Source organism: Podarcis melisellensis, assembly GCF_964234715.1.
Source record: "Podarcis melisellensis genome assembly, chromosome: 11".
In the NCBI taxonomy this organism is placed as follows: Eukaryota; Metazoa; Chordata; class Lepidosauria; order Squamata; family Lacertidae; genus Podarcis; species Podarcis melisellensis.
Window position 1 is genome coordinate 45,173,332 of NC_138543.1, and position 60,948 is coordinate 45,234,279.

Genomic DNA, 60,948 nt, shown 5'->3' on the forward strand with positions numbered 1-60,948 from the left:
ACTTTGGCCACCTCGTGAGAAGAGAAGACTCCCTGGAAAAGACCCTGATGCTGGAAAAGATTGAGGGCACAAGGAGAAGGGGACGACAGAGGACGAGATGGTTGGACGTGTTTTCGAAGCTACTAACATGAGTTTGACCAAACTGCGGTAGGCAGTGGAAGACAGGAGTGCCTGGCATTCTCTGGTCCATGGGGTCACGAAGAGTCTAAATGACTAAACAACAACATCTGGCTTAAAGAAGCTGACAGAATCAGAGGGGTTGGTGGATGAGTCCCTCAGGGATGTGGCGGTGGTGGTGTTGGGTGTCAACTCCCACAAAGTCACGGAGAAGGAAGGTCTTGGAAAAGGAGTCACTCTAAGGAAAAGGCAAATGATCACCTAGAAGGGACCCTGGCAATGGCTCCTGGTAGCAGTTGATTCAATCATTAGGGACGTAGATAGCTGGATTTGTGGTGGACATTTATTTATTAATTAAATTTATATGCTTCCCATCGTCCAAGGATATTTCTACAATATAAAACTGCAAAGATACATGCAGACTGCATGGTAGCCTTCCTGCCTACTTCAAAGTTTGCAATTCTCATGTCACATTTAGATGGGTCTGGTAGATAAGGCTGGGGGTGAGTCAGTGGTCGTGATGCATATTGGTGAGAATTATGTGGGGTTATGTACTCCTGGGAGCAAAATATAGGTTACTAGGCAGGAGATTAAAAGTCAGGATATTAATATTTTAAATTCATGTCCAGAATGCTTGGATTTTATGTTCTTAAGTCTGGATCCAACCCAATACCCATAAAAGTAGGTATAACTTTTCATTCTCTTCTTTGCTTTAGGAATTTGGTCCCGTAATTTGCTAGGAGATTAAAAGAAAACATCGCCGAAGTCTTTGAGCGCTGGAAACTGAAAATATGGTGGACTGACATTATTACGGTGTCAAAGGTTGGTTCCTGCTGCTACGTGAATTCCAATCAGCCAGAGCTGAGGCATTTATAGAATATGAATCTTGAAGCAAAGCTGACAAGTTTATTTTTTCAAAGCAGGAGGCAGCTGTCCCAAAGCAACATTCTGCATTAATGACTTCATCATCTCCACTACAGCAAAGAAGCAACGCCAAGTTCATTTATCTTAGGCAGACAGCACTTAAGAATTCAAACCCAAGATTGCATTAAAACAAGTGGATTCAATTAGGGACAAACTGAATCCCCCTTACTGTCTTTCAAACCTCATTTTTTTTGTTTTCCCCATTATGTTGTCCCCCCTTGTGGGCCTTTGTTCTCTGTGACCATCTTTCACTTCCCATTCATTCTGCAGACAATTTGAATTGTGCAGTCCTTCACTTAAGCTTCTGATGTCATCATGCAATCCATCAAGACATAATGTAGTACATTCCCATTTTTAAAGTGGTTTCTGGTTGGAATCCCTGGCTCTGTTTAATGATGTTCATGGTGATAGCATGACATCATTATGTACCATGAGATATGGTTGTCCTGCAGTCTGACATCATCACACTGTCTCGTGACCAATTCATTTCATGTGATACCTGGGATCAAAATGCATTGATAGCGTAGAATGTCTTTGGGCTTGAGGCATAGGGGAATTGTGCCAAATGGTTTCAAACTAACACCAGTTGGGAGGAAGAATAACAGGGCTGCTTGTTCAACAACAAAAATCTGGATTTAACTGAGCTCTAATGGTCTCTGTGGGTTAAATCATAGAGCCTAGGACTTGCCGATCAGAAGGTCGGCGGTTCGAATCCCCGTGACGGGGTGAGCTCCCGTAGCTCGGTCCCTGCTCCTGCCAACCTAGCAGTTCGAAAGCACATCATGTGCAAGTAGATAAATAGGTACCGCTCCAGCGGGAAGGTAAACGGTGTTTCCGTGTGCTGCTCTGGTTCACCAGAAGCGGCTTAGTCATGCTGGCCACATGACCTGGAAGCTGTACGCCGGCTCCCTCGGCCTATAGAGCGAGATGAGCGTGCAACCCCAGAGTCGGTCACGACTGGACCTAATGGTCAAGGTTCCCTTTACCTTTACCTTTAATGGTCTCTGCAGTTCTGTCACCCCATTTACTAGCTGAAAAATTGGAGGGGGGACATTTTGGTGATTTTCAAGAGTGCCACACAATTTTCAGGGGATGGAAACTCACAGGAGGCCTCCAGTGGCTCTGATCAGTTGGTGACCACCATTTTTTACACCAGAATAGGAGCTCCCATGAGACCCCCCTACTACTAAATGCAGCCATAGAGAAATAGCATGTCAGAAAGGACTTGGCCAAATGCTTGTCCTAGGTAAGGAGAACATTCCCATTCACAATGCCTCAGCAGCAGCAGCCTACAATGCAAAGCCTTCCACCTGATTTTTGCTGACTGCGGCTCAAGGTGTGTGGCTGGATTCACTGCTAGATTTTGCAATTCACCCTCATGCATTTTGCAACCTTCTGCCTGCACCTTTCTGGTCTATCAACTCCGCACGTCACGACTTTATGCAGACGAGTCTCAGAAGTTATTGTTTTACTGCAGTGATGAATGAAAAGCAAATAGTTAACAAGTGACTGGAAGTCTCTATAACTTGCTGACCTTCAGAAGTCCATATAATGTGATTTCAGGCCACCAAGTAATAAATAGACTGGGGTAATATTTGCAGACATGTCTGGAATGCCATAACTTGCTCGCTCTCTTACGGGAAAGTCATTAATGATCATGCACGGAGGTTGACGATTACATGTTTCTCCAGGAAACATGTTTCTCTTGTCACTAGTTTAAATTAAGCTTTTCTATATCGCTGTGAATGGCTTTTCTCTTCTTTCTGTTTCCCAAGTGAGTTCTGTTCCTGATGGGTTCAGCAGTGCTTGCAAGCCCTCATTCCCAACAAATGAGTCCTCATCCAACAACCGGAAAAGGGTATAGAAACAGTCTCTCTTACGCCGCTTGGATCGAGAAAGAACAAGTTCTTCATCTGAATGGAATTTTTTCCCTTTGTCGAAAGTACAAACTGAACCATTTTCTTTGCTTCTGGCAAGCAGATCGTACCGCTTTGAAATACGAAGATGTTTGGGGGGAAAGGGGGAAATGCGGCGAATCTGTTCCATTAAGGAGTCAAAACACAGGCGAAGACTCCTTCCCTCCCTCCTCTCTCTCTCTCTCTCTTTCCAAATACCAAACCTGCTCCTGAAAACTTTATTGAGTGATTGGAAAGCTTCACCATTGGTCCCCAGTGACTTTGAATGCCGGGCTCTGCTGAGGATTTACTTGGTTAAGAAAAGATGAGATCCTGTTTCATGAGTCCCCTCCCCGCAATCCATTCTAGATCAAATACACAATATTTTTCAATTCCATGAAAATGCTTGGTAACTCTTTGCAGCTGCCCTGAGGCAGTTGTCTTTAAATTCCATAATATCACTGAAGGCAGAAAGGAGGAGGCAGTGTGCCAGTTTTCGCTGATCATGGCGTTGGCGGTAAACCGCTCCGCTGTGGTCTCCAAAGCCATTCTGATTATTACTGCCTTGTTTCTGCCTTGATGCCAACTCCAGGAAAACACATGAATCTGCTTCCTATTTAGAACTGGAATGCAATAACAAAACAATCCCATAAGATTATTTTAGAATATCTAGCTAAAAATATTTCCAAGGGAGAGAAAGCAGCCATTGTGGCATGGACCACTAACCCACTCTTTTCACTGGGGTTTTCAGCAATTCAGAGCCTCCAGAGCTCCAGGAATCAGCAGGAGGAAACCTCCCTTAAAGCAACAGAATTGGACAACATATAGATTAGGGGTAGTCAATCCTCTTACTGCGGAGGCTTGTTGTAAAGATGAGATGGGGGGAGAGAGATATGTAGCTTTTTGGGGAAAGGGTGAGATATCAATGCAGTAATAAATGAAGAAAATAAAGCAGCAAGTCATTTCAGTTATACTAAGCCAGCAGCAGTTAAAATTCATTACGAAATACAGCCTGAGTCATGAAAACACAATGGGAAGAATTCAACGTCACACACTTCTAATCACTCCATCAGCAAACTTGCCAGATGGAGCAATCCTGACTCTCTCCAGAGCCAATTTTGGGGGCACTTGGGGGAGGAAAAGGTGGAAAGCCCTGCTGTGCAAGCAGAAGTCCTTGAACAAGGCTTCTGCTGATGGAACTAGATTAGCTAGATTAATCCTAACCAATATCAATTGATAATATTTGTTTATCTGTATGCATATATACATATATGCAACCTGGCAACTTTATATGATCCATATTTGTTTTCTCATACTCCCTATAAAAGCATCCAGACAGTTCCCAGATGTTATCATTTGTTGACGTCAGGTGTTGACAATATGCTGATCTCCAGACGTTTTGAAGTACAAGTCCCACAATTCGTCAACGTTGGCTATGGTGGCTGGGACTGATGCGAGTTATAGTCTACAACATCTAGAGGGCTTCACGTTGGCTACCCTTGCCTTATAGGTGATAGGTGGACCAAATGGCTGCAAGCGTAAATACATCACTCCATTTCTCTGACCATTCCCGAAGTCCTACTCATTTACTTGTGGAATGCTGTGGCATAATAATAGAGGTGACTTGTGACTTGTCAGCTGTACTTTGTTCTTTTTACCAGTACTCTTAAGATCCACCAAACAGAGCCAGGTGCAAAGGAATATTTGTTAGAATTAAAGAGCTTTTAGCACATTCAGAGCCTATAATTTTATTTTAGTATGCAAACTGAAATGAGCTCACAGAACTTCTACACAAAAGCCTGCTCCTGATTAGCTTTCTTCATTTAGGTGATAATAAGTCAGTTTGTTGCTGCTGCTAAACAAGTGGGAATCCAAAATCCTCACCGATCTACAGAAAATTACCCAAGGATCTACTCTTACAAGGGCAGCAAATTTGGTGACCTGAGTCACTGTAGGATTCCAATCAGCCACAGCTACCATAAACAATGGTTAAGGATGATGGGGGTCATAGTCCAACAACAAATGGAAAGCATCCAATTGGCTATCCTTGTTCTAGTAGATCCTGATCTACCTTCTGCCTACCCCTGCATTAATCTAAAGGGAAATGGCTTAGCTATTGGCTTCACTACACAACAAGGTTCAGGCCATGCAAGTTCTTCTACTGTTATAAGCCATATGTTAAGTTGGCCTAACATCCTCAGCTTTATTTTACTGTATATGCAAGGCTCAGAACCTCGGGCATGAAATTATTTGCCCTTTATTAAATGCTCTTTTTCATTTTAAAGCTTATGGCAGAAACCTCAGCCCGTGCTTTCAAAAGGATGTGCTTGGCTTTCCTGCTTCAGGAAAGGAGCACTTTCAGATAAAGCAATAGCCTTGGGGTATTAGCGCAAAACACTGAGACATCTGATCCAAACAAACAACACATCTGTCTTCTAGTTAAACACTATGGAATGATGATCAGCTGGATACTTATCTTGTTCCCCCTGTTTGGAAGTGGTTTTGTTTTTGGGAGATACTAAAGTTGAGATAACATCATGTCCAGTTGCCTTTGAAGAAAGAGAAAATATGAAAAAGTTGGAAATATCTTCTGTATTAAAACCACAATAAATAAGACTGCGGTGCTCGGAATGACCATACTATCTGGGGAAGTGAAGAACTAGGTCAATAAGGCCAGGCAGCTATAGGTCCAGTCGAGAAGGTAACAGAATGCCATTTATCATTAAAGTTCTCAACCAAAGCATCTCCAGCACATCATCAAGGGTCCATAGCCCATCCGCAAAGACGATCCTTCTAGAGAAGGGAAGGGGAGCCTGTGGTCCTCAAAATGATGTTGGACTACAACTCCCATAATCCCTGGCCACTGGCTTTGTTGGCTGGAGCTGATGGGAGTTTGAGTCCAACAGCATCTAGAGGGCTGCAAGTTCCAGATCCTTGTTCTGGAGGAAGGTATATTTTACCACTAGCTTGGATTCCAGCTTGGTCCTCATATTTGCTTTGGCAATATTATCACAGAACCAAACAATATCCGGTCTTTTTCACCTGCACACACAGATGTAGGCTGAACAGAATATGCAACCAAATAAATAAACATGAATCAGGCATTTAAAATGCTGATACTTAGAAACCAGCATGGGATTATATTGATTGCCCAGATCCTTGAGTGGCAAGCCAACCATCGCCCAGCTGTGAGTCGTAAAGGCTGCTTCCTCCAAGGCCCTTTCCACCTGGCCTAGGGGGCGGGACCCAGACTAACCCAGACCTACTAAAGAGGCACCTGGTGAGACCAGAGGGACATCACTATGCCTGACAATAAATCCTAATTATTGGTTTCTTTTGCCCCATCTTCTCGTGCCTGCCAAACCGCTGTGTCATGCTTATGATAATATTTTATTCTCTTGTTAATTATGCTGTTTTAAATGTGCATTTTATATTTGACTTCACTTAGCATTTTTTTTGAAATATTTAAGATTTTTTTGTTTTAACTTGTTTGTGTTAAATATGTATTTGAAACCTTTAAGATAATATTTTAGTTTCTTGTTAATTATTTTGCTTTGACTGTATTTTATATTTGTCTTTCTTCAGAAATGTTTGATTCCGGATTGTTTTATTGATGTTTTAATATGCTGTAAACCACTTTGAGATTTTTCTTAAAAATATAAAGCGGTATAGAAAGGGGGGTGGGGGGAGAGACCAACCATTCTCTGCAACCTGTTCCACCGTGATAGATTGTAAGGTATGCTACCAGGTATTTGATCTTCTTACACCTATTCATTGCCATTGTCTGCTGGTTGGGGGCAAGTCCCCCTTCATTGTATGCATTTAATTGGATTCTGTATTCATTTGCAATTCACAATGTATAGCAACACATGATCATTCGATCTTCGCACCCCGGCGGTGCATATGCTAAAGATGGCCCTGTCTACATTGTAGGCTCACGTTTTATATATGCATAAATAAACCACAATCTCCGCTGCCCCTAATTCTGAAGGAAACAAGAACTCTGGAACTCTTGGAATCTCTCACTGCTCAGAGATTGGGGTGGCATGCAACAATATAATTACAGTCAGTCAGTTTGCTGTGTTTTAGCAAACAGCTTTTATACACATGAAAATAATAGTAGTAGTAATAGTGACTTACATTTGTACTCCTTAACCTTTAAATGATAAATCCTTTCCCATACCAGCTTTAAGTTTTATGTAGAGCTTTAGAAAGAAATTTAGATATTCTGAAGGATATGTACTTCTCTACATCAGACCGCAAAATACAAGTCTTTGCAAGAGATGACCTTCTTTTCTGCGATCTTAACAATGGTTGAATATCATTGTTTCTAAGATCATTGTAAATAAGTGGACACTTCCCTGATGAATGAAGGAGGGCAAGGCTGAGGTTAACCCAACACTTTGAAAGAAATCTGCCAAAATAATAACTTGCCAATAGGCATGTGTAGAACACAAACCAAAGACCCACTGCTGAACAACTTGGTGTGACAATCCTTAGAAAGCTAACTGTGGGGTTCACTCTCAACACCTCTGGAACTTGACCCAATTTTCAATAGTTACCCTAATATCAAAAACAAATTTGGGGGGGGGACACACACAAGGTGGGTGGTATAAGAAAAATAGTTCTCATTGATGCTATCTCTTTTTCTGTCTTAATTGTAACCCCATTAATATATAATTAGCCCATCATTTATGTTTTTATTAAGGCAGGATTGTACCTTGTTTGTTTCTAAATCCCCTTGGAGAATTTCAATTAACTCTTCCTTTGTGCAGCTAAGTGAGCTCTGATTAAACATGCATTAGCATACAAATGGAAAGTTCACCCCAGGAGAACAGCATCAAGCCCAGATCATGGCTTGTAGCTAACAGCTTAAGTCTGAAAGGCCAAATTAAAAACCCTAAATACAACAACTAATGCAATTTTGAGGGAAGCGAGGTTGGTTCTGACTTGTCCCGGTCTCTAATACGGGTGATTCATTCACTTCACCTCCCTAGAACTGGTTCCAATTCTGAAGCAGATTTTTGCCAGTATGTAAACAGAACTCCCCTATTTTCAGATCTGTGGTTCTTCTTTAACTCCTTCTGCTCCTAAACCAATTGTCCTCCCATTCCACCACCCCTCTGCTTTTCCCCCCCTCCCTCATTGAATTCATCCAGACTCTCATGTGAGCCTTTGCGTTGTTCTGCACCCGATGATGTAAGCTTCTCAATTTTTAATTCTCCGTTTAAGACGTCTCCTTGTCTGGGTGGCTTCCAATTGTAATGATTCAGCAGCGTTAATGGAAATTGTGTTGTGATGAAAATGGTTTTGGAAAAACAAAGATGCCAACACCAAAAAACCACCAGTCAATATTATCTGTGTCTACCCTTCTGGAAGTAATTCAAAGGCTCATTCATTCAAGAGAGCCACTTGGCACAAATCCCAGGATTATCAAGATACGGATGGCAAACCATTAACACACTATATACTGTTATGCACTTTGCTAAAGAGCATCTTGGTCTGCAGATCAATGCAGAACAAGGTGGAAGGATGTGGGTTGGAGGGTGGCTACTAAGATCTTTGAGCCTCCTAAGAGATTTTGGTACTATCCCCCAGCTTTAAGTAGAGGAGCAGGACTTAGGTGGATTCCTGCTTCTAGACCTGTGTGTCAGGGATAGGAAACCTCAGGCCCAGTGGGGAAGAATGGCAGATGAAGTTGATGGACTATATGGAACTGGCAGAAATGACTAGCAGAATCCGAGACCAGGGAGAAGAGTCGGTGGAAGAAGACTGGAAAAAATTTAAAGATTATCTACAGAAATACTGTAAAATAATGAATGTTAGAAAAATGTTGGAATGAAGTTATATGGCTTTAGCAGAAATGTTATAAGGAATTAAGCACAAATAGATTGTTAATGCATTAAAGGGAAAAATAAGGTTAGAATATGTTAAGATAAATTACAGGACAGAAAATAGAGGAAGATGGAAAGGAATTGCTGAAATAGTTAACTGAAGTGGAATACAAAAAGGGAGGTGTGAGGAGGTCGCTGAAACAAGTGAATGAAAGACAAGATTTTGAAATTATTGGATGTGTTTTTAAATGTTTTGTTTTGTTTTGTTAATTCCATGTTTTATGTAGTGTTTTTGTTTTGGTAATGTATTGTATTGTCTTGTTAAAAAAAATTCTTTCTTCTTTTTGTAATCTTTAAACTGTTAATAAATATTACTTTTTTAAAAAAAAGAAACCTCAGGCCCAGTGGCCAATGTGGCCCTCCAGTTCTCTCGGTCTGGCCCCTTGGGACTCTGCCCAGGCCTTCTTGGGACTCTGCCCTCCATCATCACTTTTGCCTGACTGGAACATGCTCTTGAACTCCGATAATGCCTCTTTCTTGCTTGAACGGAGGATTGAGAAGGGTATGTGTAGAAACCAGTTTACTGTACAGACAAAATGTACATTTGTTGCTGCATCCATTTTTGCTTCTGACTCCACACCCACTACCCTCATGTGGCCCCTGGAAGGTTATCCAGAAGGGAATTCGGCCCTCGGGCTGCAAACAGTCCCCAACCCTTTTCCTAAATGTTTCTCTCACAGGGGTGAAATGTCAACCAACCACCACAGAGTAAGCCTGGAAGGGAGATATGATAGCCATCTTCAAATATCTCAAGGTCTGTTCCATGAAAGATGTAGCAAGCTTGTTTTCTCCTGCTCCGAAAAGTAAGACCCAAACCAATGGCTTCAGTTTATGAGAAAGGAAATTCCAACTAAACGTCAGGGATAACTTTCTGACAGTAAGAGCTGTTCGACAGTGGGATGGACTTCCTCAGAAGGTCGTGGACTCTCCTTCACTGGAGGTTAAACTAGGTGGGATGGCCATCTGTCAAGGATGCTTTATTTGAGATTCCTGCATTGCAGAAGAAGAGTTGGACTAGATTGGACTTGGAGTAGTTTCCAACTCTATGATTCTAATAGCTAGCAATCTGCCCAACAAAGCCATAGCCAGCTGGCAGTTCTAGCAATGTTGAAGAGCAGTCTTGGGTCTTGCCGTAAATCTTCCTTTCCCACTACTACACCAGAATCTCTTTGTTTCTGCCCTCTCCAAAAACAATGAAACGACAGCTTCTGCCTGACATCCAGCCTATAAAGGATTCAGCTCCAGCCACGGGCTTAACTTGAGTCTTGACATTCAAGTTTTCAAAAGAGAAGGGAAAAGGAACAAGGGGGGGTGAGATTTGGAACTTGGCAGGCACATGGTGTGTGTGTGTTTTTTAAATGCAGCCTTGCAGACTCCCAAAATACATGCTGAATTCTCAAAATATGCTGAAGCAGGAACTTTGGTTTCTTATAAAATTAGAATGTATTATTTTCCCGTTGCTGGAATTGAACTATCTATCTAGGATGTCAAGGCATTAAGGCATTCCATTTTCTTTCGCTTTCTTTCTTTTTTTAAGAAAAGAAAACCTCTGAATCCTGGTGTTCACAGTAGGAGTTGCATATTATGGCAGTGTTGTTGCAAGTCTTGCTCCAAAGGAGAGAAATGTTTTTGCAGGGTCAGCTTCCAAGTCATCATTAATGTTTACAGTTTCAATAGCAGCCAGCATTGCTATAGTAACCCTTAAAGGCACATTCCTCCAAAAGACCAGTTTGGGAGAGAAACAAATCCTTGTAATCCCCCTCTGCCCCCCACCCTGCTGCCGCCGCAACTCAAAATTCCTAACATGGCAATTATCAAATGCACACTCTTCTTTTGTTTTCTTTTGTTTTTTACAGATAGGTCCAGAACAAAATGGGTGACTTGCTCCAAGAGTGCATCAGTTTTGTATGGAGCTTTGCAAAACGATGTGTTATGGAGCTAATGGAACTATGGAATGGGGGGAAAATTGAATTCCAATCACATTTAAAAGGTGAACCAACCCAATTTGCACTTTCTGAAATAATACACAAAGCAAAACACAGCCGTCCAATGAAAATTTGCACCATTTCCCTACCCCTAAATGGAACCCAGGGATGCAGATGGCACTGTGGTCTAAATCACTGAGCCTAGGTCTTGCCGATCAGAAGGTCGCGGTTTGAATCCCCGCAATGGGGTGAGCTCACGTTGCTGGGTCCCAGCTCCTGCCAACCTAGCAGTTCAAAAGCACGTCAAAGTGCAAGTAGATAAATAGGTACCACTCCGGCGGGAAGGTAAATGGCATTTCCGTGTGCTGCTCTGGTCTTGCCAGAAGTGGCTTAGTCATAGTGGCCTCATGACCCGGAAAAACTGTCTGCGGACAAACGCTGGCTCCCTTGGCCAGTAAAGCGAGATGAGCGCTGCAACCCCAGAGTCGTTTGTGACTGGACTTAACTGTCAGGGGTCCTTTACCTTTACCTTTACCTTTACCTTTAAATGGAACCCAATGGGATTTGGACAAAAACCTGTCTCTCTTTTTAGAAACATACCTTTATGCCAGGGGTGGGGAGTGAATTCAGTTAAAGGCTAAAACACATAAAAAGGCTGGGGAACCATTTTGAGGCAGAGGGCCACATTTTGTTCTGAGCAGCCTTCTAAGGGCCACATGGCCAGGGTCATATGCTGATGGGGCAGCGCATGTAAATCTTGCCTTTGTGCAGCAGGCAAGTTTCTAAACCCCCTTCTCTGTCCTCCATCCAGAAAAACAAGAAGCGTTATCAGCATTCGACACATTTCCACCAGGCATAGGCCACAAATCCCATCGCCTAATCTGAATTTTAACCATTATTTGAAGTGCTGTAACACCTTCTGTAAAATGGAAGCCAGGGTGGACCTTGGTGGAGAAGACCTATTTTGCAGACAGAAGCTCCCAGCTTCCATCTCCGGACAGAGCCGGAAATAGTCCTGCCTGGAACCCTGGAGAGTTGCTGCCAGTCAGTGTAGACAATACTGAGATGGGCAGACCAACAGTAGAAGTTCCTTCTATGTTGACCATAATTAAGAAGGTGGGGAAATGCAGACGTGTGTTGGGAAAAAATAACTTAGCTGATGTCACTTGACTCTAGGGGGAAAAAAAGATGAATGGACTAACAGTGAAATGATTCATCAGCGAAAGGCAAGAGTGTGGTTTACCAAAGAAGTCTCGAATTCTCTGCTGTACAGAAATGTCAAGGGACTTGTTTCTTCTCCCCATCAAAGGGCGTCTTTAAGATTTTCAGCAGGTACAGTGACCAGCAGGCGCAATGAAGGAGAGGGACTATCCTGTATGGCCTGGCATGTCCGACACAAGCCTTTGTGGTTCTCAACCTGTGGGTCCCCAGATGTTGTTGGACTACAACTCCCATCATCCCTGAGCTCTGGCCTTGCTAGCTAGGGGTGATGGGAGTTGTAGTTCAGCAACATCTGGGGAGCCACAGGTTGAGAAAGGCTGCTTTAGAGAATGCAGAGATGGGAAACCCCAGCCTCAGGTGTAAAATGTGGCCCTCCAAGCCTTTTTATCTGGCCCATAAAATTATCCATGGCCACGCCATATTCCCAGACTGCTTCCCTCACTGCCCTTCCTCTGTTCTCTCTTCCAGTGCCTTTGCCTGGCTGCACTGTGTCCTTGAAGTGTGATAACACCTCATGCTTACCTCGCTGGAGGTGTGTACAGGTGTAGAAATCTCTGGATTGTGTTTGACTGGAACCTAGACTAATGCACAAAGGTAAGAGCTCATTGCTCCATCCACTCTTTGCCTCTGGCCGTGCCCATCAATGGCATGAGGCCCTTGGAAGGCTGGCTGAAAGGAAATGTGGCCCTCAGACTGAAAGTGTTCCCTGCCCCTGCCTTAATGCAGAAGGGGGTTCATCTGAACCCCTCTTTTGTTACTTTTAAGCATAGCAATTGCAGGGGCGAGATGGTTGCCAAGGTTTGCTCCTGCAAATTTAACTTTTCCAGCCCGTCAATCTTACTTGCAGCTGACAAGTGGCTCCACTGGCAATTTTCTTTGTTGCTTTCTGAATGTTAATACTGTCTAAACCGGCGATTATTCTGCTCGTTGGGATTTCATTCTGAATGAAGATTAGACATGGGTGGGCAAGGCAGGAGAGGATTACGTTTAAGCACTTGTCGGCAACAAGAGTCCTCCGTGCGGGAAAGCTTCCAGCTCAAAAACATGACTATTTTGGAATAATAATAGCAGCAGAATGAAATGTAAAAAAAAAGACAAAACAAAACAGCAACTAGTCCCAGGTTAGTTCTCCTCACACCTCCAAGTTCCCTCCTCAAATTTTTATTTTTATTTATATGGGTTGTGGGTCTGAAAAGAGATATGATTGAGTGAAGAGACAGCATCATGACTCCTGGGATGCCACTACTAGCGAGGCCATTGACAGGAGGGTGTCTGCCACAAGGGATCAACCATGCCATCACTGGAGAGGAGGCAATAAGGGTCTGGAAGTTCTTGCCTTCTCTGGGCCATCCCTCAACCAATCAGGCTTGAGCTACCATGCTAACACACAATCCTATCTGGTCGTGCTGTTGGTCATTTCACAATAACAACCCTCATCCATGCTACGATTGTAGATAATGTAGATCATCTGGTGTGTACTACCAAGACTTGGGTAGATAAGATGAGGTGACCAGATTTGACCCAGCTTTGCTGCCTGGATACTCTGTACAGCAACAGCATTGCAGTTGTTCTAGGTCCTTCACCACCTGGGGATGAGGAGTGAAAAATTTTACCTGGCTAGAAAGACAAGAAGGGGATTTTGTTGGTGTATTACCTACCCAACTGCTCAGCAGCATCCCTGACTGAGATGACAGAGATGGTTCTCAGGTGTGGTGTTGGAGAACCCCAGGCCCACCTTGTCTGATTTAGATCATAGCAACCATGTGACTGTCTCGGTACATCAATGGTCCAATGCAAGTCATACTCTCAATTTTGCTACCAGTTGGGTTGGAGGTGGGGGCAATGTCATTCTGTTGTCACTGATATATCATGTCTTGGTGAAGTTTAGATTGATTGTGACTGATCTCCCTGTACAGCAAGAGGATGTATTAAGATGCCCCACTCCTAAAAAAATTATGGAATCTAAGGGATTCCTGAATACTCTGGGACATGTTCCTGTTGGCATGCAAGTTGCTCCCATTGAGGCCCTGGGGTGCATTCGGACATGCAGAATATTATGTTTGTTTTCCTAGTTACAATGCTAGCACTTCTGTTCCATTTTCTAATGTTCCTTTCACAATGAAGTACTTGTTACATTATGGAACTGTGGCTTTCTTTACCAATATACCAGCAGGCCACGCTAAGTTTTATCCACACCAGTAGATACGCCCGTGGGGCGAGGCAAGCTGGGGCATGACGCTCCGTGGGGCCTCCAAGGAGTCTGCCTGCTTCCTCCTACTCAGCCGCCCTACAGCTGAGGGGAGGTGGCAGGCAGACCATTTGGGGCAGCGCGGAGCCTGTAGGCGCTCAAGCCACCACATCACTCCCAGGAGAGATGCGTGGCTCGGGCGCACTTCAAGCCCTGCCGCAAGTGCCACCCGGCATTTTGACACCCCCCTCAGTGGTGACACCCGAGGCAGCCTGCCCCCCCCCCACCCCCTTCCTCTGCCCCTGAATACGGTGCGACACAAGACCAAGCCTCATTGGACAACTTGGCTACTCCCCCACCTTTTCTCCACATAGGCGCTTCTGGTCCCCCATGATTCCCTCATGAAAATGGCAGGAAAGAAGCATATACTGCCCCAAATGTTGTCCCTTCACTCCCATAATTTTCCTGGCCAAGGGGGTTGCATATGATTTGGGGGGGGGGTCAAATAACATGGATATGAGCACTAAATATGAAAGTTCCAATATAATGTAGAACATATTCCAAAATAATATAGAAATCAATTATTACGGAAACACTGGGAAAATTGAGTAAACTGCCAACATGGCTGACCTGCACTTTGTGTGTGTGTGTGTGTGTGTGTGTGTGTGTGAGAGAGAGAGAGAGAGAGAGAGAGAGAGAGAGAGAGAGATGAGGAATCTCAGGCCCCTCTGGCCTTGCTGTGTGGCCCTTGAAAGTTTCCCCAGGCCGCTCCTCTCGCTGACCCTGCGTTGCTCCTAAGTTTTTTTGACTTGCTGCAATGTATCCTTGAACTCTGATCAGTGGCGTAGCGTGGGTTGTCAGCACCCGGGGCAAGGCAAGTAATTTGCGCCCCCTAACCCGTGGATTTGAGCCCCCTAACCCGTGGATTTGTGCCCCCTAACCCTAACCCCCAGATGTTGCGCCCGGTGCGGCTGGCCCCCCCTGCACCCCCCACGCTACGCCACTGACTCTGATGATGTATTCTTGCATTCCCGGAAGGACGATAAAGAGGAGCATGTGTAGAAACTGGCCTACTATACAAAGGTAAAATTTGCAGTCATTGCTCCAGGCATCGTTGCTCCTGGCCCAGCCCACCATTGGCATATGGCTCCCAGAAGGATTTGCAGAAGCGAATGTGGCCCCAAGGCTGAAAAGGTTTCCCCAGACGTTCTATGCATTTTAGGCATTAACATAATTGATTTGTATTTGGTTACTTTATGCTGTACATCTGACCTCCTTTAGGGGAAAGGGTGACACTTAAATATAATTAATTGCATTATAGCATATAATGACTTAATTAAATGTAATTAAATAAATACATTAAGCAGCAAAGAACTTGCAGTCTGTTATAGACATCGGGGCGGCACCTTCCTATACTCTTTCCAACGCCTGAGAAAAACCTTTCAGTTTAGGCAAATGTGTCCCGACACATGCAGAATATTGACATGTGTTTTAATCAGGATTTCAGCTTATCATTTATTTTGATTACCGTATTTTTCGCTCTATAAGACGCACCAGACCACAAGACGCACCTAGTTTTTAGAGGAGGAAAACAAGAAAAAATATTCTGAATCTCAGAAGCCAGAACAGCAAGAGGGATCGCTGCACAGTGAAAGCAGCAATCCCTCTTGCTGTTCTGGCTTCTGGGATAGCTGCGCAGCCTGCATTCGCTCCATAAGACGTGCACACATTTCCCCTTACTTTTTAGGAGGGAAAAAGTGAGTCTTATAGAGCAAAAAATACGGTACTGTTTTAATGTTGCAAATAGCTATTTTTAACTGTTTGCCTTTCACTGTTTTATTTTTCCTGTAAACCACTTCGAGGTTTTTATTTTAACCATGCAGTATATGAACCTCGTGAAGTTGATAATGAAAACAAATAGTATCACTACAATGTTTTTAAGGTTTCATTGACATTCGCATTTGCAGCCACAATGCTGGTCCCTTTGCGGGGGGGGCTGCTAGGGTAATTCGGCCATCAGATTTCACAGGAAGGGGAACATACCACCCCAAATAATCTGGCGCAGCATACATTCACATCCTGGATTGCAGTGTCTGCCTGTTCTTCAAATTTACTTGCATCACTTCCTCTTTTTCCCCTCACTTGCTTTTTATAGCCTGATTTTTCTGGCTCTCTGGTGGGGCTTAATTTGAGCCAGGGAAATGGTTTGAAGCACCATAGCCCAGCCTTTAGCATTCTGTATGTACAGATTGGAGGGATATAGGGTGGCCGTTTCTGCACTGTTACCTTTTTACAGGGGAAAGAAAAGTGAGGAGGTCTCACTGCAGAAGTGGAAATCCTTGCACTGGCAGGACATGTTAGCTGGATACAACCCAAAGGCAATTTAATTAAGTCCATTTTTTACTGCCTGGAAAGGGGAGAGGCACTTGAAGGCTTTTCTGCCACAATTATTTGGTTGGATTTGGCCAGAATTATTTGGTTGGATTTGGATTTTTTACTACTACTACGACGACGACGACGACCTTAATCAAAAGATCTCAGCAGGGAGGTTCACAGAATAAAATACAATATAAAACACAAGCAAATAATCAAACCAAACCAACAAAGCAATAACTCCCCTCTTCCCACAGACACCTTTAAAAGGCCGTAGAATATTAATCCGCCCAAGACTGATTAATGGAGTTTTCTCCCCAGGGAGGTTTGCCTGTATAATATAATATAACCTATAACTATATAATGAAGGCGCAAGGCAAACCTCCCTGGGGAAAGCCTTCTGCCAATGGGGAGCCACTACAGAAAAGGCTCATTCTCGTGTTACCACCGTCCTATATGTGACTTGGCTACTCTGTTCCAATACATTTTGGGTCTGGTGGTGGGGCTCTTCTCTGTACTTAATGGTCTGATGGCAAGCCAGTCCTGCTGTGTTTTGGAGCCCTGATGTACATGTTGTGGACTGGGCCCCTCCACCTCTTCCACCATACACATATTCATTATGACATCTGCAGAGTGCATCCATATGTGGGATTATTTGTGTCTGTCATAATGAATAAGCACTGCTTAGCGATGGAGCAGCTCACACATAAACACACAGATTGCTAGTTATTGGAATAATAGAATTGTAGAGTTGGAAGAGACCCTGAGGGTCATGCAGTCCAAACCCCCTGCAATGCTGGAATCTCAACCAAAGCATCCATGATGGATGGCCAGCCAACCTCTGCTTAAAAACCTCCAAGGAAGGAGAGTCCACCACCTTCTGAAGGAGCCCATTCCACGGTCAAACAGCTCTTACCGTCAGAACATTCTTCCTGATGTTAAGTCTCCTTTCTTGTAACTTGAGGCCACTGGTTCGCGTCCTACCCTCTGGAGCAGGAGAAAACAAGTTGGCTCCATCTTTCATTTGACAGCCCTTTGGATAGTTGAAGATGGCTATCATATCACCTCCCGGTCTTCTCATGTCACTGCTGTCCCTCTTATCTATAAAGTAATTCTAGCAGTGTGGACCTATCAGTTGGTTTAATATTTCACCAGATATACTCCTGCCACTTCATTGCTATGAACCAAGGTGACCCACCTGAGTTCAGGTTTCTGAGTTCGGTTCATTCCAGGGGACTGTGGCATTCTCCATTGCTTACTGCCCTCCCCCAAAACTCCTCCCACAGGCTACAGGTACAGTAGTTCTCATTTTCTTTTCTTTTTTTTTAGATGATCTTTATTGAATTTTTAGATACATACTATACATACACATACATTATATTTCACATTTGTTCTTGCTCTCCCGAGCTGACTTCCCTCCTTCCTTCTTCCGGCTTTTTTATGTTGCCTTTAACTTTTTGCATTGTCTCTGTACATTTTATATATAATTGTTCTTCTTCAATCAGTAGTTCTCATTTTCATTACTTATTAAACAAGCCTTCATCTTCTTTTTTAATCCTCCGAATTTGCTATAATTATCTTAATGCATCTGCCTTAAATGCTCTTAAAAGACATGTATCTTTGAAGTGCATGTATCCCATGCCATATACCACTGAAGAATGCTAAACCTGTATCATATACTCTTCATAACAGGTGATGGGCACAATCCTGTAACATATTGTTGTTGTTGTTTAGTCGCTTAGTCGTGTCCGACTCTTCGTGACCCCATGGACCAGAGCACGCCAGGCCCTCCTGTCTTCCACTGCCTCCCGCAGTTTGGTCAAATTCATGTTGGTAGCTTCAAGAACACTGTCCAACCATCTTGTCCTCTGTCGTGCCCTTCTCCTTGTGCCCTCAATCTTTCCCAACATCAGGGTCTTTTCCAGGGAGTCTTCTCTTCTCATGAGGTGGCCAAAATATTGCAGCCTCAGCTTCAGGATCTGTCCTTCCAGAGAGCACTCAGGGCTGATTTCCTTCCGAATGGATAGGTTTGATCTTCTTGCAGTCCATGGGACTCTCAAGAGTTTCCTCCAGCACCACAATTCAAAAGCATCAATTCTTTGGCGGTCAGCCTTCTTTATGGTCCAGCTCTCACTTCCATACATCACTACTGGGAAAACCATAGCTTTAACTATACGGACCTTTGTTGGCAAGGTGATGTCTCTGCTTTGTATAAGTGTTTAATTCCGACAGAATTCAGTGGCTCTACAAGTCTGAAAAAGATTAAGTCTGAGGTGACTTGTTAATATTTAGCCAACAAAACACAAAAAACTAAGAGGGTTTCAAAGCTTCAAACCATTTCCAAAGGAGTTATCCCACTGCTGGATCAAAAGAGTGGCACACATTATGAGAATGATATTGTTACTAACCCTGGAGAAACTGTATAGAGACAGCATATATATATGATAGATATCATACAGGCATATCATAGTATTATGCCTGGATAGCTCAGTTGGTTAGAGTGTGGTGCTAGTAATGCCAAGGTTGCAGGTTTGATCCCCGTATGGAACAGCTGCATATTCCTGCACTGCGGGGATAGGACTAGAGATGATAATCAGGGTCCCATGCAACTCTACAGTTCTATGATTCTATGAAAATGGTGCTGCTCAGAATCCTGGAGATAACATACAGACTTCATGATTAGCAGCGCCCATTTGTCCTTTAAAGCCTTCTAAGTTGGTGTCCACCACCGGATCTCATGGCAGCAAATTTCACAATCTGATTACACACAGCGTGTAGGACTACTTCCTCTTTGTCAGTCCCGGATGAACCCAATCACCAGATGAACCCAAGTTCTAGTATTCTGAGAAAAGAGTGATACAGGCTGCTTTGCAAAGAAGGAAGGTGGGGTTCGAGAGTTTATGGCCCTTTAGATGTTGTTGGCCTGCAACTTTCTTCCACTCCAGCCAGCATGGCCAGCAGTCAATGATAAGGGATAAGGGATACTGAATCTGGGATGGGGGCTGACCAGGGCTTAGCATCAGAACTTTCTGTTTCATGGCTCAGGGGAGTGCCTCTGAGCATGTGTAGAATGTCTTTCTTTTTCAGCAGCAGTGAGGGATTTGTGGCCTTCTAGATACTGCTGGTTTTCCCAGTAGTGATGTATGGAAGTGAGAGCTGGACCATAAAGGAGGCTGATCACCGAAGAATTGATGCTTTTGAATTATGGTGCTGGAGGAGACTCTTGAGAGTCCCGTGGACTGTAAGAAGATCAAACCTATCCATTCTTAAGGAAATCAGCCCTGAGTGCTCACTGGAAGGACAAATCCTAAAGCTGAGACTCCAATACTTTGGCCAACTCATGAGAAGAGAGGACTCCCTGGAAAAGACCCTGGTGTTGGGAAAGATGGAGGGCATGAGGAGAAGGGGACGACAGAGGACAAGATGGTTGGATAGTGTTCTCGAAGCTACCAGCATGAGTTTGACCAAACTGCGGGAGGCAGTGGAAGACAGGAGTGTCTGGCGCACTCCATGGGGTCACGAAGAGTTGGACACGACTAAACGACTAAACAACAACAAGATACTGCTAGAGTTCAACTCCCATCATCCCCAATCATTGGCTATGTTGGCTGGGATTGATGGGAACTGGAGTCCAGCAGCACCCAAAGGGTTGCAGATTCCCCACCTCTGCCTACATATATTTCTAGTGTTGGGGGCAGAGCAAGAGTTTCTTGTTTGGCCCTGGCTCAGCTCTGGAGGACATCAGCCTATAACCTATTGTTTTGGCTGCTTTGTTAGGAAGATTACTGGATAATAGCCCAGAAAAGCTGATTAATGTTGCATCATTGAGCATAAATTGGTTAGGCAATTGTGCCCTGATAGCTGGCAATCTCTGTGTTTTTGAATGAGACACCCATCAAGAGTTTGTAGGAGGCAGCATCCCTCCAGCGGAGGAGGGGGTCCAGAGACAAGGTGTGAAAAAGGTGTTTGCAGTTTGGAAGAGAGAGTTAGACACAATGAAAGAAAGAGAGGGGGAAAACCCCAAGTTTCCAACTGCAGGTATTGGAGTTAGCCAGAAGTGAGGGTGCAGTCTTGGAAAGCTGCCCAGGTTCCTCTCTGGGGGATCTCCTGCCTCAAAGGAGTGCCAGTTGCCTCCACTTGTGTTGTACTTGTAGATAAGTTAATAAGACACCATGAGTCTACAGTGCTCTCTCATCCAAAGAAAACTAATCCCTGCCCGGACCACTGCTCAGAGATGTGGGGAACATGTAACACTTATAGTAACAGTAGTAGTAGTAATAGTAATGAGACAGCTAATGGATGCTTTTGAATTATGGTGCTGGAGGAGACTCTTGAGAGTCCCGTGGACTGCAAGAAGATCAAACCTCTCCATTCTTAAGGAAATCAGCCCTGAGTGCTCACTGGAAGGACAGATCATGAAGCTGAGGTTCCAATACTTTGGCCCTTTTCCAGGGAAGAGAAGACTCCCTGGAAAAGACCCTAATGTTGGGAAAGATGGAGGGCACAAGGAGAAGGGGCGACAGAGGACAAGATGGTTGGATAGTGTTTTCGAAGTTACCAGCATGAGTTTGACCAAACTGCGGAAGACAGTGGAAGACAGGAGGGCCTGGCATGCTCTGGTCCATGGGGTCATGAAGAGTCGGACACGACTAAACGACTAAACGACAACAAGATACTGCTGGAGTTCAACTCCCTAATCCCCAATCATTGGCTATGTTGGCTGGGATTGATGGGAACTGGAGTCCAGCAGCACCCAAAGGGTTGCAGAGTGCCTGGCATGCTCTGGTCCATGGGGTCACGAAGAGTCGGACATGACTAAACGACTAAACAACAACAACCACTCTTGAGACAGTTGAAACCTCTATGTACATGGCACTATTTTGAGGGGGTTTGACTTAACCGGGTGTGTAGGAAAAAATGCCAACAAGGTGGTTCTGATTACTTCTTCCCTCCCCCATAGAACCAAAGAAAGAATGGACATTTTTGCAATTTCCAGTGCACAGAACCTAGTGCGAATCAAATCCTATTACACAATCTGTATCCGTGGCTGAATTCCGATGCTATTTTATTTTTATTTGATTAATTGAAACCCTGTACTTTTATTATATATTTCATTTGTATTAATGTATATTGTTGTTCGCTGCTTTGGGAACCTTGGGTTAAAAAGCAGTGTACATATAAATAAACCACACCATAATGACGATACACAACATTTGTATGGCACTTTTAAGTATTCAGAGTGTTTTACATGCATTTTCTGATAATCCTCAAAACAAGTAAATGCACACAAAGAGGAATTAGATGTGTGCTAGAAAATGCATGCAATTTAAATGCAAATTTTCCACCTTTAAAAATCCACAAAAAACCAGGACGGAATGGACCAATGACTGAGCATATGACAGGAACGGAACAGAAGCAAGCTGAAAAAACAGCCTTGTAAGGCAGGGATGGGAAAGGCACAGTTGGTGTCAGATCTTTTATCTCTCCCCCTTGCCAATGATCCCATGGGGCAACTTTGACAGGTGGGTGGTGCCAAACTTGAATAAACTATTGGGAGGGCCCAGGTAAGCCCCTCTCCCACATAATCAATAAGAAGACCTGGCTGCACCCACCATTTGAATGACAATGTCCATTAACTTTGAAGAGGGCTGGTCCCCTCAAATGTTTTATGGGGAGCGAAGGGACCTTGGCCCCTAGGAGTTGGCTCATAGCCATCACTTGCACACAAACACACACACACACTAAATATCCCAAACTACAAATGACTTAACATTATGACCACAATCCTCAACCCTTTTAGACTACAATCCTACACTCACCTATATGGGAGCAAGAATCACTGAACTCCTTTGAGAAGCCATTAATAGGATTGAGCTGTTACTCATCTACAGGCCCTTTTAAATCCCATTGAATTTACAATGAAGGATGCAGGGACACAGGTGGCACTGTGGGTTAAACCACAGATCCTAGGACTTGCCAATCAGAAGGTTGGCGGTTCGAATCCCCGCGATGGGGTGAGCGCCCGTTGTTCGGTCCCTGCTCCTGCCAACCTAGCAGTTCGAAAGCACATCAAAGTGCAAGTAGATAAATAGGTACCACTCTGGCAGGAAGGTAAACGGCATTTCTGTGTGCTGCTCTGGTTCTCCAGAAGCGGCTTAGTCATGCTGGCCACATGACCCGGAAGCTGTACGCCGGCTCCCTCAGCCAATAAAGCGAGATGAGCGCAGCAACCCCAGAGTCGTCCGGGGTCAGGAGTCCCTTTACCTTTAATGAAGGATGCTAGGTTGAAGAGTGCAAAGGAAAGAAAGCAATGTGATTGGGGCCCTGATCCTGAACTGAGCATCTCAAAGAGCCAGTTTTTTTTTTAAAAAAAAACATTGAGGCTCCTAGCCTGTTTGTGTGAGCAAATGCACGTGGGGAGGGTGTCAAACTGGGTCTTTGACCCAGGTGAAATAAAGTCTAGTTCTGCCCCTGCATCGTCTCAAATGCATCTGCCCCCCCCCCGCCCTCCCTCTAGATTTCAAGGAAATGGCAGAAAGCCTGCCATACTAGGGAGGGGCCATAGCTCCGCGGTGGAGCACTTGCTTTGCACGTCGAATGTCCCAGGTTCGATCCCTGGTGCCTCTGGGTAGGGCTGCCCTCTGCCTGAAACTCTGGAGAGCCACTGGCAGTCAGTGAAAATGATACGGAGCCAGATGGGCAATACTTAGAATCATAGAAATGTAGAGTTGAAGGGACCTTGAGGGGTCATCTAATCCAGCCCCGGGCAATGCAAGACTCTCAACCCACACCCCACCCATCCAATCTGAAACCAAACTGGGTGGACCCTGCTTAGCTTTGCAAACCTGCTGGCAGTTTTATTGCTGCACCATTGGGGACTTGGTTTGGGCAGTTCCGTGGGCTCCTATGAATTTGTCCCATTCATAGCGTCCAGATCCTAAACTCTGCCAAACGCTTCTCCCCCCACCAGCCTCAGCTCCAGCTCCCCCTCCCACTTGCTCTAACCACTGATCCTTCCAGCCAGGGCCGGATTTAGGTTTGATGAGGCCCTAAGCTACTGGAGGTATCCGGCCCTTTATATGTCCAGCTGTCCTTTGTCAACAACAAATTGTCAGTTTTTTTGTGTTGAATATATGCTATATGGTAATTTATGGACCTAATATCTAAAACCCTTTGCACATGTTGCCATGCAACCAGTCCATGCAGAATGTAGGCACCCTATATATAGAAATGAGCAAACCAGTGATATTTTAGGGAGCAGGCGGGGCCCATTACTGACATCACAGGAGCCTACACAAAACACTGTAGGTTTTATTTTATTTGTTTTTTATATTATATGTTGGAAATGTACATCAAGGGTTTCTTTTCCTTTAATTTTTTTGGGGGCCCCCAAGAGTGTGGGGCCACAAACTATAGCTTGTTTAGCTTATACGTAAATCCAGCACTGTCTCTAACCACTGACCCCTCCAGCGCGCGCGGCGCCGGACTGTTTCCCACCCCCACTCCCCATCTCCTTCCTCTCCGGGACGGAAGGAGTTAAGTTTGGGAGCGCAAGACACGTTGAGGGGGAGTCGCCCGAGCCGAGGCAGCAAAAACATCGGCGCGCATTCCTGGGCAGTGCTCAGCTGCCAGCAGCTGATTAAAACCATCTCTCTCGCTGTGAGTGGCTCAGGCCGCCGAAGGCTCGCGCGGGGCTCAATATTTAAGCGGAGCCGCCGCTGCGTCAGGGCGCTTGCCGGCTTCCCGTGGCGGGATCATGTGGGGAGAGGCGCGGCGCTGAGGCTGGTAAGGAACGCGCTTTCGGTAGGGGAGGCAGGCAGGCAGGGAGGCTCCGCTTTGCAGCGTCTCTTTGCAGCCACGACAGCGGCTTCTCGGAGGCGTCCGAGTGACATGTCCGCGTTTTGCCTTCCCCACCTCCCAGGAGGTAACATGGGGAGGCACGACGAGACCGGCGGAGCTCCGGCAGCCGGGGAGCCTCCGAGGGGTGGCTGCTGTCGGCTCGAGGGGGCCTGTTCTGAACAGGGTTCACACGCACACGCAAACGCACACGCGCAAAAAACATACCCTACACACACGCTGGGTCTCGGTCGGTCCCCAAGGCAGCTGCGCCTCCGAAGGTCTCCAGGTGGCCTTGCAAGACTTGGGAGGCTGGAAACAATGGCTATATTTTGGCCTCTTGAATTGGGAATTTGCATTCCACTCTCTAATGCTGGGTTGCTTTCTGTAAAATAACTACAGTGTTTCCTTAGCTTGCTTTAAAAAAAAAAAATCACCTTGCAGCCAAGAGTGCTGGGAGCTGCTATTATTATTATTATTATTACTACTACTACTACTACTATTTGAGTTTAATCTTGCCGCAATTGTATGGTGGAGTAATGGAATGAGTGTGGGAGGGCGACAAAGTAGCCAGTTCTAAATGTGGTGTTTTGCCTGTAGTGTAAATGTAGCAATCCGGCTTGAGGATAACGTCCCTGCCACAGCTACCCCTTTAAGAGAGCAGGACTCCCGACATTTCTTAGGAAGGGGTGCGGGGAGAGCGGAATCCTAGGAAAATAAACAAGCAATGGAAGGGGGCTAGGTCAAGGCAGGCAAATGTATACAAAACAATAAATCTTGCCAATGAAATGGTCGTGCTGGAGAGCTTGGTTTGAGCAAGCTGAATAAAATAAGGGAGCAATTAAGCCGCGGAAAGTCAAAGGAAGCATCCCTTGAGACATTGCTATTCAGTTTGGCACAGGGGCATCCTCCAGTCTGCACAGCACTATTCAGGGATGAGTGCATCTGTTATCCCATGTTGGCTATCTCTTGTTAGCATCTGCAGTGCTTCGCTGATTGGTTAGACTTGAACTGGGCCCTGGAAAATGTCATGGGTAATGGTTTTTGTGATCCCTGGCTTGTGTCCTAAACGTGGCAGCTTTCCCTAGAGTAGGGCACCTTCCCAGGTGTCAAATGCTCCTGTAACTTCTTCCTTACCCAGGTGGAAACAGTGGTCCATTTAAAAGCAAGTGGGGAAACAATAGAAAGTAATAAGTCCCCAAACCCTGGCTGAATGGGTGGTTTAGTGTGTGACTTAACAGCTAACCCACAGGCTTATCCCAGGAGTTCTTGGTATAGGGTGGTTTGGAAAGGCAAGTTAACATTTTTAAAACCTCTGGAGTTCTGGGATTGTGTTGCCTTTCTTCTCTCCCTCTCCCAGAGGTGGTAGGAAAAATAATTTCCTAGAGGATAAAATATTGGATTTAATACACATGCACCTGGAAGAGAATTTGTAGGGCAAGAAAATATGTACAGCAAAGAAAAAATTTTTACAGCACTCTGGAAAAATGAATGAAATAATACTTGAAGCCATTATGGTTTCAGGGGAAAGGGGTTGAGTCTTGTCAACTATGGTTGCGGGGAGGGAGATATTGAAAAGTATCTGAAGAACATAGGATTAATGTGGCCAACAGGTTCATGTCTTGTGTATGAAGAAAGGTTTGCCACTTTCTTGGCCTCCAGGATTAGCAGAGCATATACAAGCTTGGTTCCATACCAAGAAACCTCACCTTTCATGTCCAAAGCCTTGGCTGACTTGTTGAGGCACAAGACCAGTAAAACATGGCAACTCTAGAAGCATGCAGTCTCAAAACCCTTATTTATATCAATTTGCTTCACTGAGTTCCTTCAACTCGATCAGCAGTCATTCAGTCAGGCTATAGAAGGTGGATCTGCCAGACTTCCCCATCTGCTTTGCTGATAGACTAGTGACTTTTGGCAGTTTCTCCTTGAAATCTTTCTAGTGCCAGAGTTGGTTTCCTTCCTCCCAATCCTTTTCCCTTTTTGTAAGCATGGAGAGGGATTGTCATATGCTTGACCTTTGACTAAAGAGCAGGATCAATGTGCTGTAAAGAAATAAAATTGTTGGCCCCAGAAAGCCCTTGATGGAATGCCTTCAGTATTGGCATGTAGACATCATGGGATTCTCTTTCCAGCACTTCATTTGAAGCAGGGTGGTGGTGCCGCCAAACAATTATTGCCCTAAAATAGAACTGCGTGTTTCTGCAGAAAAGGAACTAATGGAAGATGAGGAGCAGGTGAGTTGTATTCACAGGTGTAAGGAGGAGAGGTGTGATAGGCTAATCACCAAATAGCCAAAAGCCATGGCTTCTGTTAATGGGATCAAAGGAGGGTTTCATGTTCCACTTCTAGTAGTTTTAGTGTAACTAATTGGCTGGACTGCCTTTTTTTTTTTTGCTATACAGCTGCTTGTTTGAATGAAAGTAGAGTTTGCAGAGGTAGAAGCATTTCAGGCAAAGCTACTGCGACTTGCTTTTTTCCTCCTCCCTTCCAATCCCTATTCCTTTTCTGCTGTATCATTCTTAGATAGCAAATAGGCCAAACACTTATCATGGAGGCTTAAAAAAACCAAAAACCTGCTTTGCAAGCAGAAAAAGTGAGAATGCCTAGACCTTTCTCTCTGCAGGTGTAATGCTTAACTGTGGTTAATAAACATTATGTCTTAACAGGACTGTAGAACTTGCAAGCAAGCCTCTGATCTAGGAGTCCAACTTGACTGAAATCCAGAACTTTTATTACCCCTTTAAGCTTAGGGGTGGGCTTAAAATTTCTGTGGCAGATAAGGCAAAGCCATTTTATTAATTAGCTGCCCCTTTCGAGGAGCCATCTGAGATCTTGTGGAGTCACAGCATTCTTTAAGGCGGGGGAATGCCTAGTCATTCCTTCGGCCACAGCAAGAAGATGAAATGTCAAATGGGAACGCTTAACCTAATGAGTTATCTTATCACACTCTGTGCATCTGGGATAAGCGGAGTTCATCACCAGGCCAATCTTCTCTTGGAAAAAAACACCCCAGCTCTTACTAAATGTATGTGGGGATGTTGGAAGCATATGCATTAATCAACAGACACCTTCCGAAAGCATGAGGTTTTTAACCTGGTAGTATGCATGTTCATTACCCTAGCCACTGGGGGGGTGTAGAATTCACTGACTGGTTGGCTAGATTGGTGCTCCCTGAGAAGGAAAAGAGCCCCTAATTAAATGTTCTCGAATAATCCTTGCTTGAGGTTGTTTGTTCCAAGTGGGGCATGTCACTCAGCAGTGTTCTAATGGAATTATTTCAGATGGCTGAGGCAGAAGTTGCCTTTGGCAGAAATCTCATTTTATGGAAGTAAGGGGACCTCTGTAACGTGGCATGATGCCCCTAATCCTTCTGAGAAGTTGCCTTAACTGGAAATGAGGGTTTTGATGGGATGGCAGCTTGGATTGAGGGTGGGAAGGAGGAACAGAGACTTGCGCTGGGCTGAGACGACTTCCCGGAAAGTATTGAACTGCCCCATATTAATGACAAGAAGCTCTGCAGAAATAGTGTTACTTGATAGGAGAAGGTAGCAGATTGTGTGCTGTGTAGGCCTTGTGCTGCTCCTCTTTAAATATTTCAGAAAACTTGAACTTCTCAGGACTTTACTACTAACCATGTAACAGGGCCAGCTAAGGACAAAACATTGGCAGTCAACTATCCATCACTGCCTGCTCAGCGGTTCAGAATGCAACTGAGTAATAAAATGGGGGGAGCTATTGAAGCATAGGTCTCAGCCAAAGGATGGTGCTACTTACCCTGACTGTTATCATGCATGTTTTGCTGTATGCTCCAGGATGCACCAGCTGATAACCTCAGATGTTCTGTAAAACTGTCTGATGGCCGCAGAAGGACAGTTTTTCCTTTGCAAGGAACTGTGTGCGAGAGAATGCACCAGTTAGATCTGTTATGTTGAAGCCGGCTACTAAGTCCAGCCAGTTCCTCTTGCTTGGCAGGATAATCGTTGAAATGAAAGCTAACCGCAGTACCTACAAATTCCACTTACAGTTGCAGAGCAGTTAACTTACAGGGGTGCTAATACACTGTTGCTTGGCTGCTGCTAATACTGTATACACTTGATTGGCTACTGCCACGATCATCCTGAGATCTGCAAATTCTGTAATGCATTTGGTTCACACAACAATGTTATAATTCTGGGGCCCACATGCCAGCAATGAATAGACCTTGCATTATTTGATTCAAGGCCAAAAGCAAGAACTTTCTGGCACTGACATAGCAGGCCATGTGACAAAGGCAGAGCAGAATTCCAGTGATGCATTCCTTCTGGATTAATACAGGCAAATCCTGCAATTTGGTCAAACTTCGTTATGGCATTCTAAACATAGCTGCTCACCCCAATCTGGAAACCACCCAGGGTATATTCCCTGGCTCTTGCTGCATAATCCTTATGTTTCTTCCCCATTAACCTGCCATAGCTGGGCTTGCAGCTATTGAGGGCTGGGGAGAATAGTCCCAGGCATAGGTCCTCCTTTTGAGAGAATCCTCTGATTCCTACTGCTGTAAATATATGTTATAGTTCTAAGCTTGTGTGTTATAAACTGACTTTACTTCAACCATTTAACCCTAAACATTTTTTTCCCAAGGGGACCATTTTATTAAGGGAAATACATGGCTATATACTGTTGAACTCCCTGATTGCTGAGCTTTCTCCATATATAACCTAGAAGGCTTGTGTTACTCTGTCACTGATGTTGTTGGCTATGACAGCTAAAAATGTGGAACACTTGATAGGAAGCGCTGGCCGCATAATCACCCCATGGAAGTGAAAGCAGGACGTGGGAGGTGACCCAAATGGGATTCATCTAAGTGGTTGGCTAGTTCTTAGTGTTCTTACAACAGAGGAAAGATCTCTTGGTGTCAGGGTGGTTTTTGCAGCCAACGCTGTCACAACAGTTTAGCCTTTTTTAATGAAATGACTTGACTCTCTTCCACCGGAGTTTTTTACTTGCTAAAAGACTCTCTAGGCAGCTGTACTTCCAAGAATGTCTGTCCCATGATTTTGACTGGGATGCTTGACTCAAGCTGTGCACACAGCATACACTTAAAGAACATGACTTCTCCAAAGAAATCTGGGAAGTTTGGTTTGCTAAGGGTGCTGGGAATTGTAGTGCTGTGAGAGGTAAAATTTCCAGGATTCTTTGGGGGACGCCGTGTGCTTTAAATGTGTGGGTGCTTAAGCCGCCTTAGTGTCTAGCAACCTGGGAGCCAGTTCACAGAAGTGCCTTAAAACTGTTAGAAACCATTGGCATCTTTCAATGAGAGATGACTCCCAGTCACCCAAGTCATTCTCATGGTAGCGTGATCAGAATTCCTCTGCGTTTGGTGGGATTCTAGGCCTCAAGTTAAAAACCTTTTTTACAGGCAGCTGGAACTGAGTGCAAAATCCAGAGCTGTGCCAGTTGCAACAGACCTTGCCAAGTATAGTTTTGTGAAAGTGCTATGGGATGACTAAACAGTGTGGTAAGTGTGAAGCAACCTAGAACAGCAGCATCTGGGTTTAGTTGTACAGGTCTGCATGTAATATATAGCCGGGTGTTAATTCAGCCTTTTCTAGCACAAAAAAGAAAGATAATGGCCCACCTGTAGCATTGTTGAGCATGTACATCATCAATGTTTCCCTGCCAGTATTTCAGATCAAATATAGGCAAGTACCCATGACCGGGGCCCCTCCCACAATGAGCAGGAGGACCACAAAATGGGCATTAGTTTCAGGGCTGACTTATAATTATATTGTGATGTAGCTTGCAATGCCCTCTATAGAGGGGTCCCCCAGGAAGACCATTAAATCCAGAGTCTGACATTGTCCAGCTGAGGCTCCAATTACAGTGCAATGCTGAAAGCTGCCCTTTGCACCCTCTGTTCTTTATCCCTGTACTGTGCCCTAGATCATCCTGCCCTGGTTCCTGAAGCAAGGAGTGTTGCAAAATGTACCCATAAACCTAACTTCAGTAGATCTGGTTGTCTTCAACAGAGAAGCTGCACCATGCTGTTGGATTTAAGTAGGCTGTTGAAGTGAGTGGCTGGGAAGCACCTAACCCATGTAATGGGGCCTTCTTGGTGGTGGAGCCCACCCTGTGGAATGCCCTCCCACCAGATGGCAAGGAAATAAACAACTATTTGACTTTTAGGGAAGGGAGTCCTGTTCAGGGGTGTAGGGGGAGTGTAGGGGGGGGTGTCATCCTTGAGGGGGTTGACAAAATGGCACACTGAGGGGAGCAGCACTTACTGCGAGGCCTGGCCTGTAGCACACCTGAGGCACACGTCTCCCCTGGGAGTGACACGGTGGCTCAGGACCCCCACTGCCTGAAACAGCAGTGTGGGGCTTGCGTCTGCCAGGCGGACTCCGTGGGAATCTCGCCGTGGTGCCCCCATGCGCAGATCACCACAGTGCCCCCGTGTGGCGCCCCCATGTGCAGATTGCCATGGCACCCTCATGTGGTGCCCCCATGCATGGATCGCTGTGGTACCCTGCCCCCACCGCTCTGGGTGTCAGAGCAGCTAGCTATGCCCCTGGACCTGTTTAGGGAAATTTTTAATGTTTGATGTTTTATTGTTTTTAATATTCTGCTGGAAGCTGCCCAGAGTGGCTGGGGAGGCCCAGCCAGATGGGCGGGGTATAAGTAATTATTATTATTTATTATTATTATTACATACATACAGGCATGCACCGCAAGATGGCATTCCTGGTGTGTGTGTATGTTGTTGTGTAGAACATTAATAGTCAAGAAACGCTTAACATCTTGAAAAATAGGAACAGTTGCCAGAAAATGGTAGCGTTTGGAACATATGGTATCTGTGCACTACAGACCTAAAAATTCCTCTGCCCAGGGGATTCCCATTAGCTGTAGTCTCACGGCTTCTAGAGAATCACTTGCATTAACTTTAGGTATAGGATGAGGAAGTTTGTGGCAGTCAAAATGATATATGTGCTGCAAGGAGGTTGCATTTGGTAATGATAAACTCGACATAATTTGGTAGGTGCCTTCTAAACCTTTTTTAGATCAGTCTTGGCTTTTAACTACTAGAAAGAACAAAGATGGCAGCAGGAGAAGTTACCTGAATAATCCTGGTTTTATGTGGACACCGTGTAATCACAGTACCACAGATGTGGACAGCATGGGGTGCTCTCAACATAAGAAGCTGCCCTTGCACAGAATCAAACCATTGTTTCATCTAGCCCATTCTTGTCTATATTGACTTGCAGTGGTTCTCCAGGATTTCATAGTTTTCCCTCCCAACCCTGTTTGGAGATGTCAGGGGTTGAATCTGGGGGCTTCTACATGCAAAGCAGATGCTTTGTCACTGAGCTCTTGCCCAGGCGCGGGTTTATCACCTCATCTGCTGTTTGAGGAAACAGTGTCATTCAGTTATATAGTGCTTTTTAAGAACACATATATTCTAACGCGCCTTACAAAAATCAAAATGCAGTAAACAGCACTTAAAAGTAAAGCTAAGCTGGTATTACAGCCTTTCTCTACCTTGAGTCCTCAGATGTCATTGCATTACAACTCGCATCATCCCTAGCTAGCAGGACCAGTGGTCAGGGATGATGGGAGTTGTAGTCCAACATCTGGGGACCCAAGGTTGAGAGAGGCTCTGGTATAGTGCACTGCCTTAGATGATATCTTAAGTCATACTTGGAGTAAAGTAAAGGTAAAGGGACCCCTGACCATTAGGTCCAGTCGTGACCGACTCTGGGGTTGCGGCGCTCATCTCGCTTTATTGTCCGAGGGAGCCGGCGTACAGCTTCTGGCTCATGTGGCCAGCATGACTAAGCCACTTCTGGCAAACCAGAGCAGTGCATGGAAACGCTGTTTACCTTCCCGCCGGAGCACAGTACCTATTTATCTACTTGCACTTTGACGTGCTTTTGAACTGCTAGGTTGGCAGGAGCAGGGACCGAGCAATGGGAGCTCACCCCGTCGCGGGGATTCGAACCGCCAACCTTCTGATCCGCAAGTCCTAGGCTCTGTGGTTTAACCCACAGCGCCACCCACGTCTCAATACTCAATAGGAGTAGACCTATTGAAATAAATGAGCTTAAGTTATTCATGAATGAATGTTTAAGTCCATTGATGTAATGGGTCTACTGGGATCACTTGATTGGATACCATCCTGAGCTAGAAATTGAGAATAATGTGGCTGATATCTTGCCTCTTCTGGGAACTTGCTAAGTAGACTTAGGAAAGCTGTTCTCTTTTGGCCTAAGTTTCCCCACCTGCAATTTAGGGGATAATAAGGTAGGTGTGCCTTACAGCAGCCTTTCCCAACCTGATGCCCCCAACTCATAGGATTCCCAACCAACTTGTGGTGAGCAGCAGGTTAGTCAAGGCTGCCTTACAGGATGGCTGTAACTAGATTATAAAGTGTTTCTGAACACTTGAAAGCACTCAGAACAAGTGTTTTTCAGTATTAAATATTGGAAATACTAACTAAAAATTAAATCAATTTTTGGATAGGAATTTGGAGGAAGGTTTCATGTAAGCTCCCCACCCCCTCCAAAAAAAGTAATAAGCAGCTTGTACTGTATATTAAACTTACTCTATGCACCAATGATGGGAATCCTTTGACCCCACTCTTTCAGAGGATATATGCCTATCGGCATTCAGGAATAGTGTACAAGAAATGCCTTGTGACTTCAGCATCAGCTTTGCAACTTGCCTCCCCCTCCCCCTTGAAATAGGTAGCTTCAGGAATGACTGTCCCTCCTCTCTTTGTCTTGCCTGGACCTATGCATACCATGACACTTAGTAGAATAGGCACAATAGATAATGCTGTCTTTGCAAATACTTGACATAATTGCTAGTGCTATATTCTACTCAAGTGGAATGCAACCAAGTAATACTGAATTCATGCACATGGCTGAGCAAAGGATAAAACTGTCAGTGTTATCTCTAGTGGGAGGTGCAGTTATTCCTTTCTATTCCGGATCATACTCCTTAGTTGCTGTTTCAAGGACATTGCAAGCTGTTTCAAGGACATTGGGAAAAAAATGCTCCTTTGTAAAGTACAGTGAATCTATCTTAATACTGAAAGCCAGGCCCTATGTGGGGATGGGTAAAAGAGAAATGTAGTTTCCCCCTGGTTGTTGGCAAATAATAACCTGTTTTCTAATAGTAAAGTGCAGGTCTCCCCTTGTTGCTTGATGAAGGGAAAGTCTAACTGGCTTCAGGAAGTAGGGGTAGAGCAGATCCAGAAAATACTTGTTTTTAGAGGTCTTTCCTGTAGTACACATGAAAAGGATCTAGGGGTCTTAGTGGAGTGCAAGCTTAACATGAGTCAACGGCTGCAAAAAATGCTAATAGTCCCATGCTATTCTGCCTGGTCAGACCACGCCTGAAATACTGTGTTCGGTTCTGGGCACCACAATTTAAGAAGGATATTGACAAGTTGGAACATGTCTGGAAGGGTCTGGAAACCAAGCCTTCTGAGGAACTGTTGAGAGAATTGAGAACGTTAAGCTTGGAAAAGAGGAGACTGAGAGGAGATGTGATAGCCATCTTCAAATATCTCAAGGGCTGTCACATGGAAGAGGGAATAAGCTTGTTTTCTCCTGCTCTGAAAGGTAAGACCCAAACCAATGGCTTCAAATTGCAAGAAGGAGATTCCAACTAAACACCAGGAAGAACGTTCTGACAGTAAGAGCAGTTTGACAGTGGAACGAATTTCCTCAGAAGTTGGTGGACTCTCCTTAGAGGTTTTTAGGAAAGGTTGGATGGCCATCTGTCAACTATGCATTTCAAGTGGTTGGACCAGATGACCCTCACACTACAATTCTATGATTCTATGAAATTGTGTACCCTAGAAGTCAACTTTGGAAGTCCCCAAGTAAAAGCCAGCTGAATAGCATGGGTTATTTAAAAGGTGATAGCATACTTCTTAGATCAGTCTTTCTCAACCTGTGGGTCCCCAGATGATGCTGAACTACAACTCCCACCACCCCTAGCTATCAAGGCCAGAGCTCAGGGATGATGGGAGTTGTAGTCCAACAACATCTGGGGACCCACAGGTTGAGAGCCGCTGCCTTAGATTGTGGCTTACTGCCCTCCTGCTTGCGGCTACTTTGCCATCTTTTAGGTAATATGTAGTTATTTAAAAACCCAGCTTGTGTCTCTCAGATACATTTCTTGCCATCCACGAGTATCCAAAATAGCAACACTTAATCTCTTACCTTTTTAAAAGTCTCTAATGCTTTAAATGTAGTAATATAAAAGATTTTTAAGATCCTGTTCTGGATAAATGTATGGAAAGCAGATGTGTCTCTGAAAGTGCTTTTGGTTCTTGGAACTTAAAACCTCCTACCCTGTAGTACTTCATGAATTACAAGTGAGGCCTAGGAGAAGGGCAACTCTACTGAGACCCTTACAATTTTCTGCAAGTCTAAGGCTGTAAGCCTGGATTTGGGGGCCGGCACAGTCATTGGGCACAGTGAGGCAGTGTCCTTGGGTAGAAGATGGCTGGGATGCTGTGGCAAGGTTTTGGGTGAGAATTGTGTGGCATATGGCCTACCTTGCACTGGTGGAGGATGCTGTTCCTTGCTATTGCTGAGGGTAAGGTAAGGACTGCCAGTCTATCCATAGAATGAGAAAGGGCATCTTGTCCTTCACCAGTGGTGGCTGGCATCCATTGATCAGAAGACAAAGGAGCCCAACAGTAAGCAGAGCCAGAATCAATGTCAGGCGGACACAACGATTCTTTTCTCCCATTTTCCTCAACACAGCGTTCTACAAGGGCAACATTGAGGCTTGGGAGGAGGAAGTCAATGCCAGCTCCTGGACTGGTTGTGGTAGGAAAAGAAGGCAGGTGAGGGCTGGCTGAGGTTGGTGGGCAGTGCCCCATTTGCCCAAATGGACAACCCACCACCATCCTTCACATTTGGCAGTGAAACGCCTTGGGTTGAACTCTAGCCGCATGGCTCATTGATCACCTGTGGTGGGGGAAACCAATGATGGTAACTTGCATAAGACATTTTCCCATCTGTCTAACATAACTTGTGATGGTAAACAACAAGTGCTGATATGAACGCAGTGGGCAGATGGTTCATAGGGCTGTTGCTTGGTTAAAGGACACTTAATCGGCTGGCATGTTATTGACACAGTACATCTAAAAAGAAGGGTGTTCTTCTAGAAGCTGTGTGTGTGTGTGTGTGTGTGTGTGTGTGTGTGTGTGTGAGATGGGCTGATGCCAAGGGTTAGCATTGTTGGGCGCTTGCAAGCAGAGCAGCATAGCCCTGCTGCAGTCCCTTGACTGTTTCTGCCCACTGTTTGTGTCTTCTCTCATTATACACTGGCTTTGCTTAGTCAAATGTTACCAGGATTTATTTTCTCTCTGAAAGAAGAGTTTGGATTTGATATCCTGCTTTATCACTACCCGAAGGAATCTCAAAGCGGCTAACATTCCCCTTTTCCTTCCTCCCCCACAACAAACACACTGTCAGGTGAGTGAGGCTGAGAGACTTCAGAGAAATGTGACTAGCCCACTAGCAGCTGCATGTGGAGGAGCGGAGATGCAAACCCAGTTCACCAGATTACAAGACTACCACTCTTATCCACTACACCACACCGGCTCCCAGGACACCACCTGCATTATTTAAGTGGCTTTGCTAACAATAGCAAGGTTAATACAGCCTAGTTATGTGGAGCCTCTGGCCCAGGAATAGCAAACATGGCATCCTTCAGAAGTCTACAACTTCCATTGACCCCTGCCAGTTTGGCCAGTGCTCAGAGTCGTAGTCCACAGCATCTGGAGGGCATCTCATCAGCTACCCCCAGCTCCAGCCTAAAGCCAAATACAGGCCTCAGTCTAATCCCTGGCACTCACTACAGACCTACACCAAGCTTCCTTTCTTCAACTCACTGTTCTTGTTCCATTCCTTCCATGTTTGTACTGGCATCTGTGGCCACTTGCGCAGCATTGGTGAGAGGCAAAGGGGACTGCAGAGGAATGGGGCTGAGCTGGCAATGGAAGATACTGCTCTTCCTCTGACACTGGCAGCTTGCTGTATTTTCCTGCTGTACACTGTGAAGGGGGTTTGCCCGACTCAAGGCTGAGCTTTCAGCAGAATTTGTATTTGTAAGTGTCCTAGCCGGTCAAGGCTCTGATACACATGAATGTGCTATTGTGCTGCAGATCCAACTCAGGTAGGCTTCATACAAAGACACAGCTCTTTGGGCATGGTTTTGCAACGTGGTGCTTCAGCCCTACTCCAAACACAATAAAAAAATATATGTAGCTGGGATTAGGAATAGTGTAAATAACATTCCTTGCTGTATGTTGAGACTCCTCTGAGCAGTTTTAAGGGCTGGCTGTTGGGTAGGGTGAGCTAGTAGCTTCTATGTCCCCCAAGCAACTTTCTCTTAAGAAGCTGCTATGGGAATTATTGGGCTGCTCCCTTCTTCTTCCAAAGGAAAGAGGGATTTTGGGGTAGCTTCTACCTTCAAAAGCTGCAGTGCTTTTTGTTGAGTCCCAGGCTGTGGGTAAAGTCGGTGTTTCATAGGAGCATCCCTATGGGAAACTAAGCTTTGTGCAGACTTTTCAAGGGCCAAACAAGCCCCCACAGTTACAGCTTGCTCAAAGTGGTATAGAATGGAGGTGAGGTGAGTCGTCTTCATCCTGTCAGGTTCAGCTGCTCCTTCTTCAGTGAAGGATCTCCTGGCTCAGTGGCAGAGCACATGCTTTCCATATGTGAAAAGGCCACTATTGCAACCTCTGGTATCTCAGGGTACCACAGTATTGGTATAGACAGGTCCATGGCTTGACTTTGTATTTGGCAAGATCCTCTGTGTGCTTGTGTATTAAGCTTCTTTGAGTGTTTGAAATATGGGGTATGCATTTAAAATGAATAAATAACACTTTCAGGAATGCCACCTTCTGGATCCAGGTTTTTTCCAGACATTGGAGCACTTATACTCTACGTATGTGTCTGTTCCCTTTAGCTGACTGGTGTACTTGCAATGAAAAATTCAGAAGTGCAAATTTTGCAGGACAGCTGTGTGTTGTCTTTGCATATTGCTTCACTTTGGGAAGTGTCAGTTGGGAAAGTCCACCTTTCCAAATGCAGACTGAAATACAAGCTGAATCTGATTTCTTCCCCTCCCTAGGAAGAACATTAGGCTGTCTCTTTTCTCCAAAAGGGTTTTGAGAAATGTGGGGTTGGTATATAACTGCATCTCTAAATCCCAATGTATTGAAACCTATTGATCATCTGTGTCTCGGGCAAAAGAGGCTCCTTAGGACATAGAAACCTACTTGTCCTAGATTCGGGATAGCTTTGCATCTGGAAACTGGCAAGAAACTACCTGAAAGCTGTTGACTGACCTGCCCAGATAAAACTGGAAAAACATACTTTGGCACTCAGCTATTGGTTGGCGCTGGTGTATTTTCTTGATCTGCTCACCAAAGGAAGTGCCAAGGCAAATGTTGCATGGCTTTATTTTCCAACGCTGGTGCAGCCCATAAGCAATTTGTGCTTGGGATTTATTGGGGGATTCCCGAAAAGTCTTGTGCCTCTTCAAAAAGTGTGACAGGCTTGCAGTGTGCTGGGTGAGCTGTGAGCATGCAGGCTGCAAACATGAGCAGGCCTGCTGGTTGTAATTGTACCAAGAAAGGGGAAGCAAAACATACAGACCTAGCAATCATGGCTTTAAGACTACCTTTGGAGTCTGAATCTACAAAATGTTGTCCTGGAAGATCAGTCTTGCTTCTATTCTGCTTCACTTCTCCAGTCATAGGAGCATTTGCTCAAATGCCAGTGGGCATGCCTTCAAAAGAGGAGATCTTTTGGGACCTTGAGGGAGATGTTGGGTAGAACTAGACAGAGCACTGACTTTGGGTAGTTTATCACCTAGGCATCCATAGTCGTTTAAAACTGCTAAACGGATGACAGTGTTTTAAATGAGCACGCTTAACATAGCTGCATCTGTTTTGAGAAGAAAACAGTCACAAGAAACTGATCTAGAACATGTTACGGTTCTAGGCCATGGACCCATGTGATGCCCCTGAAAGTAGCTGGCAGCCTTCTGGCTTCTTCTCCCAATAGTGTTTACTCCAATTGAAGAAGCAGTTGGGGGGGGGAGAAAGTTGTGGGGGCCCTTCCCCTGCTATTCCTCCAAATGTAGAAGCAACCAGTTGAATAACATCTGTGTTCTTTCCTTGACTCATACAACCGTTGGCATGCATGTGGTCATGAGACAACAGATCAGAATTTGTGCTTAATAGAAGAATGGAGAGTAACAGGATTGAGAACTTGCTCAGGTACAGCTACATTCTAAGGAGTGGTCACATGATGTCAGATCACCTTTTGAACTTCTGCCTTGTGCCTTGTTAACACATGGCACAAAGCAGAACTGCTTATTATTATTATTATTTTAAAAAACACTGTTAAGGTACAGCCCAAGTGGATTTAAGCCCATTTTGTGAACTCCATACCGCCACACCTTAAAAAACAACAACCAGGCTCTCTCACCTTGGCAATTGTAGTATTTACAAAGGTGTTAAGACAGGTAGTAGTTTTACATCCTTGCAACATTTCAGTTGCAAAGATGATGAGGGACTTGGGTGCCATGGCCAAGCAAAAGAGTGCAAAGGTATGGACCATATTTGTGCCACCTCAACACAGATCTTCAGGCTGCCTGGCCTCTGACCATTCCCCCCTAATCTCATGGTGCCTGCTGGTGCAATGAGTTCCTTCAGCTGAAATTAAAGGAGCCTGAGAGCTCTACCTAGGAGGGAAACTGTGTTTCTTGGCCTCTGTCTACTTGGCTGAAGAGTATCAAAGGAATCTCAATCACTAAAATATTAACTTTGTGAAACGGCAACCTTTGTACCCCTAAACAACCTGGTCAGCATTCCACTTGCTTCAGTTGAGTGATAACAAAGAGCAAGCAAGAAGTAAGCATTCCATCTTGAAGAGAAAACGGGTCTCTAGAAAAATAAATGAAGCTGTTCGTTTAATTTTATTTGTTTCTACAAATATTTATAGGTGGCTTCCTCATATAAAATATTCACGTGGCATGCAACAAAAATTGCACACATAATAAAATGCCGTAACATACCTAATTATAAAACTGGCGGTGCATCTTGAAGATTTAAAACAAATTGAATAGGCTTGTTTTTCTAGATTAAAATGGGGGCTGTGGGAAGTAGACTATGGGGCAGATGGAAGTGTAGCCTTTGTGGTATTCTGGAGCAAGGAGGGGCTTGTGCAGATACTGACAAGTCCAGAATCCCTTCCAAATCCCACACTTAGGCTTGGAATTGGTCCACATCTGTTACACACCTCTGTGCAAAAGCATGTGGATGGCACTGCTGCCGCCATTGCTTGTCCTAACCTGAGCATGCAGCTGTCTGGTGCTTAAAACAACTGTGTCCCTTACTCAGTATAGCTACCAGTATGTTGATAGGGTCCCTGCCTTGCATCCGATTCCCAGCGCTGTGTAGTAAGAATAGACTGCATTGTAAAACACTGAATTATATTCTCCGTAACGCTTGAATCTTAAGGTGCCGGGCTTGAAGTGCCTTGTGAAGGCTTTGGATTGTTTGAGGCTGTATGTTATCAGTTGAAACATCTTCCACAAATGGCTGAACCAGTGACTCACTGGTCCACTGATGCAGTGCTGTATTGCAACTTCAAGTCTGCAAAGCAGGGCTACTCAAAAGTAAACTCATACCCCAAGACCACAAGCATTTGATGCCTGCATCCCATGCCCTAAATACTTTGAAATACAACCTCAACTAGAATTTCTAGGAGGTCAAGCTCAGCAAAAGCAACTCTGCCAATATCAGCCGGCATTTCAAAGTTGAACCAAATGCCTGCAACAGGAATGAAGGCCAGGTCTTGTGCATATGGACATTGCATAGCTAATAGTGACCTTCCTGGCCTGAAAACTGTAGGTGTCCAAAGGCCTGCAGCTGATCAATGCCTGTAGAACTAGTCATGTTCAATGCCTGTAGAACTAGTGGAGCCTTTCTGGTGCTGTACCACTGAAAGCCCAACCCACCTACCACAGTGGGGGTGGTAGCTAGGGGATAAGAGTTCTCAAGGAGTGTACAGATGACCATTCCATGTTTTAAAATGGTGTAGCTATCCTAGGTCTGCGTAATATTATTCCCCGTCCATGACTTCTAAGGAATTGGGATCTGCTGCATTTGGGTACCATAACTTACAAAGTTTCCCTAAACTGATGGCTAAAGGTAGCATTCTGAAGAGCCCTAGAGAAGCGTAATGAACTCCCTTGCACAAACCAGAATGAGGTCCCTATGTGCAGGAATGTGCAACCTCAGTAGCTACTTGAAGCATGTGTCTTGGTGACTGGTTTACTGCTGTTTGATCTCTCCTCTGCAACAGACCCCTGTCTTCAATTCACTTGGAGAAAGCCCCCCCCCCCGCCTCAAAACCAGCGGAGTCTCAAAAGTGAATGAAAGACAGGATTATAGCTTGCAATGTTTGCGCCTTGGGTAGGTTAGTTGCTTGCTAGCAAATCTGTTAGCATGATGTTATTCTGCTAACAGATGGCAACGAACAGGAGATTCCTGTTTGTCACTGATTCCAGCATCACTGATTCCACCCACGTTCATTCCTATGCAAGCTAATACTAGGCAAAGGCACATGCTTCGTTTGTGCAGCAGAATGTCTGGAGTATCTCCCTTCAGCATATTGGCTGCAGACTGTGATCCATAGTCAAATGAAGTGATTGGTGGATGTGTGTCATAAGAAATACCCAGCGGCAGGATGGCAGGGAGTGTGCAAGAATCCTTGGTCCATGTGTGATGGTCTTAAAGTGCCTTGTCCTTTCATATTGGTGGGGCTAGATTGTACACATATTTCTAGCCTCAACAGGTGTCCCCACTTAATCTAAATTCTACCACTACTCTAAACTCTGAATGGGGCCTGCTAAGCTCCCCAGGTTTGTACCCATATTGTGGATGCAACCATCGTTCTGCAAAATGAAGGCGTTTGTTATACAGCATGCCAGGATCTTTGTAACTGAATCACATCAAGTCTTCATGAGTAATTCTTCACTGCGTCCTAAACTTATTGTTGAAGGAACATAAGCTCAGTGGCAGAGAACAGAATAATAAAAAAAATATATGTTGCCCTTCTGACTGGGTGGCTTCCAGAAAAAATATATAAAAGCAAAAGATTTTTTAAAAAAATTATCTATCTATATGTGTTGCATATATGTATGTGCTTTCCGTATAATAGGTCCAGTTTCAGTCACTGTGCAACTCCAGTTCAAAAGGCTCAAGTAACAGATAAGGACCGCCTTCTGTAGTGCTGTGCTGAATAAACAAATAGTCCTGATATAAAGTATCATTTTATTCTTGAAAATTATGCCTTGTAACTCTTCAATGCAACACAGTGGCAACACTGAATGTAATCCCGATTTTTGTCTCCTGAAGGTCAGAGTAGTATGCCTATCCACTGCTAGCTGGATTCCAGTCACGTTACCAAGTGCCGCATTTGCTCCTGGAGTTGAGACTGGCCTCTCTCACCATGTCGAACGAAGTGGAAGCAACGAGTGGAAACAGTCCGCCTGCCCAGCAACAGGCACCACCAAAAACACAGCCTTTCAAAAAGGAGAAGAAGAAAGGTAAGGCAGGAATGGCACCAGGAGGCAGGACAGCTCTCCAGCTCCTAAGGCAGAGGTTGTCAAACTAAGGCCCGCGGGCCAGATACGGCCCACCGGGCTTGCTAATCCAGCCCACGAACCTTGCAGTCAGTCCCCACGCTAAACAGGCGCGGTGCAGAGGCCTCGCCGCGTGGAGACTGACTTCCGCGACACGGCTTCTGATTGGCTGCAGGAAGCTCCTGCAGCCAATCAAAAGCCACAGATGCCTCTGGGTGGGTAGCGACACTGGCACAGTTTCTGGGTGCTGCCCCTTCCTTCCCGCTGAGGCGGCCGAGCAGGAGGAAGTGGCCGAGTGGGAAGGAAGTGGCAGCAGTACGGAGGCTGCCTCCGCCACCCAGGCCAGCGGCATCTGGGTACCATCCCTTCCTTTCCCACTAAGGTGGCCAAGCGGAAGGAAGCGGCTGAGCGGCAATGAAGCAGCAGTGGCATGGGCTCTGTGCCCCACCGAGACAGAGGACGCTGCCGCTGCCAAATAAGAGGCAGGATTGGCTGCAGCGTGAGTGCCGTAGGTGGGGGACCTTTCAGGAGGGGGGGTGCTGTCAGGAGGCAGTGGGTCCAGCCCCCCACAAGGTCTGACGGACAGTGGACCCACCCCCTCCTGGAAATGTTTCCTGACCCCTGTTCCTAAGGAGTTGCCAATAATTGAGAACAAGCAGCAGTTGCTGTGGTAAATACTCGATGACAGGCAATTTAGTCAATTAGTTCTCAACCTTGCAACCTTACGTTCACAAAGCCTGTCCATCATTAGTCCTTTTGATGGGTTAGTACACAAAATCGTGGAGACTCCCACCTGCCCAACTGGTTTTTGATTTAAAAGGAGTCATAAACCAGAGCATTGAAATAAGCTGACAAGCAGGAGTTTGGCAGAAGGCTGCCACCTAGGGGCTTTGCCTTGGATTGCAAAGTCACAGACGGATCCGTGAGTAAGCAGACAGTGGGCAAGGAATCTGCCGCTAACTCTGGCTCTTTACACCTAAAGTGTTTGTGAGTGACCCTACTCTTACCCAAGAGCATTCCACTGCCAGTGTGGGGATGAAACGGTGGCTACACACTGAATGTTGGTATAGCTGATGGTGAAACATACCACTATTATTAAATTGCATTGTTAGGAATGAACAGAGATGCAGGTTCTGATTTTTTAATAGCCTGTGCAGGTCAAACAAAAGCACATGACCATAAAACTGGTTTTTCAGGACCGGAAAAGACAGAAGAATTTCTCTTGGCCAGATTTCAAGGTGATGGTGTAAGATACAAGGCCAAATTGATTGGTATTGATGATGTCCCAGAAGCAAGGGGAGACAAGATGAGTCAGGATTCAATGATGAAGCTGAAGGTGAGTCTGTCGTATTTCCTGCTTCTTCATTTTTTTATGGTGCCAGATGATGACTGTAGCTTCATGGGGGCTAGGAATTACTAATGGCATCTTTGCAAAACTGCAGTTCCTAGAAGTTATTTTAGCAATGACAATTATACCACGTTTCCACAGGTATCTTAAACTAGTGGAGAATGGATCCAAGCACATACCTGCAGGTGCTTATAGTGCCGATTTAGGTAACAATATCTATAAAGTGGCAAAGTCGAAAATCTCAGGTTAAGTGGAAACATTGCTAGAGCATTGTGCTGTAGATGGAACTTGCATGCTGTTTTGGGGCTCAGGTTTGTTCCATTTAGCTTCTTAGGTGGAATGTCACCACCTCATGTCAGAATTTTGTTCATTTCCTCCTGCAGAACAACTTTATTAAGACAAATGAGTTCTTGCTTATGTATTGAAACAGTGCTGGTAAATTCCTCTGAGACAGGACTGTTCATAACACTGTCCTCTCACAGTGTTGTCTGAAGGCCACACATGATGCCTTCATGTACTGAATGACCCTCTGAATAGCCTCTAGGTGTGGTGGTAATGCCTGGGGGCTGCTTGTCCACAAGCACTTTTGAGTTTCTAAGTTTTACTGACCTGGAATGCAAGACAACAGTTGCAAGACAATCCCCCACCCACCCAATCATGCAGTAAATCCTAAAATGTGAGGGAACTGGGGAGCAGTATATACAGTGGTACCTTGCAAGATGAAATTAATTCATTCTGCGAGTTTTTTCGTCTTGCGAATTTTTCGTCTTGTGAAGCACGGATTCAAAAACCTCAAAAAAGTCTTCAAAAACCTCAAAAAAGGCTACCACACCGCGTGCTATGAGTTGCTCCTCGAAGTCAAGTCGCAACTGCACCTCTTCAAGCAATGCACCCTGGGTATTAACGGTTTTAAGAAAAAGGAAACAAACTTGCAAGACGTCTTGCGAAGCAAGCCCATAGGGAAATTCGTCTTGCGAAGCAACTCAAAAAACAAAAAACTCTTTCGTCTTGCGAGTTTTTCGTCTTACGAGGCATTCGTCTTGCGAGGTACCACTGTAGCTGGTATTCGACTTGGCATTTTCATAACTCAGATATAGGGAAATTCAGATATGCTGAAATGAAGATTGCATTATCCACTGGTCAGTGGCCATGTTGGCTAATGGAGAGTTGGAGTCAAACATCTGGGAGGGAAATGGATTCTCCATTCCTTACCCTAAGTGATAGCCGTAAGCTGCAATAAGTTTATATTGACAGTACGACTTGAATACCAAAGTGTCTTTGCTGTTAAAATTGTAGGGAATGGCGGTAGCAGCCCGTTCTCAAGGACAGCACAAACAGAAAGTATGGGTGAACATCTCTCTTGCTGGGATCAAAGTCATAGATGAGAAGACAGGGGTAAGTTCAGAGGAGGTCAAGCTTGAATCCATTAGGAGAAACTGTCCATTCTCTCTAAGCAAAGAAACAAACAAAAAAAGTGGTGCCAATCTAACCTAAAACTTGTTGGGGTGAAGAAATTTCTAAAACACACTGAATCAAACAGCAGCTTTCCCACTGGAAACATTTCAAAGAAATGCAGAAACTGGCCCAGGCCAGTTAAGTTATCCATTTAGTTAATTACCCATCCAGGTGAAGTATCGCATAATGGACCAAACTCTAGTGCCAAACCTCTAGTGTGGGGACTGCTGTAGCTTTCCTAGCAAACCTTGACTCATCTCACAGGTCATTTCAGCCCTATCTAGGAAATTCTGGCTGATGAACACCAAGTGAAAATTTTAATTGGGGCATTCTGTTTTTCTTGGGCTAAAGGCTATGTAAGAAACAGGCAGCTTCCAGTCCCTACTGGAGTGTATGTGTTTGTGTGTGTGTGTGTGTGTGTGTGTGTGTGTGTGTGTGAATGACTTAGTGTTTACTTCTAAGCCGAAGAGTAAAACTTTACCATAAAGCACAAACTACTCCTAACAATCTCTGTGCTATTGTTAGAATCTTCCCAGTTCTTTTTTTTTAAAAAAATAATTTTTATTAACTGGCCAATCACATCAAATTATATCACATCACATAAATTCCGAATTACAAAGCCAAATTTTGAATTTTGTTGGGGGGACCCATATTTCAAGATCCGAAGGGGAATTCTGATCATCATCTTCCTGCTGCGTTAATGTCCAAATCAGTCCAAACAGAGTTCATAATTCTATCCAGTCTTTTCTTGCTGTTTCCACATCACATCTTGTTCATATATTTTCTCTTTTTTCTTTATGATCTCTTCTGATAGTCTCCTTAAGCCGATAAACACCAATAGTAATAATAATCCTGTGTGAATTTTCCGTTCTTCCAATCCTCGAATCAAGATGGTTTCCATATATCATCTCCTTCATAGATAACATTGCTCTTTCCATCATAAACTTGCAAAACTGTCGCTCTTAAGTCCCACTGAGGAGTTTAATCCACAATATATAAACAGCTTTGATTCTCTCTTTCTCCTCCCAGACTCAAGACCTCCGACAGAGCTTCCCAATATGGCGACGGCATTTTTAACTGCGTCATTTCAAAGCTCTTATACATTCCACGCTCTTCTTAAAACATGCTTTGGTTCGAAAGTTTATCTCCACACAGCTTTAAATCCACAGCTTAAGTCCTTAAAACGACATTTCTGACTCATAAGGGGAGGGGATTCTTATTTAATCACATAAGAAAAGAAAGAGTTTTTTTCCCTCCCCCATCAGTCATTTGCCGTACCGTATCTTGACGTATCTTCTCACGTTTTATTCTTGTCTTGTTTTATCAGAGATCTCTTCTGTCAGCAGTCTTTACTCCCCCTGCTTCCTTGAAGTATGTGCAATTCGCCTCTTCCAAATTGTTTCTTTTGAAGTTCTTGCAGCTAGTGGCGCGGATCAGAGACGGTGTCCAGGAGCGCCGAAATCCCACAGGAGGGCTTTGTGCCTAGTGCCCCCATCCCCACAAATTCGGGGGTGGTATAGGGCACAGCAGGCAAGGGCTGTCCCCCCACCATCCTGGGGGGGGGGGTTAGGGAGGCTAATTACCCCCATCATAGCCTCCAAATTACCTCGTGTGGGTCGGAGAGATGTTATTGTCAGCCATCTTCCGATGCGCCCCCTAGTGCCCCCCCTAGAATCTTCCCAGTTCTGAGATACGGTCCAGAGTTGCACGCCTCATACAGAGAGCCTAAAATATTTGAGCTCTATTGATGCTGACTACTTGGTTGAATGGGGAGTGCTGAAACAAAAGCGATCTGGACTGGCAGCAGTCTTTATGGGGAAGTCAAATTTAAAACATGAACAAGTTGTTCTCATATCAGTGCTCCCTGATTGGAAGGTTAACTTTGGACTTGGAGTGGAGGATTCTTGACTTGTGTAGGAGCAGTTCAGTGGGGCCAGTGACATAAAAGGGTAGTGATCTCTGCTGTAGATCTTCAAACAGAAGAAGAATAGGCACCTGCGGGGGATGCTCCGCCTCTGGGTTGAGTAAAGGGTGGCCTACAAGACCACCAGTGCAAGGTTTACACATTTTCAAGAGTTAAAAGTCTGGTACCATGTCATCCACTTTGATTCCAGGTTATTGAGCATGAGCATCCAGTCAACAAAATATCCTTTATAGCCCGGGATGTGACTGACAACCGTGCCTTTGGCTACGTTTGTGGAGGAGAAGGGCAGCACCAGTTCTTCGCCATCAAAACAGCACAGCAGGTAAAACTTTATATCGTGGGACCAGGGGTGCCGATGTGCTGCTCTTCAAAGTAGCATTCTGGGTGCATGTTCAACTTAAATTGCAGGATTGACAGAATTTTCAAGTGTGGTTAAAACTGGGGAAACGGTTGCCACAAGTGTTTTGGCCACCAACTTGGAAGCTTGTTAAATTGTTAAACACCAACTTGTTAAATTGCTTATCTCTGAGGCTTGGCATATATGCTACATATCTAATAGGTTGCAGGGGTTGGAGAAATGTTGAGCAAAACCAGTGTGGTGTAGTGGTTAGGGACTAAGACCTGGGAGACCAGGGTTTAAATCCCCACTCGGTCATGAAGCTCATTGGGGCGCCATGGGCCAATCACCAACTCTCAGCCTGTTTGGGCATTTGTTGTTGTTTAGTCATTTAGTCGTGTCCGACTCTTCGTGACCCCATGGACCAGAGCACGCCAGGCACTCCTGTCTTCCACTGCCTCCCACAGTTTGGTCAGACTCATGCTGGTAGCTTCGAGAACACTGTCCAACCATCTCGTCCTTTGTCATCCCCTTCTCCTTGTGCCCTCAATCTTTCCCAACATCAGGGTCTTTTCCATGGAGTCTTCTCTTCTCATGAGGTGGCCAAAGTATTGGAGCCTCAGCTTCAGGATCTGTCCTTCCAGTGAGCACTCAGGGCTGATTTCCTTAAGAATGGATGCATTTGATCTTCTTGCAGTCCATGGGACTCTCAAGAGTCTCCTCCAGCACCATAATTCAAAAGCATCAATTCTTTGGTGATCAGCCTTCTTTATGGTTCAGCTCTCATTGCCATACATACTACAGGGCGAACCATAGCTTTAACTATATGGATCTTTGTCAGCAAGGTGATGTCTCTGCTTTTTAAGGTGCTATCTAGGTTTGTCATCGCTTTTCTCCCAAGAAGAAGGCATCTTTTAATTTTGTGACTGCTGTCACCACCTGCAGTGATCATGGAGCCCAAGAAAGTAAAATCTAGGGAACTCTAATCACAGCAGGGAAATGGAACACTGGGAGAAAATGCCACTAGTATAAGCCTTGAATTCTGTTCCTTGAATTCTATTCATTCCACTCCATTTGGAAATGAGCTGAATTGTGAATTCTGCCACAAAGTGGAAATCTAAGTCCTGTCCATTCACTCACTCACTGCCTGTTACTCTCTTCTAGGCTGAACCTCTAGTAGTAGATTTGAAGGATCTATTCCAAGTAATCTATAACATGAAGAAAAAAGAAGAGGGTGACAAGCGAAAGGTAATGCTGCCTGTTAAGTTTTCAGATTTTCATGCTGCTCAGTAGCCATACCTAAGATAAATGAAACCTGCTATTGATCTAAAGTGGCAGTGACTGAACCATGAACTTGGTTGATCTAAGATAAATCTGACACGGCTGGAAGGAGCCTGTCTAAACTTGGCAATACTACTTACTCCCAGATAAGTCCACTCTTCAAGTACAAAAGATCAGTCAACAAGGTAATGGGGTAAAAAGGAAAATGAATTCATCTATTTGTGTTGGAAGATCTGTTCCAGGGTGAGGGTGTAAAAAAAGAAGTAGGAAACAAGGTCAGCAACCCTAAAAGTATAAGTCTAGCCTGAAGGAAATTGAGCACAGGTTAAAGGACAGACTAGGAAGCTTGGAGGTTCCTCAATCTGCTCCTTCCCATGCAGACAGAGCTGTAGAACATACCTTGCACCAAGCAGATCCCATCCATAAGTTGTGCATGCTCCAGTTCAGGTAGCAGGTGATGGGGCAGACATTGGCCTTGGACAGTGTCTGGGCAACTGCTGCCCATCAGAGTAAGGTAAAGGTAAAGGTACCCCTGCCTGTACGGGCCAGTCGTGTCCGACTCTAGGGTTGTGCACTCATCTCACTTAAGAGGTCGGGAGCCAGCGCTGTCCGGAGACACTTCCGGGTCACGTGGCCAGCGTGACGAAGCTGCTCTGGCGAGCCAGCACCAGCGCAGCACACGGAAACGCCGTTTACCCTCCCACTATAAAGAGGTCCCTATTTATCTACTTGCACTTAGGGGTGCTTTCGAACTGCTAGGTGAACAGGAGCTGGGACCGAAAGACGGGAGCTCACCCTGCCACGGGGATTCGAACTGCTGACCATACGATCGGCAAGTCCTAGGCACTGAGGTTTTACCCACAGCGCCACCCGCGTCTTGCCCATCAGAGTAGACATGGACAAATATATAAAGCTTTCTATAAATGTTGATGGCGTGATGTCTTTTTTTTTTCAGAACGAAGAGGCCAATAAACCTGTTGAGGTAATAAACAAATAAGTCTTTAGGCCTGAAAATCAAATGCAATTGCCTGTTAGGCTTTTAAGTACATTTGCTGCTTAATGTGTGAAAATGGGGAAAGCTTGTTCTTATTGAGTATCTGAGACCAAAACACACACACTCACTCTCTCACTCTCTCACTCTCTCACTCTCTCTCTCCCCCCTCCATCTCCTTTGTTCCAGAATGGCAGTGATGAAACAGCTACTGAACGAGCCGACAAAATAAAGCTGGTATGGGATTCCTTTTTTCTTTATCATGCCTCCCCCTCCCCCCAGGCACTGACCAGCCCTGGTTGACTTCAACAAAATAGTGGCCTCTTCTGCTTTGAGACCACACCCAAGGTTTCAAGAGAGGTTTCACAGATGAGCAGCCAGTTGATTGACTGAGCAAACTGAACTACTACAGAGACTTAGGCTTCCAAGCATGCCCTTGGTTAGACTCAAATGACCTTGCAGGCTGAGGTGTATGATAGATTTTAATTTTCTGACCATTTTGTTCTTAAAGGGTGTGGAGCAGATGGATCTGTTTGGAGACATGTCTACTCCACCTGACCTGAACAGCCCCTCAGTGAGTAGAATTGGCTTTGTACTGTTGCTAGCTTTTTAAATGACTTAATGGTAGGAGGAATCTTCTAAGAACTGGCCTGTCTTGGATGCTTAGGGGTGGTTCAGATGAGCAGTTGACTACCTACCCATATGATTGAACTTTTCCATATAGAAATGTGAACACAGTCCCACCCCCAAGAGTAAGGTGCTTGAAATTAGGCCCATTGGCCATTTGTACCTATTAGGAATTGCCATGTTGGCAAGATGGCATTGGCTTAGTAGAGGGGTAGCTAAAATGGTGCCCTTCAACTCCCATCATCCCTGACCATTGGCCATGCTCACTGCAACTGGTGGGGAGTATCTGGAGGGCACCATACATGTTACCTTAGCTTAGTGGAAGAGAATATGCTTTAGAGATTGGCTCAGCCATACTAAATGCACTATTCAGGGATTCGAACACTGCCACCAGAATCAAAGCTGTGAATCAGTATTTTCAAATCCCTACATACATGTAGCTGGATGCATTGGGACAGGGAATGTATGCAAAAGTACAATGTGCTTCTCTGATATTCCGAGCAAGGGTTGAGAAGGAAACTAGAAGTACGAAGCACTGAGAATCCTGGTTGGATTTCTGTGACCACAATTTCCGCCATGTTCAGGCTTGCTAGTCAAATGCCTTTGGGAAGATTGCAGCTCTTGGGAGCAAGTACTTGTGGTTTTGGGGTCCTATCCATGAGGAGGAGGAAGTTGATATCTGGGGCTACCCCCTGGGCTGAACCTAAATACAAAGGTAGGCCCATGGGGATTGGCCAAGAGCAGACTGAGGTTAGTGGTTTCCATTTGCCCTAATGAACCAGACTCCACTCAACATTGTGTAAGCATTCTTCCTTTACCACAATTTCAAAATTGATGCTCCTGATCTTCAAATCTCCTGGTTGATTGTCCAATAAGTGCACAAAATTCACTATAAGGTTACCTATCAAATGCGAGGGCACGGGAGTGTGTAGGTCATAGGTTTCTTATTTTAAGAATTGCTGGAGTCCATTGCCATTCTGCTTGCTCTGTGATTTTTAATAAGCACATGAGACTCTCTTGCACATTGTCTACAGTGTCTCTTCTGCTAATCAGTCTTCTCTCTCAAACCTAATAGGAGGAGGATAAAGAGATCCTGTTAGTGGATTTAAATTCTGAAATTGAGGCCCCTCCGACTTCTCTCAAAGAGGAGGATATTTTCTTGAATGACATCGCGCCTCCCCTACCACTGTCCAAGCTGCAGCCACCTTTCTTGCCTGACAATGCTTTCTCTGCAAATCTCAGCTTCTTCCCCACCCCAAATCCCGACCCTTTCAGGGATGACCCTTTCACGCAACCCGACCAATTGGCGCAGCCCCCAATCGATTCTTCTCTGAAGCCTCCCAGCCAGAAGATGGGAAGTGTTGTGACTAGCCCCATGGGGAGCAGTGGTATGAATGGGGATGTAGACTACTTTGGGCAAGAGTTTGACCAGATCTCCAACCGAACTGGCAAGCAGGAAATGCCGGCCAGCCAGTGGCTGCTTGAGAGTAAGCCTGCCCAACTAGCCGCGAGGACTCCAAATGGGGTGCCGGAGAGAGAACAGAACGGCTTCCCTGCCACATCCCCAGTAAATGTCTTTCTGGAGAGCTCTTCCAAAGGATTACCGGTGCAAAATGGATTACGGCTAGACTCCGATAGCAACGGCCAATTGATGTCGCATGACTCTATCACGATTAGCCCACCTCCCCAAAGCACCAAGCCAGGAAGAGGAAGGAGGACTGTTAAGGTGAACAATGGTGCATGCCCAGAGTGGTGACATGCATGTTTTCCTACTTGGACTAGGTGAAGGGATTTCCCTCCCCCTTCCTCAACAAAACCTCTGCTGGCAGAGAACTAGCTTGCCTTCGGTCCTCTTATAAGCTGTCGGTCATAGCCATAGCAAACCTTAAACTCTGTGGCTTGGCTTTCTGTGTACATCAATCATTCTTTCTAATCCTAACTTTCCTCTCTCCTCCTAATGCTGCCATGTCTCTGTAGCTCTGGTAAGTAAGACGCTTAAACTCCTAATGCATGTGTTGAATGTAGTTTTGGGGAGATCATTGGTGTAGTTCAGTAACAAGGTGTCAAGGTATTGCATCAGCCTTGCATAAAATATCTCTATTTGGCTGCAGCCCTTCTTGGTTGCTACCATACAGAATTGACAAGAGAATATTGTTGATCAAAGGTGGGTAACCTGCTGCCCTCCAGAAGTCGCTGGACTACAAAACCCATTGTCCCTGACCGTTGACCATGCTGGCTGGGCCTGATGGGTACTGGAGTCTAAAACGTCAGGTTCTCCATCTCTGCTGTAGATGGGAGCCCACACTCACCTTTAATAATAATTGATTTAACTTAGATGCACGCTATGGGATTCTTCAGCCATTCAGCCTATAGGACAGTTTGGTGGGGTTGTAGTGCTTGTAAGAGCAATCTGGGCAATGTTTAACTTCCTGTACATATATAACCATTATGCCTGATGTGTCTTCCCCACCAACACATTTCCAGGGTTCAGCCAGTAGTGACCTGTTTGGCTCAGGCATCTTTGCTCCTGCAACAAGTACTCTGACAACTGCACTGCCGCCTCCACCTGCACAGACCAATCCTCTAGACCTCTTCAACACTAGTGCTCCTGTAGCAGCACCCATGCCTGTACTAGGTTAGTGAAGTCTGTTCTTTCCTTGAGGCAGGGATGGGGAATCCTGTTCTCGGGCTACAAGTCCCATGAGCACCAGTTAGTGTGGCCAATGAGTTGTGGGGTTGTGCTCCCAACATCTGGAAGGCCATGTTGATGGATCTGTGTGTACCTTCATTGCAAAGCAATTTAATGTCTACAGTTTTCTGGGAATTTCAAGTGGGGAGAACACTGTAGCTGCTCAGGCACTAATAATAATAATAATAATAATTTATTTATACCCCGCCCATCTGGCTGGGCTTCCCCAGCCACTCTGGGTGGCTTCCAAAAAATATATTAAAATACTGTAATACATCAAACAGGTTTGCAGGTTTCCCATCTGATTGGCCACTGTGAGAAGTATGCTGGCCTAGATAGGCCTATGCCCTGATCTAGCGGGGCTCTTGTGTCTTTAATACAGATAGATATAAACTTTGTGCTGGTATGTACAATAATAATAATTTATTACTTATACCCTGCCCATCTGGCCAGGTATCCCAGACACTCTGGATGGCTCCAAACAGAATATTAAAAACACAATAAAACATCAAACATTTTAAACTTCCCTAAGCTTCAGATCCTGAAGCTGAGGCTCCAATACTTTGGCCACCTCTTGAGAAGAAAAGGCTCCCTGGAAAAGACCCTGATGTTGGGAAAGATGGAGGGCACAAGGAGAAGGGGACAACAGAGGACGAGATGCTTGGATAGTGTTCTTGAAGCTACGAACATGAGTTTGACCAAGCTGCGGGAGGCAGTGGAAGACAGGAGTGCCTGGCGTGCTCTGGTCCATGGGGTCACAAAGAGACAGACACAGCTAAAACAACAACAAAGCAGAGCTGCCTTCAGGTGTCTTATAAAAGTCATGTAGTTGTTTATTTCCTTGACATCTGATGGGAGGGCCTTCCACAGGTTAGGCACCACCACCGAGAAGGCCCTCTGCATGGTTCCCTGTAACCTCACTTCTCTCAGGTAGAGAACCAACAGAAGGCCCTCAGAGCTGGACCTCGGTGTCTGGGCTGAACGATGGGGATGGAGATGCTCCTTCAGGTATACTGGGCCAAGGTTGTTTAGGGCTTTAAAGGTCAGCACCAACACTTTGAATTGTGCTCGGAAACGTACTTTTTCCCCCCAACTAAGGTATTTGTGGAGTTGCCTGATGAGAGAGCAGCATAACTTAATCGATGTGTGGGCTTTTTCTCCCCAGGTGGCCTTCCCACAACTGCTTCTCCAACACCAGCCTGGGGTCCCCAACCTGCAATCTTCAACCAGCCTTCTTCAGCCTTTCCTGGATCTGTTCTGGGTGTTCAGCCAGCAAGCTTCCCTCAGCCTCTTGGCTTTGACGCTGCTCCACAAGCTCCCAGCTGGAGTCAGCCACCATTGTCCTTGGGAGCCCCGATCCAGGCTCCAGCTCCCGATCTCTGGGGTCAGCCTGTACGGGGTCCTCCTCCTAATGCGTGGGTCCAGCCCTCCAGCACTGGGAACCCTTTCCAGCCCGCCATATTCCCACCTCCGCTCGCATCCCAGGGCCCCTCTCTGTTGCCTGCTAGAAGCCCTCCTCAGTTGCCTCCCAGAACTGCACCTCAGAAGGAGTTGCCCAAGAAGGAAAGCGACGCCTTCACTGCTTTGGATCCACTCGGTGATAAGGAAATAAAGGATGTAAAAGCCATGTTCAAAGACTTCCAGCTGGCGAAACTGCCCGCCGTGCCTGCGAGGAGGGCAGAGCAGCAGCAACAACAAGGTCTGTCGGAAGCTTCTGGAGCCTTTGCCAGTTATTTCAGTAACAAAGTGGGGGTTCCTCAAGAGTTGGCTGACCACGATGACTTTGAAGCTAGCTGGCTGGCTACAAAAACTGGTGGTAAATCTGCTATATTCCTTGAGGGAACCTTAAAGAAGTGACCTTTCTCCTCCCCTCACAGAATACGCATACAGTGGAACCTCGGTTGTCGAACGTAATCCATTCCAGAAGACCGTTCTACTTCTGAAACGTCTGACAACCGAGGCGCAAAGGGCTGTTGGGAATTTCCATTGAGAAAATTGAAAAACATGCAGCGGAAGCTGTTTGGCTTCCAAGGCATGTTCGAAAACGGAAGCATTTACTTCCGGATTTTCGGCATTCGGCTTCCCAAACGTTTGGCTTCTGAGGTGCTCAAAAACCAAGGTTCCACTGTATTTTAGTAGACATGATGCATATTTTTAAGTAGTCTCTGGGGCAGGTGGATGTGTGCTTTAACCTGGGATGGGCAGATGGTTAGCATCTTCTTTTTAGGCTTGTGGGCATGTTTGAAAACTGGAGGAACAATTGTGGGTGCCATGCTACACAACTGAAGTAGAAAGCTTGCTTCAGTGACTAATTTCAGGGTGATGATTGTAAGAGGACTTTATGGGCCCCAGAGAAGGCCTCTGTGGGCACAGTCTGTTCTCTCCCCCCCCCCCAGGTGCCATATTGGCTGTGTAAACTAAATGGTGATGTACACTGATACACCTGCAATGTGTGCCCTCAGCAGAAAAACACAGCACTTGGTGCCAAGTGTGGCTGTGTTTGCTGTGTTATGTGAAATGGGTGGCTTACAGTGTCTGGTGGTTTAAAAAATAAGTCTGTTCTGCATTGCAGTGCCACCAAATCCTGTTCTCAGGACAAACGCTGTGCCAACTGCCAAGCCTGCTGAAGACCTATTTGAAAACCCTTTCAAGACAGACCCTTTCGCTGTTCCATCGCTAAACTCTGTAAGTGGCGGAGCAAACTCCACTTCTATCTATCCATGGCTGTACTTCTGTTGGCTGTAAATTATGGACCACTTCTTTCTCCAGAGTTGAAGCACCCCTGGGGTCCTATTGCCTTCTAACAAAAGCTGGCATTGTCCCCAGCTAACCCAAGTGCAGGTGGCAGGATAACTGTAAAATTATCTGTCTTGGCCCTTGCTATTCGACCATGACAGCATGATCAAAGGTGTTTATAGTGTTGCTTAAAGCTGGCAGTCTGGAAAGATAAGAGTATGTTAACACCAATCGCTATGCCTTATTCACTGAAGGCTCCATGCATATATATTTTTTAAAAAAAAGAATAATCAAGCACCCTTCGACCCGTGGTTAGAATGGAAGGCATACTCAAGCAACGTGCTTGTTAGTCAACAGCCAGCAGACTGCACTGATCCTTGACCAACATAATTGGCAGGGGTTGTATGTTTGCATAATTCAGTGGCATGAGCAACACTTTGCTGTAAGACCAAACCACCATAGTATATGGTGTCATATTGGAAGCACTGTGCATTCTTTTTCCTCCTCCACCTCCCCTATCTCTCTCTGTGTGTGTGTGTGTGTGTGTGTGTGTGTGTGTACACACACACACACACACACACACAAAATAACACAATACCCAACACCCAGTTTCTGAAGGTGCCTTGAACGGAACTGTTGCTTGCATCGCCCGTCACCTGCAAGAGATCTGTACTCTAGATATTGCAGCTGGTGATGGGGGTTGATGTCCCAACCACAGCTCTCACTTAAGAAGCATGAACTGCCTCTGAACAAGCTGCTGCAACCTTGCTGGATGTGAGAAGCTTAGGTCCTGCAGATCAAACAATATATTTGCCAACTCGACACAACTGGCAAGCATAGGGTATTCAAGTATTTGCAACTTGCCTGCAAAAAGACTCCTGAATTGTGCATAAATAAAGCAGTCTCCTCCTTTCTAGACTGCCGTGCCGCACCAGCTGGCTTCTGCTCCATTTGGCGATCCTTTTGGAAACCCGTTTGCGTAAGCTTGATAGGTAAGTGTCTCTTAGAGGGGTAGCTGTTGATCCTGAACCTGACACGATCTAAAAAAAGGCAAAACGGGGGTCAGGCTCGAAGGTAAAAGAGGCAACTGTGTGGAGAGTCAGTGTGGGTTAGTGCTTAGTGTTGAGCTGGGATCTGGGAGACCAGGATTCAAACCACCACTCAAGCCATAAAGTCATCTCCAGTGTGACCTTGGGCCAGTCACTATCTGTTAACCTGACCTACCTCACAAGGTTGCTGTGAGGATAAAATGGAGAGTGGGATGATGCCTGCATGCCACCTTGAGCTCCTTGGACGAAAGGTGGGATCTTAATGTACTAATAAATAAAACTTTTTCCGACTGGCTTGAGCTGAAGGGCCAAACTGCAGTTACACTAATGCAGCCTTCCCAAACCTATTACCTACATTCCAGTTGTGTTGGACTATAACTCCCATCAGCCCAGGGAAGCACAGATGGGAGTTGTAGCCCAAAATACATTTTTTTGCAAAGTGTGGGGTGCTATATAAGCACTCTTCCACCAGATGCTGCCAATCTGGATTGTGGCTCCCATGCCTGGGAGTTTCTCACACTGGAACAAATTACAGCTTGCCCCTGCAAAATCAGCTACAGGGGTCCCAATTAAAAGCAAAGGCTTAAAGCCCCTTACCCTTACACCAGGGTCTATCCAGAATGTGGTTCTCATCCTGGCTATTTATGAAAGCAACCTTTTTTATCTAAATTCTGCTAAGCTGCCCTTCAGCAAGAGTTATGGAGTAGTGTAGAAAAGTATGAAAAATAGTAATTCACACAATGTATTGATAGCTTAAAGCTGGCAGACTTAAACATGGTGAATTACTACAATAAAAAATAAAATAAAACCAAAACAACTAAAGCAAGACTAGAACAAACAAAAAAGAATCAAAACCTAAAATTCCAAGAATACCTGAGCCAAATAGACACGGCTTTGTAAAGGCCTTTTCTGTTGCAAGAAACAGAAGCTGATGTTTTCTAGAAAGTGTTCTCAGAGCAGGGATTCTCCAGAAGATCTTAAAACACAGGCAGGCTAGTGCAAACAGCTGCTCCTTCAGTAATTTGGTGTTGTGTCATTTAGGGCTTTATAAATGTTGGGACCATGAGCTCCTTACATTGCACACAGATGTGAACAGGCTACTGAAGTCACAACTCTGGCTGTACCAATGGACATTCTGGTGGTTGAGTCCTGCACTAAGGGGCAGTCCCAAAGCATTATAGAAAACCAGCTGTGAGGTCATCGGAGTATGGAGCTATGCTTTAGGTTACGCCATCCACAAATGGTGGTAGCAGGCAAGCCAGGTCAGCTGGTAAAGGATCAAGAAGCACAAAATAGGCATACTGCATTGGTGGGGAGTAAGCCTTGCCCAGAGCAGGATGGACCCCAGTTTTGGCTCTTAATATTGCTCAGTAGGGATATGGTGCTAAGTAAGGAGATGGCTATTAGCTCAGAAGATCTGCTTCACATGTAAATGGTCTTTGGTTCAGTCCCCAGCATTTTTAGGTAGGCCTAAAATCTTCCTGGAAATCTTCCTGGCAGCTGCCAGACTGTGTAGAATATACTGCACTATCTGGACCAATGGAATAATAATAATAATAATAATAATAATAATAATAATAATAATAATAAAATAATTTATTTATACCCTGCCCATATGGCTGGGTTTCCCCATCCACTCTGGGGAACAGAATATTAAAAACATGATAAAACATCAAACGTCAAAAAACTTACCTAAACAGGGCTGTCTTCAGATGTCTTCTAAAAGTCAGATAGTTGTTTATTTCCTTGACATCTGGTGAGAGGGCATTCCACAGGGCGGGTGCCAGTACCGAGAAGGCCCTCGGCGCTGGACCTTTGTGTCCTGGCAGAACGATGGGGGTGGAGACGCTCCTTCAGGTATACTGGGCCGAGGCCATTTAGGGCTTTAAAGGTTAGCACCAGCACTTTGAATTGTGCTCGGAAACGTACTGGGAGCCAATGTAGGTCTTTCAGGACCGGTGTTATATGGTCTCGACAACCACTCCCAGTCACCAGTCCAGCTGCTTAAGTAGCTACCTACATACCAGGTACAATTACAACAACATTCAGTGCTATCTTCATAGCAGCCATTTACAGGACTACTATATTCTGAGCCACATAGTCCAAAAGCACCCCAGCAAAAAATAAAGTGATGGTAAAGATTGACTTTTTGCATGCTGCTGCTGCTATATCTACTCCCATTTGCACATCCCATTCTTAACACATTACTTTTCAGTAGTTCCACATAGCAAACCCCAAGAGAGCAAGTTTCATGTGACTCAGCCCAATGGTGCTAACCATCTCCCTCTCGTTCTCTTGACCCAGGAATGAGTGCAAACCAGCAGAGGAATAACTGGACTGCCCGTGGTGCAAGGATGTGATGAATAACTGGATACCCTCCCCTGTTACTGTCTTCACTCTGCATGCATTATCTGCCTCATTCTTCGCCATCCACTTTTGGATTGAAGTACGGTGCAATGAATCCTTGGATTGTAGCCATCGGAAGCCAAGGAAGGAATCTGCTAGAGACCAAACTGGAATTGGGTGGCGAACTTCAGCCCAAGTGGATTTAAGTAACTGAACACTGTGGTGTCTCCTAGGCCTTCAGCCAACTTCACATTTTGTCAAGGCTTGGATGAACCTTGGCTGTCAATGGGGCTTTTACTGAACTTCCTTCTAGGATGAGAAACTGCACAGACTAATATTCACCTCCACACAAGGGGAAAGAAACAAGATATGAATTTGCAGCACTGAGTCACCTAGAACATAAAATGGTCTCTTGTATGTCTCCCAGCCTTAACTGCAAGCTTTAAAACCGGACAGAACTCATTTTCACACCCTCTCTGCCTCCAGCAATGTCAAAGTGAAAACATGTTTGAATTGTTATGAAGATCATTCAAAACCATCTTTGACTTGTAATGGGGAGGTTCCAAAAGTGTAATGACTGACTCTTAATGTCCATGCAGGCTGGCTGTTGTCATAGTCGAGACACACACAAGCAACACCTTGGAAGTGATTTATTTTTTAAATGCATCTAGTGTGTTGACTATTGACCCTCTAGCAAGATTCTTCAAACCAGGGTTGAAAAGGATGGATGCAGAAATAGATGGGTGTCCTTTAAAGAAGGGGGTGGGTCCTGTGAATGTACTATCACTTGTAAAAATTGAAAAGCAACTGTACTTGGAGCAAGCAGAAATTGCAATCATGGCAATCAAGGTATAGTATAGCTAGAATTCTATGCAGAGTGATAATACATTAAAACAAGGGGCTTAATAACAAACTGAGCAGAACTGATGCAAGAGCATTGTGTGTGTCTCCTTTACAGCATTTATCAGCGCAAACTTGAAAATGGTATCCATGTTTATGGCTAGGTAAATGCATAATGGGAGATCTGCTTTCTAGTAAACACTTTGTCTGTAGTGACCTGTTCTGCCGGTGAGTTATGCAATCTGCTCTGTACATATTCTACTGCACTTTTCCTGTAATGCAAAACAAAGCTATCAATTTATATGTATTTGCCTCTGACTGGAAATGTAGGAATTTTTGGATTGTGTTACATTGTAAAAAGTAGTCAAATACTCTGACAATTAAATGTAACTTCATTTCAAAAGCGGCCTCTTCCTCTAGGAGTTTGGTGAAAACTTTTAACGTGGTTTTCCAGAAGCAGGGCACTTTGCTTTCATATGATAGTAGTTTTACTTGGGTAACTTGAGTCTAAGTCATTGAACAGGTGTGTAAAAGCATTTGTAACTAGAAGCTTATAAAAGCCCTGGGTCCTTGAATCACCTAGAATGTACACCCACATTGATAGAGTACTGCTTCCCTCAGTGCGCTGGTATGCAACTTAAGTGGGTACAGAGTGTCAAATCATAAGCCAACTTTTTGGGACCAGGGCACATTTGGAACTCTGAAAAATTGTGGGTGCCAGTCATAAAATGGCTGCCATAGTGAAATGCCACAACACAAAATGGCCGTCCCACTTTGGGACATGCATCTTCTGAGATGCGCTCCCGGGTGAGTCACATGACCTGCGCCGCAATCTCACTCCCCCCAAAAGCACTTTCTCAGGCAAGAGCGTGGCACCAAAAATGGCCTTTGTGATCTTGTGAGAAAAAGGGGATGTCCTGGTTTTTCCATGACATTTGGCTGGTATGTGGTATCTACCACTAGCCACCTGCCCAGTTGGGGTGGGAGTGCATCTACATCAGCCACTGCCGTTCATGGGGGAAGCTCCTTGCATCTCTCTGTTGCTAAAGAATGGATGGGATAGTGAGCTAAGCCTCCTAGAGCAAAATATACATAGGAGGCCTACTTTGGTCAGAATTGAATATACACTTCTAGAGTTAACACTAAATACACTACTTCTGGTAAATGAGTCACCATAGCTGCTAGAGGGCTGTGAAAATTTGTGTCCTGGGCTTTTTAGATTTCTCTTCCCATGTGCTATCTGAAATCAAAGGAGCGAATTAGTTGCCAGATGTGAAATATATTG

At 45.1% G+C, this 60,948-nt stretch overlaps 1 protein-coding gene across 3 annotated transcripts; it reads left to right on the top strand.

Moving 5' to 3' along the window:
* Positions 1 to 24,126: 24,126 nt before the first annotated feature.
* Positions 24,127 to 60,070, top strand: DAB2 (DAB adaptor protein 2). Of its 3 annotated transcripts, none has more exons than XM_081929685.1 (15): positions 24,127 to 24,322; positions 41,814 to 42,004; positions 43,237 to 43,376; positions 44,685 to 44,783; positions 46,958 to 47,089; positions 48,269 to 48,352; positions 49,341 to 49,367; positions 49,566 to 49,613; positions 49,888 to 49,950; positions 51,079 to 51,729; positions 52,488 to 52,638; positions 53,858 to 54,508; positions 55,265 to 55,377; positions 56,346 to 56,420; positions 58,782 to 60,070. In XM_081929685.1, the coding sequence occupies exons 2-14, from the start codon at positions 41,908 to 41,910 to the stop codon at positions 56,409 to 56,411; spliced, it is 2,322 nt and encodes a 773-aa protein (XP_081785811.1). In that variant the 5' UTR covers positions 24,127 to 24,322; positions 41,814 to 41,907; the 3' UTR covers positions 56,412 to 56,420; positions 58,782 to 60,070. The 3 variants fall into 3 exon arrangements, with proteins under 3 accessions (XP_081785811.1, XP_081785812.1, XP_081785813.1); XM_081929686.1 differs by having other exon boundaries at positions 53,858 to 54,391; XM_081929687.1 differs by lacking the exon at positions 51,079 to 51,729 and having other exon boundaries at positions 24,132 to 24,322.
* Positions 60,071 to 60,948: the final 878 nt, after the last annotated feature.

Excerpts from the sequence above, each read along its gene's own strand:
- DAB2 (XM_081929685.1), top strand. The coding sequence starts at position 41,908 with ATGTCGAACGAAGTGGAAGCAACGAGTGGAAACAGTCCGCCTGCCCAG. Across the intron at positions 47,090-48,268 it reads CCATCAAAACAGCACAGCAG|GCTGAACCTCTAGTAGTAGA; the intron begins GTAAAACTTTAT and ends ACTCTCTTCTAG. Across the intron at positions 51,730-52,487 it reads GAGGAAGGAGGACTGTTAAG|GGTTCAGCCAGTAGTGACCT; the intron begins GTGAACAATGGT and ends ACACATTTCCAG.